Source organism: Ambystoma mexicanum, chromosome 9 (genome assembly GCF_040938575.1).
Source record: "Ambystoma mexicanum isolate Mex_15411 chromosome 9, UKY_AmexF1_1, whole genome shotgun sequence".
Lineage (NCBI taxonomy): Eukaryota > Metazoa > Chordata > Amphibia > Caudata > Ambystomatidae > Ambystoma > Ambystoma mexicanum.
In genome coordinates this window covers 837994705-838066793 of record NC_090931.1, presented here as the reverse complement: position 1 = coordinate 838066793, position 72089 = coordinate 837994705, and positions in this window count along the sequence as shown.

Genomic DNA, 72089 nt, shown 5'->3' with positions numbered 1-72089 from the left:
CTTCGATGTTTTCTCCTAACCTTGCAGTGTTTGCTTTAAGTCAGATCACAGAGGTTTTAAGTCCTGAGTAGATGTCATTTCATTCAACAATTGTCCCCAGTCCATCACCAAGACATTCTCCCGCTCTGGGTCTCTGTGTTTATTCAGATAATTCACCTCAGCAAAGCCCCACCTACGTACGTCTTGGAGCCATTGCCTCATTGACAGGCCTGCTGGTCCCTTCCATGCTATTGCTATCTGCCGTTTAGCTAGGACTAATAGAAATCTTGCAATTTTGTTATGGGTTTTATACCTCTTCGACCCTGGCAACAGTCCCTATAAGCACACCTCATATCTACATTCATATCGGCTTCCCAACAGAGTGTTCAATCGTTCCATCACTTCTCTCCAGTATTTAGTGATAACTAGGCAATCCCAAACCATATGCCAAAATCCAGTGTGGTCCCCCCACATCTTGTACAAGCATGAGGCGCTGATTGGTTTATTACATGCAGTTTCTCTGGTGTCCGGTATACCCTATGTAAGTAATAAAATAGTGTGAGTTGGAATTGTGCGTTCCTGGATGCCTTCCTGACCTGTTCTCACATGTGTTCCCACCTCTTTTTGGTAATGAGCACGTCCTAACCCCTTTCCCATCTGTCTTTAACCACCAACTCCTTATCCCATCTTGTTGCCTGTAGGGCCCCATACACCCAAGACACCCTCCCACCACCTACTCCTAGGTCTAATAATGTATGCATTAGTGGGTTTACCTCCGGCTCCTCCTGGATACTGTTCCACAGCGTCGACAGGCATCATACTACTATGGCATACGTGAGGAAGTGACCGCTTGTTACCCGGTATGTTTGTCTCCATTCTTCAAATGTTAACAATTTCCTCCCTTCGAAGAAGTCACCCAACGTGGAGCAGTGTCGTTCCCTCAAAGTCCTGAGTCCTATGCTCCTTAATGCTATTCTGATGGTGGTATCAAACCCAATAGGTAACTCTCTGCTATACAGACCTTTGACCTGCAGACTTCCTAATAGTTTCCCCCATTCTGCCCGCACCACTCTGTACACATTTGTGTCCCCTTTACCCACTACAGGTCTCCACAATAGTTCCATGCCTTGCCTGTCCTGCAGAATTCCACACAGAAGCCCTGCCACTCCCCCCTGGGCTACCACTTGTAACTGTGCCGCAAGAAAGTACAGTTCAAAATCTGGCGTTGAGTCCTCCTTCCTCCCGTCTAAGATGTAATGTTTCCATAGCCATCTGGGTTCGCCCGGTGTTCCACAACAGCTCCCCCAACGTCTTGTCCAACATTTTAAACAATACTTTATTGATGACATAAGGTATGTTTGAGAAGTAATACAAGAGCACAGGGAGGACCACCATTTTGAAAAGCGCGACTCTCCCCATTAGCGAGAGGGGTAACTTCCAAAAGTTTACTGCATCTCCTATGCGTGAGAGTGCCCTGCCCACATTATGCACAAATGTTTCCTCCACGTTGTGGAAAATCTGGATACTTAGGTATGATACGATATGATATGGCATTCATAACGCGCCTGTACACAGGTGTTTCTAGGCACGACAAGACAAGGAGGGGGAAAACAAAGGGAGGACAAAACAACAATCTTACTAGGCCTTGTGTAATTCAGATCGTGCAAGTGCGAGGCCGGATAGAGAGAGGGGAGAAGTGCTAGTGGGTAGGGAAAAGGAAAAGTGCAGGTAACTCAATAAGTGCAGCCAGCAGGTTGCTCATATGTGCAGAGGAAAGGGACTGTAGAGTTGCAGGTACAGATCCTAAGTGCTGGGGGAGCCCAGAGACCGTGCAAGGGCAACTGGACATGCAGGAGCCTTGGCCCTAGTTCAGAGGGTAGCCAGGTGACCAGTGCGCAGAGCAGTCAGGGACATCAGCCGCAGAGAGGAAGTGAGAAAGCAGAAGCAAAAAAGAAGATCTTGAGTTGCTTCCGGAACCGGAGGTGGCTCTGCTCAAGTTTGAGAGAGGCAGGGAGACCCCAGCCGAGGAGAGAGATCTGCCCTCAACGCTCTGCTTGGAGTAGCATCTGACCTTAAGAGAGTTGGAGGTGGATGAGCGGAGAGCTCGAGAATGAAGATGTTTTGGAAGAGAAAGTTGGAGGTAGAGCGGTCGCAGGCCCCAGAAAGCCTTGTGGATGATGCAGTGTCTTGGACTTGATCCTTGTAGCCACGGGGAGCCAGTGAAGAGATTTCAGAGCTGGAGAGATACAATCCCGGAGCTTGAGGCCAAGGACAAGTCCCTCAGTCCTGTTCTGGATAAATTGTAAAGGTCGAAGAGTAGAGGCAGGCAGATTTAGAAAGAGGCTATTGCAGTAGTCCAGCCTAGGGAGGACCAGAGCTCTGGAGACAGTGAGCTTCTGGGGGAAAGTGAGAAAAGTATATCTAAAAGATTCCCGTTCCCATCAGAAACCCCAATCTGGAAGAGCATCACTCCTCCGGCCCTGTGAGGCCCGCCAGTGGGAACAACAACGATTTTTCTCGATTTACTTGAAATCCCAACAGCTTACAGAAATTGTCTAAAACTTCCAAGATCATTGGCATATTTTCCAGCGTGTCATCCACATATAGCTAACACATCATCCGCATAGAGCGAGATATTTTGAGCCACCCCCCTTGCCTAGATTCCTATTTCGAAGGGATTGCGTCCTCCGACGTATTCCTTATCTTGATAGATCATCTCCAGCTTGCTGGCCTCATAATTTTATTTTCAGTAGACGGCGCTGCGCGTCGATGCCCCTCGAGCCGATGTCCCTCGACAGCCTCCGTATCGGTGCCGACGTCATCATGTGTATAAATAGACTCACGCAGCGTCTGTTGCTCAGTTCCGTTTTTCCGTGCTTCGTGGGCCTCGGAATCGTGTTGCTCAGTTCGTTAGTCAGAGAATATATTCTTCATTATTCCTCAAGAATAAACCAACTGTTACTCGATGGCTTCCTCATCCGAACCGACGACTCCACGGTCCGGCTTCAAAAATGTCGAGACTGTGGAAAGAAAATGTCATCGACAGATCCTCATAGGATCTGTTTGTGGTGCCTGGGATCAGAGCACCAATGTTCGGAGTGCGAGGACTGCATGTCCATGACGGCGAAAGGCTTGAAGGAGCGTAAGGGGAAGCTTGAGAGAGGTAAGACAGTTAAAACTCCTTCGAAAGTTTCCTCGGCAGAGTCGAGACATTCGTCTCCTCGCCGACACAGGAAACATTCTTGGTCTAGGTCTCGAAGCAGTTCCCACCACTCTTCGAGATCCAAGCATTCAAGTAAGAGACGTCGAAGATCCCCTTCCTCGTCTTCTTCTTCTGTTTCTCCGGAAAGAGTCACTGTCATGATCTCTGCTTCCAAAAGATCAGGACTTGCCCGACTCCCTTGGAAGCAGACCCATAACCCCAGTTCCGAGTGCCAGCCAGTCCCAATTGGGACCTTTTGGACCCTGTCCTGGCGCCAGTGGCACCAGGCTCATAAAGATGCCCAGTCCCAGCGCTGGAAGCGCCGGGCTCATAATGCTTGGGTGGACTTACCTGCAGCAGACCATGCTGCTTACTTACCTGCCAGTTGAACCCCGGATCCTCTTCTGTTTGGGACTACTTTTCCTGTTGGGTGGGGCAGGTGCCACTCCCTAGGTTCAGAACACTGGAACTCTTCTGGAAAGCAGGAACTCTTTTCTTACCTAGGCGTGGCTGTGGAAGGAGACATCTAAGCACTACAGGAGGCTATTTAAACCACACCCGATGGATGAATCTTGCTTTGCGTTATTCTGCATTCTCTGCAGCAGAACGCTCATCATGTCTTCTGCTTCTGATCCTGGGCCTAAGGGAACAAAGGCTTACCATCCTGGAATCCAGTCTTCAGCAGCACCTGTAAAGACAAAGAAAGAACAGGTTAGCACTACGGTCTTCAGTGGCAGCGCATCTCTTACCTGGTCCATCGGCTGTCACCAACGCCTCGCGCTGCATTCCGGCATCTGAAAGACAAAGGCTTACCTACTCTTCGCATGCTCCGGAGGTCTTCGCACTGAATTCCGGCATCTGAAAGACAAAAGCTTACCAGCTCTTTGCACGCTCCGGAGGCCTTCGGCGCTGCATCCCGCATCTGAAAGACAAAAGAAGGTGCGCTTAAAGACATTGGGCAACTTTATTACTCACGTGCCATTACTCCTTCCCACGCCGAATCCAGTGGGTATTCCAGCACCCTTCAGCTTCTCTAAAGCTCCGAACTTGTACCTGCAAGATAAAAGGGACAGTTAGTGTGCATCGTGAAGCAGGCTACAAGCGCTTACTTACGTGCTTCCAGGCGCTTCTATTCCTCACGAGGGTTCGATCCTCAACTCTCATCAGCCCGCCATCCGCCATCGCCGGAACCCTGCAAAACAAGAGATATCATTACAAAAGACTTTTAAGACATTTGAAGTGCCTAGAACTTACCGTTCGTGCAGTTAACGACGGACAGCAGTCCTCTGAGGTCAAGAGGCCTGCACCCTTATCCAGTGAAGAAACTGGTTACGGCACCCTGCCCCGAGGCAGATGGAGAGCTCGGCGTTCACTTACCTAAGGTGAGGGTGTTAACCTTTGGGGTTCTACAGGGGAAGAGAAAGGGAAGAGGAGAGAGGCACCCAATAACCCCAGTTCATTAATCCCATATTTTCTATCTGCAGACATCTTACTCTTCGAGTCAGACATACAGTGCACAGAGGTCCAGCCCAAAGAGCCAACCGTGTGTTACACATCACCTTTGAAGATACGGTATACGCCCAGTCAAGACCGGCGCCTCTACGGGAATCAGGTGAGCGTTACAGAACGCAAAGCCTATCGCAAAACTCCCACCCAGGCGTTATGGAAACCTCGGATACCGACCAGCTAGCCCAGTTACTTGGGGAACTAAGAGCAGAAGTGCATGCAGCCCGTCAGGAAACGAATGCTCTAAGAAGGGAACTGATTATTTCCAAGGAGCGAACAGACGATCTCGCTAGACAATTGCTACAGTCACAAGCCGGACAAACTCCGTTACCCGCATCAGGGGCAAATCTTCCTTCAACATCCTCTACGAACCCAGTGCAGATCAACCTACCTGGGAATGTACCTCTGGCTCCGCCCGAACGATTTTCTGGTGACCCAAAGAGGTTTGCAGTATTTATTAATCAGTGCCGGTTGCACTTCTTATGCCGGCCAGCAGCCTTTCCAACTGATCAAGCTAAGGTAGCTTTCGTGCTTTCGTACCTTAGTGGCAATGCGGCAGACTGGTCGATCCCTCTAGTTAATCAAGATGATCCGGTTCTCCATGATTTTCAAGCTTTTCAGCTCAGTCTGGAAAAACTGTTTGCAAGACATTCACAGGGGCAGGCCTTGGACAATGAGCTCCTTTCATTGCAACAGGGTAATCAAGACCTTTTGGCTTATATTGCGTCTTTCAACAGACTGATAGTGGAAACTCGATGGCCTGAGGACAAAAGGATTACGCTGTTTTATAGAGGTCTACGTGGAGAGCTCAAAGATGTGTTAGCCCAAGTAGTGAATCCCCCGCAAGACTGTTCGGACTATATTGACTTAGTTGTTCAAATTGACCACAGACTGCAGAACAGGAAGGCCGATCGTTCCAAGTTTGATGCTCGAGTATTTTCCAAACCACCAACTCCTACCAAAGGAGTAGACTCCGGGGAACCCATGCAAATAGGGGGCCTGAAAGGACCACTAACACAAAAGGAGCGGGAAAGGAGAAAACAGCTGCAATTATGCCTCTATTGCGGAAACTCGGGGCACTTTCTTCGAGACTGTCCGGTGAAACCAGCCAATAAGGCAGTAGGAGCTGCAGTTACCAGGGTCACAAACTCTGAGCAGGGAAACGACCTTGCCCGACAAGAATAGAGGTCCTCTTGCCGAGCGTTAAAACCAGTTCCGTGACCTCGCATTTCGTGATACCTATGGTCCTCATTAGCCCTGAACATCCGGATCGATTACATGCGATTGAAGCTTACGTCGACAGCGGTGCCATCGGCAATTATGTGGATCATGAAATGGTTTTGAGGATGAATCTGACTCTTTGTCCAAAGGCTGTAAAGGACGTCATTACTACAGTGGATGGTACGGAGATAGCCTCCGGACCAGTAACGCATGCCACCCAAGAAGTGACGCTAGTAAGTCAAGATGGACACCATGAGAAGATCGTGTTCGATGTGATCAAGGCCCCTCAGTTCCAGATTATTCTAGGAATTCCTTGGTTAGAGAAGCACAATCCTCTGATCGATTGGCGAGCAAGAACGGTTCAGTTTCCAGAATGTGTCTCTACTTGTCACCCTCGACCTGGTGTTGCACTGGCAGCAATTTCCTCGGAGGCTCCCCAGTTATCTCCTGAATACCTAGAATTCCAAGATGTTTTCCGGAAGGATCAGGCTAACTCTCTACCTCCTCATAGGTCTTATGACTGCCAGATAGACCTGATACCTGGATCTACTCCTCCTTGTAGTAGAATTTATGCCCTCACCGAGCCTGAGAATCTTCACCTCCGACAATACCTGGATCAATAACTAGCGAATGGGTTTATTCGTCCTTCCAAGTCCCCTGCTTCCTCAACTTTGTTCTTCGTTCCAAAAAAAGAAGGGGACCTTAGAACTTGTATAGATTATCGCGCCCTGAACCAGATCACCGTTAAGAATAGATATCCGTTACATTTGATCCCTGAACTCCTGGACCAAGTCAGAAAAGCATGCATATATACAAAGCTGGATCTTAGAGGAGCCTACCACTTGGTACGAGTAAAAGAGGGCGATGAATGGAAGAGGGCCTTCCGCACCAAGTATGGGCTATTTGAATATCAGGTCATGCCCTTCGGACTTTGCAATGCCCCGGCCGCCTTTCAATATTTTATGAACGATGTCCTCAGAGAGCTCATAGATGTGTGTGTTGTTGTTTACATTGACGACATCCTCGTTTATTCTTCATCGGAAACTGAACATCGGAAACACGTGAAAATGGTCCTCGAGAGATTGCGTCAACACAAACTTTTCGCTAAGTTGGAAAAATGTGTTTTCAACGTGACTGAAGTTGAATTCTTGGGATTCATATTATCACCTAGTGGAGTGCGTATGGATTCAAAGAAGGTCGATGCAATTCTCAAATGGCCATCGCCATCCTCCGTAAAAGGTGTTCAAAGCATGTTAGGCTTCGCTAACTTTTACCGGAGGTTTATTCCCGAATTCTCTCAAATAGTCCAGCCCATCACTGCCTTGTTAAAGAAAAACAAACGTTTTGAATGGTCTACCGAGGCGGAACAAGCTTTCCAGAATTTGAAGACTAGATTTATCTCTGCACCGATCTTAAAACATCCTCGCCCAGAACTCCCCTACATCGTTGAAACTGATGCTTCGAGCCTTGCCATGGGGGCAGTTCTATCACAAAAGGACCCAGTAACCAATCAGTTGCATCCCGTGGCATTTTGGTCCCGCAAATTCTCGCCTCCTGAAATCAATTACACTATTACTGATAAGGAACTTCTAGCTATCAAGTCCGCCTTTAAGGCTTGGCGGCATTATCTTCTGGGGGCCTGACACACCGTTACTGTGATTACAGATCACCGAAACCTGCAATATTTGAAAACCGCAAAAGCTCAATCCTCTAGGCAACTCCGTTGGGCACTATTCTTTGCCGAGTTTGACTTCATAATTACCTATCGACCTGGTACAAAAAACGGTAAAGCTGATGCCCTTTCTCGGATGGGAGTGGAAGAACATTTGATCAATCCTAAACCTGTACCTATCATTCCCGAACAAAGAATTCTAGGTGTAATCGCCACACAATCCATAGAGGAAGTTAAGGATAAAGCCAGGCTACTGGTAACTCCAGCAGACATACAGAATTGGCATCTGCAGGGAAAGGACTTTACGGTGAAGGACAACCTATTATATTTCCAAGAACGGTTATACCTGCCCAGCACAGATTTACAGAAAAAGGTAATCTCTTGTTATCACGATTCTTTAATGGAAGGACATCCCGGTATGACCAAGACCTCGGAAAAGATCAAGCGCTACTTCTGGTGGCCGTCTTGGAAAAAAGATATCAGAGACTTTATAATGTCCTGTGGAATATGCGCCCAAAACAAGAGTCAAAAGGAAAAACCAGCCGGCCTCTTACGCCCTATTGACATCCCGCCTCGCCCTTGGCATACGCTTTCTATGGACTTCATCACCGATCTACCTCCATGCTGCGGATACAAAACAATCCTAGTTATCGTGGACCTATTCTCCAAGATGGCGCATTTCATTCCACTCAAAGGCTTACCAACAGGAGCAACTCTGGCCCGAGAATTTCTCGAAAACATCGTCCGACTGCACGGTTTTCCTTCAGTTCTAATTTCGGATCGAGGTAGTCAATTTATTTCTCATTTTTGGCGAAGTTGCTGTCAGTCGGCTCAAATTGATGTGAGACTTTCGACCAGCCACCACCCTCAAACCGACGGACAAACCGAGAGGACCAATCAAACTCTGGAACAGTATTTGCGCTGCATGCTACAACAAACTGAACAAACTTGGAAAGATATCCTTTGGATAGCCGAATATGCCTACAATAACTCTGTCCACTCGGGAACTGGGAAGACCCCGTTTTTTCTTTTATACGGTAGTCACCCTCGAACCTCGGAGTTGGATCCACTCCAAGATCTTGGAACACCAGCAGTAGACCACCTGCATTCTACAATCACCCAAGCCTTTAAGGAAGCCGTTTCTCACCTTCAAAGGGCTAAAGAACAATACAAGAAAGGAGCAGACCAACATCGGAAGGAAGCCCCCCAATATCAAGTAGGAGATCAAGTCTGGTTATCCACCAAATATCTACCTCTAAAAGGACCACGCACATTCAACCCAAGATACCTTGGTCCCTATTCCATCACTACCATAGTAAATCCAGTAGCGGTCAAGTTGGACTTGCCCCCTCACATGAAGATACATCCAGTCTTCTACGTCTCTCTATTAAAACCCGTGCAACCTCAAACCCGACTAACTACATCTCCAAAACCTATTCTAGTTGATGGAGAACTCGAGTTTGAAGTCAAAAGCATCCTGGATTCCAAGATCTCCAAATCTAAACTATTTTACCTGATTGACTGGAACGGCTACGGTCCCCAAGAAAGATCCTGGCAACCTGCAGAATATGTCCACGCGCCTCGCCTAATCAAAAGATTTCATCGAACATTTCCTAACAAGCCCAAACCCCCGGAGAAGCCCGGTTTGGGAGGGGCCTTGAGGGGGGGTGCTGTCATGATCTCTGCTTCCAAAAGATCAGGACTTGCCCGACTCCCTTGGAAGCAGACCCATAACCCCGGTTCCGAGTGCCAGCCAGTCCCAATTGGGACCTTTTGGACCCTGTCCTGGCGGCAGTGGCACCAGGCTCATAAAGATGCCCAGTCCCAGCGCTGGAAGCGCCGGGCTCATAATGCTTGGGTGGACTTACCTGCAGCAGACCATGCTGCTTACTTACCTGCCAGTTGAACCCCGGATCCTCTTCTGTTTGGGACTACTTTTCCTGTTGGGTGGGGCAGGTGCCACTCCCTAGGTTCAGAACACTGGAACTCTTCTGGAAAGCAGGAACTCTTTTCTTACCTAGTCGTGGCTGTGGAAGGAGGGACCTAAGCACTACAGGAGGCTATTTAAACCACACCCGATGGATGAATCTTGCTTTGCGTTATTCTGCATTCTCTGCAGCAGAATGCTCATCGTGTCTTCTGCTTCTGATCCTGGGCCTAAGGGAACAAAGGCTTACCATCCTGGAATCCAGTCTTCAGCAGCACCTGTAAAGACAAAGAAAGAACAGGTTAGCACTACGGTCTTCAGTGGCAGCGCATCTCTTACCTGGTCCATCGGCTGTCACCAACGCCTCGCGCTGCATTCCGGCATCTGAAAGACAAAGGCTTACCTACTCTTTGCATGCTCCGGAGGTCTTCGCACTGCATTCCGGCATCTGAAAGACAAAAGCTTACCAGCTCTTCGCACGCTCCGGAGGCCTTCGGCGCTGCATCCCGAATCTGAAAGACAAAAGAAGGTGCGCTTAAAGACATTGGGCAACTTTATTACTCACGTGCCATTACTCCTTCCCACGCCGAATCCAGTGGGTATTCCAGCACCCTTCAGCTTCTCTAAAGCTCCGAACTTGTACCTGCAAGATAAAAGGGACAGTTAGTGCGCATCGTGAAGCAGGCTACAAGCGCTTACTTACGTGCTTCCAGGCGCTTCTATTCCTCACGCGGGTTCGATCCTCAACTCTCATCAGCCCGCCATCTGCCATCGCCGGAACCCTGCAAAACAAGAGATATCATTACAAAAGACTTTTAAGACATTTGAAGTGCCCAGAACTTACCGTTCGTGCAGTTAACGACGGACAGCAGTCCTCTGAGGTCAAGAGGCCTGCACCCTTATCCAGTGAAGAAACTGGTTACGGTACCCTGCCCCGAGGCAGATGGAGAGCTCGGCGTTCACTTACCTAAGGTGAGGGTGTTAACCTTTGGGGTTCTACAGGAGAAGAGAAAGGGAAGAGGAGAGAGGCACCCAATAACCCCAGTTCATTAATCCCATATTTTCTATCTGCAGACATCTTACTCTTCGAGTCAGACATACAGTGCACAGAGGTCCAGCCCAAAGAGCCAACAGTGTGTTACACATCACCTTTGAAGATACGGCATTCACCCAGTCAAGACCGCGCCTCTGCGGGAATCAGGTGAGCGTTACAGTCACTTGCCCCACAAAACATAGCTCTCAGGCTGAGTGGGAGGAATTCTGTAAAAGGATGCTTAGCGTCTTCGAGAAAGCAGCCTCGACCCCCTCAAAGACAGCTGAGGGTGATACCCTGGGTGAAAGACCCGAAAAATCGAAACGCAGCGAGTCATTGCACCCGGCGAAAGAAACTACTTGAGAGCGTCACGAACCCTGGAGAAAAGGCACTGTGTCATCGACGCCAGCATCGAAGGTCCCTTCGCATAAATCTGCGTCATCGATGCCATTGTCGAAGGGCTCATCGACGCATAGGTCGATCGAATCCACGCCTTCTTCGATGCCGACGTCGACGCCAAAAAAGAGCAAACCCACGGCCGTCACTACCTCACAGTCAGTGGTCATACCCAGAGCCTCTAACATGACTTCGAGGTCATAGACAACCTCGAGTAGGATCCCGATCCTCTCGAGTTCTTCAACGCCACTTCCAATCTTCTCCAAGCCTTTTTCAGTGTTTTCGAAGCCTTTAACGTTCGCGTCGATGACGTCGACGTTTTCCCAACCGATTATGACAAATTTAGCCCCTTCTGCTCTGGGAATGGGATTTAAGCCATTTCCAAGGTCTGATCATTTCAGACCTTTGTCTTCAATCTATGAAGAAGGGGAGGATTCAGATCAAGAAAGACCCTTTGGGTTGCAGAGATCTGCAACACCAGAAACAGAGGAATTTACCTCTGAGGAAAATAGGTTGAAGGACCTTAGAGAATCCTTACATGAGGCAAGTGGGTTAGATACTTCCCCAGAAATAGAATTTGCCAAACCATACCCAGGAGGACATGCTGAGACCCCTTACAGAATTTTAATGGCAAGAATTATAGAATTCATGGGTTGGTCTACACTTTCACCTGCATTCCAACAGGATGACCTTACAGACATCTTAGTCAAAGGCCCACAGGAGGATCCTGTGGTTCCATTTCACGCTGCATTACAAAGAAAAATATTGGCTAACTAGGAAACTCCTGAGGTTATCCCGGCAGTTAACAAGAAGTTATCAGCCAAATATAGGGTATCTACTACTGACCCTGAATTTTTGTCTAAACATCCGACTCCAGAGAGTCTGGTTGTCCAAGCAGCAACTGCATCAGGCCGTAGATCGCCATACCCTACTGTTCCACAGGAAAGGGATGACAAAAGATACAACTCTATGGCTAAGAAAGTTTTTTCTGCATGTAGCATGGCGTTGCTATCTATTAACGCTACTTGTACGCTCGCAAGGTTCAGCCATACACTTTGGGAGTGTGCTTCATCAGCGGCTGACTGCCTCCCAGAGGGAGAAGAAAGGGAAGCATTTCTAAACATCATTAAGGATGGTAAAGACGTAATGTGCGAATACCTTCAAACTGGCATTGATTCTGCTGACAGCATCAGTAGGGCCATGGCGGCAAGTACTACAACCCGCAGATTTGCGTGGTTGCGAAAGTCTGGGTTTGCTCCACATGTACACGCCAGACTTTTAAACATGCCCTTTGACGGCTCTTCTTAGTTTGGTAAGAAGGCGGATGACAGCCTAGAAAAGTTACAGACATCCAAAGCAGCAGCAAAATCCCTGGGTGCTGCAATCCGCCAAACGCCATTTCGCCCCTCAGGAACCTCATGGAGCGATAAATCCTTTCGCTTTCATTCCGCATTCGGAAAAGGCAGAGGACAGTGGGTTCAAAGAGGTCAAAAAAGATTCACCCGAGGTGGACGGGGTAAAAATACAAAAGCCGCAGCAGCAGGTACCTCTTTACCCTCGGCACCTGCATCAGCCGCCTCTAAATCACTCTGAGGACTCTTCTCACAAGACACCAGTAGGGGGCAGGCTAACTCAACATCTGACGGAATGGCAGGCTATTACGTCAGATGCTTGGGCATTGGAGACAGTTGCCCAAGGTTACTGCCTGCCTTTTATACGCATTCCTCAGAGTCATCCACCGGGGAACAGCTCTCGGAAAGTTCCAGATCCGCTCCTCTTGCAGGAAATCGTAGACCTGCTGGAGAAAGGTGCCATAGAACCGGTCCCTGTAGCGGAGAGGAACAAGGGCTGGTACTCCCCCTACTTCCTAATACCGAAGAAGGACGGAGGACTGTGACCTATCTTGGACTTACGAGAATTGAACAAGTTCCTCAGGAAGGACAAGTTCAAGATGGTAACTCTTTCTCAGATCCTTCAGGCCCTCCAGCTCCAGGACTGGCTCCTATCTCTGGACCTTCAGGATGCTTATTTCCATGTGCCAATCCATGTCAAACACAGGAAATAACCGAGGTTCGCAATTGGCAGCTCTCATTATCAATTTCGAGTTCTGCCATTTGGGCTGACCTCCGCCCCGAAGGTCTTCACCAAGCTAATGTTGGTAGTGGCTGCAAGTCTAAGGAGGGAACGGATTCACGTCTACCCCTACCTGGACGATTGGCTGATCAGAGCTGTATCTCCGGAACAAGCTCAGATCCAGCTAGATTATGTCTGCCACTTCCTTCACAAACTGGGCTTCTCCCTCAATTTAAAGAAGTCACAGATGATACCATCACAGAGACTCCAGTTCATTGGAGCGGTCCTGGACACTTCCCTGGGAAAAGCCTCGCCACCAGAGGTGAGGGCTCAAGATATTCTGCAGATGGTCACCAAGTTTCAAAATGCCCAACGTCTCCCAGCCTTCGACTTTTTGAGGTTGCTAGGCCTCATTGCATCCTGCATCTCCCTTGTGCCAGAGGCTCGCCTGAGAATGAGATCTCTTCAGTGGGCACTGAGAACTCAGTGGTCGCAATTCTCAGGGAGAATGACAGACCTCCTTCAGGTTCCGGACAAGGTGGCTCGAGACCTTCAGTGGTGGGCCTGCCAGTAGGACGTCCTTGAAAGAAGAACTAATTTGGCAACCATGGCCAGAGATAACAGTAGTCACAGATGCCTCACTCACGGGGTGGGGAGCCCATACCAACGACTTGACCATCAGTGGTCGTTGGTCTCCATCGGAGTCCAGACTACATATCAACCTGTTAGAGCTGAGAGTAATCAGACTAGCGCTGAAGGCTTTTCTGCCATCTGTACAGGGGAAAAATGTCCTGATAATGACGGACAACACAGTGGCCATGCAATACCTCAACAAAAGAGGAGGCATAGGATCACTGCCTCTGTGCAGAGAGGCGATACAGCTCTGGTTTTGGGCAATCCAAGAAGGAATCTCTCTTATCGGCAGTTCACTTAGCCGGAGAAAAAAACTTGACAGCGGACGCTCTGAGCAGGCAGAGTACAGTCTCCCACGAGTGGGAACTAGCTCAGGAAGTCCTTCAACAGATCTTCACCCTTTGGGGAACCCCTCAAGTGGATCTGTTCGCCACCAGCATCAACAGGAAGTGCGATCAGTTTTGTTCAAGGGAATTTCCCCCGAGAGGAGTTCGAGGGGACGCGTTCGTAGTGGAGTGGGAGTTTCCACTTCTATACATGTTTCCTCCAGTCCCTGTCATTCCTCAAAGGAGGTTGAGAAGGTTCCGGAAAACCATGATCCTAATTGCCCCAGACTGGGCCAGGAGAACGTGGTACCCGGACCTTCTGGACATGTCCATCTGCCCTCCAATTCGTCTTCCACTCAAGGAGAATCTTCTCTCGCAGAACGGAGGTCAGGTTCTCCATCCAGACATCAGAACCCTCAACCTTCACGCTTGGTATCTGAAAGGTTGAGATACAAGGATTGGGACCTCCCAGATGATGTCATGGAGGTGTTGCTTTCAGCAAGAAGGCCAGCAACAAAGACTTTATACCGCTGCCGTTGGAACAAATTTTGCAGCTGGTGTAGAGAAAAGAATTTCGACCCCTTTTCATGTGGCACACCAACGGTGTTATCTTTTCTACTCTATTTGGCAAATTCGGGCCTTCAGGTTGGCACTATCAAGGGGTATCTCGCAGCGCTATCGATCTTCAAGCGCACTGCAGAGGAACCATCGTATTTCAAATTACCCTTAGTAATACAATTTCTGAAGGGATTAACCAATGTCTATCCTCCGATACCATTCCAAGTTCCCTTAGGGGACTCAAATTTAGTCTTAAATTTCCTGATGGGCACTCCTTTTGAACCACTCCACTCTTGTTCACTAAGGTTTCTCACCGTTAAAACTGTCTTATTAGTGGCATTGACTTCTGCTAAGAGGGTGAGCGAATTACAGGCTCTATCTTGTAAAGCCCCTCATACAATTTTTCATAAAGATAAAGTTGCCCTACAAGTGAAGCCTAATTTTCTCCCAAAGGTGGTTTCTGAATTCCACATCACTCAGAAGATCACCTTGCCTTCATTTTATCCCCCTCCCCATCCGGGGAAAGAGGAAGAAAGGCTGCATAGGCTGGACCCAAGGCGGGCTTTGAGCTTTTACATCAGCAGACTTGCTAGGATTAGGCAAGCAGACCAACTGTTCGTAGGTGACTCAGGGCACAAATTGGGATTACCGATAACGAAACAGACCATTTCCAGATGGATTATTTGAGCCATTCTGGAATGTTACAAACTGGCAGGGAAAGAGCCTCCTCAAAATCTTAGGGCTCATTCAACCAGGGGTATCGCAGCCTCTTCGGCCCTCCAAAGATTGGTACCGATTTGAGACATATGTCGGCTGCCAGATGGTCGTCTGCACATACCTTCACAAGATTTTACAACCTGGATTCCTCCTCTAGCCAAGAGACTAGATTTGGCAAAGCTGTGTTGCACTCTTTTCACTCTTGAAGGGAAACATGGCAATTTTACTCCCACCTCCAGTTACACACCACTGCTATTGGAGTCTATCAAGATAAGGAATACGTCGGAGGACACAATCCCTTTGAAGAACAAGTTACTTCTTACCTGGTAACGTTCTTTCGATGGGATGTTCCTCTGACGTATTCCTTATCGCCCCTCCCATCCATCCCATCTCAGTAAAACTTGCCTTGTGGTTACAGCTTACGCTCCTTCTGGGTCACTAACCAATTCATGTAAAACAACTGTTAACGTCAAAACAGAACTGAACAACGGACGCTGCACGAGTCTATACGCATGATGATGTCGGCGCTGATACGGAGGCTGTTGAGGGACATCGGCTCGAGGGACATCGACGCGCAGCGCCCTCTACTGAAAGAAAAATTCTGAGGCCAGCAAGCTGGAGATGATCTATCAAGATAAGGAATATGTCGGAGGAACATCCCATCGAAAGAACGTTACCATGTAAGAAGTAACTTGTTCTTCTGAGATATATGTTTTAAAGTACCTTGCCAATGGTTCAGGTGCCAGGGAGAATAAAATCGGGGAGGCCGGGCATCCCTGTTGTGTTCCCCACTCCAGTGACCATCCTAGCAATACTCACCCACCTGTCTTGAGCCTGGCAGTAGGATTATTATTTATCAGATGCAGCCATTTCAAAATCCAGATTGGATGATGTTGATCTGACGGGATGAATCCTGCTTGCCTGGTCTGTAAACAGAATGTAATATTTACAGCAGCCAATAAGCAATGATCTTAGCAAATAGTTTATTATCAATGTTAATCAATCTATAGGGCGATAAGAAGAGCACTGTTCTGTGATGTTCCTGATTTGAGTGCACAGATTCAGTATACTATGTTGACAGACGGGGAATTCAGCAGGGATGGCAACTAATACTGGAGCTTTCCCCCCCGGAAGATCCAAGATAGCTTTTCTGATCTTTGCCTCATTGACAGGCAGCTTGAGCATTTCTCTTGAAGCTGCATCCAACCAAAAGATACCAATTCTGTTGAGAAACGCTTCTTTCCACCTCCGATTGTACAGTTCTAGTTTTATACAAATTGAGATAGAATTCATAAAATGACACATTTATGTCATCATCCTTCCTACTTGGTATTTCATTTTGCATCTGAATTGCCTAAATAAAGCAATTTATTCTATCCCCGTAGCTTGCCAGGTCAGAGTTCTACTAGGTCTTTCCCCTTCTGTCATCTGGCCTTTGCTTCTCCAAGCATAAACGTATCCTTGTGGATCGCAAACTCCTGGAATTTTCCTACCTCCACCCGTAACTGGGCAAGTATATTGGTTTGATGGGTGGTCTCGAATTGAGCCTCTAATTTCTTCACCATATCCCGCAAAATCCCACTTCTTTGGAGATACACATCCCCTTATAAACACCTTAAATATCTCCCATACCACTGAAGGGGATTCTTCCAAGACCACATTAATCAAGAAGAATTCAGCCGAATCCTTCCAAATCATTTCCTTCAACACAATATAGAGGAGGGCCCTGGGTTTAAACCTCCATCCCATACCTAACTTATGCTTCATCAGTAGTTGAAAACAACAGCAGCTAATCAGGGAGTGATTCGATATGAGTTTGAGGAAGAATGTTTGAACTGGATGACCAAGACAGAATCCTCTGAGAAATTAGAAAGATATAGATCCGGGAGGCAGTCTCACATACGTAAGAAAAGAATGTCAAATCTCTGTCGTCTGGGTGCTCGACTCTCCATACCTCAAGGAGATTGTATATTTCAATTGTTTGCAGGATTGCTTTGGCTGAACCTTAGGACACCTGTATAATCCTACTGGACTTATCCAGCCTCTGATGTATTACTGTGTTCATGTCACCTCCCCATATCATCAACAAATCTGTGAAAGGAGCTAATTTGGATGACAAGCCATGGAAACTCAGGGGTGTCCATATTAGGTGCATAAGTGTTAACAAACATCATCTTTTATGCTTCTATATGACTGTGATGCTGGAAATGCTTTTGGGGGGACAGGGTCCCTTCCTCCTCGTCCTGCCACTTCTCTGTTGGTGTTTTCCATGTGTTTATCTGCATAGGAGTCCAGTTTGGACTCCTGGCAGTTGAGCTCTTCATTTTGACCTTTTGGTGAACAGTACCCATGGGGTACCCTTGGGGCACACATTGGTAGAGGTACACCCTTGTACCCCTAGTGTATGTTTTGGGCACATGTCTTTTGCCCAGAGAGCAGGGTATGGGCTGGTGGCAGCTGCATGCTGACTTGACAGTGGCTCTGGGTATCCTCCTTTTTTAGGATACCCAGGCCTTGCCATAGGATCTGTAAGATCGGCTCCTCCCTCACCTTCCACGCTTATAAACTCTTAATCTCCTCCCTTATCTTCTCCCGCCTCTTCTACTGCTCTTCTCTCCTCTTTGGACTCCCTGTCTCTTATCTTATTCCCCTAAAATCCATCAACCACTCCTCTATCCATACTCTCTGTCTCCTTGGTCCTCGAGATTCTATTTCCACCTCTCTCAACTTGGCTGGCTTCCCTTCCTCTCACAACTAAAATTTCAATTCCTCTGTCTGGTTTTCAAATCCCTCCATGATCTTGCCCCCCCATCTCTCTTGCCTCCTCTCATTTTACACCCCCTCCCGCTCTCTCCGCTCGGCTGACCTCTTCTTACTCTCTGTACCCCCTGCCCCATATGCCTCCTCACGCTTCAGTTCCTTTGATCTCTTGGCCCCCCTACATTGGAACTCTTTACCTCTTTATATCCGCTCCATCCCCTCCTACTCATCTTTCCGCACCTCCTTGAAAGCCCTTCTTCTCCATTCCCCCCTGACTTTCCTTCCCTACCTTCTCTCCTCTCCAGCTCCCCTGTTCTCTTCCTATCCCCTTCCTCCCCTTCCCTCTCTTCTCACACCCACTGACCTCAAATCAGTTATGTGTAACCTTCCTTACCTACCTCCTCTCCCTTTCCCTTCTCCCTTCCCTCTCCCCCTCCAGCTAAGCAAATTGTTCTACATATTGTCTCACTGGTTTGTTTCATGATTGTAAATATGCTTCTTTAATTACTGTACCTTGTTGTTATACTGTAAAGCGCTTTGGATTAAAGCGCTATATAAACCTAATAAACAAACAAACATAAACATAGGAAACAGTGGATTCCTACACAAAAGCAAGATGGCCACTGGTGGCCTCTTGGTTTCCTTTGCCTTTCCCCCTTGTTTCTCAAAGTCCTGAGAAGCCCTGGCTCTGTTCCCTTCCACTGAATGGCTGTTGGGTGGAACGACCATATATGGTTTTGCGGCTGCCTCCTGCCAGACTGGCTGGAGCCTTCCCAGAGACTGCTTGTTGTGGGTTCACACTTGGCGTGGAGCCTGAATGAATCGAGTGCGGAGTCAATATGCATTCTGTGTTGTGGGGGTTCTGGTTTTGGTTGTGTGGCACAATGCCTGAGCTAGCCCTGACTGACACTGCAATGAATGCAGTGTTGTGCTCTGAAAGGTTGGGGAGTTGCTCCCAATCCACATCCTGAGTTGTGGGTGTCTGTTTTGGGTGAATGGCCTGAATGCCTGTGAGACTGATTGGGTGCTGGCTGTGTGAATGCACGTGTGTGTGATTGGCTGGCTGAGTCTGGCTCATCCTGAGTGAATGGGGAGTATTTTGCATAACAGGGGACCTCACACTCACCTCACACTCACCTCCTTATCAGAAGCTGAAACAAGAAACCTGAACTCTTCACCAAAATCCAAAAGGTGCTTTGCTGAACCAGAGAGGACCTGGATAGGTGATTTCTTCCCACAGCTACGAGGGAACATCGTGCAACTGCTGCTCTTCACCCAAAGTGTCCTGGAAGCCAGTCCTGTGTGCCTGCGGTCCGGAGAAGGGACCTTGGTGGGTCCAGAAGTCAAGTGCCTGGCCATCTTGAAGCCAAGAAGTCCATCTGTGTTGCCCGGGGTCCAGAGGAGTGTTTGTGACCGCTGGAATCCAAGTTGCTGAGTATCACCCAGAAGAAGGGGTACCGTGGCATAGTGCCAGACACCCGGCGCTGCAAAGGTTCCAACCATGCAAAGAAATCTTCAAGGGGCACCTCTGCCACGACATCTATACACTTTTACACACCAGAGAAGATCCAGGGTTGCTGTCTGCCGAGGGGTGTCTGCAGGTGGATTTCCCACCACCAATCCACAAAGAAAGCGTCCAGACTTGGTGACTGTCCACAGTCCAGTCCAGTGGTCATGTCCAGGTCACCAGAAGCCATCCTGAGGTCTGTGCTGCGGCTGCAGCACTGAAGAACTGAACAGCGGTGAACAGCAAAATCCCGAAAAACGACACCTATTTCTGCCACTGCACCCGTCACCACCGAAAGTCATCAACGGCCAGCTAAGGACTTATCTTCTTCATCCAAGCCTTGTTGAGATCCACAGCAATGTTCATCTTCGTGGGACATCCACAGCCGGCGTAACATCCCGACATCGGAGACCACTGCAACAGACACCGACATCCCAGCGACTCCTTCTTCCAAAGGGTATCCATCCTGGAGGACAGTGACGGCCTGTATGTCGGGGCAAAAGGGCAAAGCCCCTTACGCATCCTCTTTCATCTACCGCCATCAGCGCTGCAGCATACGTGTAGCATCGCAAGATGCCAGCGTCATCAGGACGGACCAATGGAAGCCAAGGGTCTCGGCCCCGAAATGATGTGCGCGCATTCGCACGCAAATAAAGTAGTCTACTGCATATCTACTTGGGAAGTGTTGCTGGTGTGTTAAAGAGTAACTTGTCCTTTCCCTCCCTTCTGAGAAATTGTTAGAGTGCCACTTCTGCTTGGTTTACACTGTGCCGTTTTGCTCAGTTTTCTCTCTTGCTCAAACTTGTCTACAATTTAAATAGGGAGTTGTGTATACTTTTCTTGACTGATTTAACTTGCTTTAATAATAGTGATTTGTGTGTGAACATCAGAGTGTGTAAAATAAATATATATATTCTTTTTGATACCAAGCTTTGGTCAGTGTTTCCTTGTTCCATAGTACTGAAGCCCTAATGTGTAAACCTTGAATACTGCTCATCTCCCTCTTGAGATAAGTCTGACTGCTTAGCCACAGCTACCAACTAAATCTTTGTGGTACAGACTGATACCAAAGGGGATTTATTGCATATACCTGTAGTTTTAATCTTCTGTAGTGCTCCCTAAGGGAACTGCACAGGATTCTGCCTAACACTGGTGTACAGCGGTGAGGATAAAAGTATTGGATTTACATTTTAGAGTGCTGCTAGTACCTTGGTTCAATTAACCACAAGGCTTAACAATCACTAAAAGTTTATTTTAAAAAAGTCAAATATGGAAAGCTATAGCCAGGAGACCCTCCTTGTAAATACTGCTGATTATTTAAGGGATCTGTGCAGACAGAAAAGTCTTCCTGTCAAAGGCAAGAAATCAGAAATGATTGAAAGATTGTTAGAACACCAAAGACTGGAGAGTGGGGCTGTAGTGCCCACTCGTCCACCAAATGTAGCAAACATTGAGGATGATAATGTTGAATGTTATTGCTGAAGCATATGAGGAAGAGGAGGCTGACAATATAACCCCCTCTGGCCCTCTGCCTGCTCAAATGCCTCAAGCCTTGTCTACTGGACCTTTGTCAGGTCCCACATTAAGTCCAGAATTTATCACTCTAGAAAAAATTAGACTTGAACTTGAATTTAAAAGAAATTCCCAAACTGAACAGAAACATCAAGAACTAAGGCTCAAAGAAATGGAGCTCAACCATGAACTAGAGATGAAGAAATTGTCTTTGGAAAATGCTTCTCTCCCCGAATCCTCTAGATCCTCCAGTCCAAAGAGACCCCGGATGCCTAAAGAGATTGTGGGTATGTATGAACCTAAGTTGGATGTGTTAGATTGGTTAGCTATGTTTGAATACAATCATGGGCTCCACGATATCACAGGGAATCAGTTGATCTCCTGGTTATTCTCTAGGCTCCCCCCTGTTGCATCTGATGTGGTAATGGAGTTGGGGGAGGTGGATAGGATGGATTATGAATGTGTGAAACTAGCTCTGATAGCTAGATTTGGGAAGACCCCTTCCCGGTACCTTAAGCGGTTTAGGACCCTCAAAAAGCATGATAGTACCCCTTGGGCTACTTGGGTGAATGAGTGTTTGAAAAACTTAGAGGGATGGATTAAGGGTTACAGAGTGAACACTTATGAAGGAATGAGAAATCTTGTCATGTTGGAGTCTATCTATGATGCCTGCTCTCCTGAGCTCAGACAGCACTTGGCTGATTCAAAAGAACTAGATTCCAAGAGGCTAGCTATGGCTGCTGACTTGTGGGTTGCCAACAGGGCTACTCACAAGGATTCAGGGGTCACTCAGAAAAAGGATGAGGCAAAACAGCCTAAGAAGACAACAAAGAGAATTCAGATAATTGCAATTCCAAAGAGGGCCACAAACATAAGCGTAAGCCACAAGGGAAACCGAATCAGGCTAGTGTACCTTCTGGTCCCAGACCAGAAGGGGGTCTGAACAAGCCACCATTCATAAAGACATTTGGGAAATGTTATGTAAGTGGTTCAACTGACCATGTGAAAGGGGATCCCAGATGTAAGGGTAAACCTTCAGGGATACACACGGTCTCCTTAGCCTTCACTCCAGATGAGGAAGTACCAATGACCAGTGGAAACTTTCAACTACTAGCTGAAGACCGCATCCGAGTCTCAGCTACTGTATCTTTAGTATCCTTGGGGTTGTGGGAACAACAGAATTTAGATGTGTATAATTCTATCCCAAATAATACTAAAGAGTATTATAAGGACAGTGTCCTAGTGAATGGTCAGGACACCCCTGCCATTAGGGACACTGGGTCCAGCATAACTGTGGTGGATGGATCTTTTTTCAAGGTAGAGGATGTTGCTAAGGCAACAAATGCCTCACCAAGTTAGCTGGAGGGCCTGTGCAGATGCTTCCCCAGTTACCAGCTCTCATCCAGTGCAATGACATGACTGTCAGAATACCTGTTAGTATCCAATCTGAAGTACCTGGAAGGGTGTTGTTGGGCAATGATCTTAAAGATCTTGGAGTAGTGTCAAGTACTCCCAGACCTCCTAGTAAGAGATTACAGGAGCTCACCAGACCTGCAAGGAAGAGGACCTTGAGAAGCTCTCCTGAGGAGATGATAGAAAAAGAAATCACTTCTACTCCACTGGAGTTACTAACTGCAATTTCTAAGCAACCAGAAGCAAAGGGGAAACCCAAGACATCCAAAAAGAAACCAGCAGAAAGCACTCGAGTGCTTCCAACCAGGAGATCCCCTAGGTTATCCACAATCACGCCTGTGATTCCTCCTCCAGCTGAGGCAGAGGTGGGGGTACCACCCTGTGTGGTTGAACTAGAGCCTGAGGATTCTGATCTAGTAGAAAGCCAGGATCTTATTGGAGATCTGGACCCTTTGGACCATCCTGAGCTGCAGTCTTTACTGGCAGAAGGTGGCCGCAACAGGGCAGACTTCAGTAGTGAACAAAGAGAATGTCCAACTCTGGAAGGTCTTTGCCACCGGGCAGCTTCTCAGCTTGAAGGTCAAGAGCCTGGGAAGTATAGGTTACACTGGGAAGATGGCCTCTTCTATAGTGATCCGACTGAGTCAACCCCTGGAGACTACAAAAGACTTGTAGTGCCCCAAGATAACAGACTCCAATTCTTGCAACTAGCCCATGAGATACCTTTGGCTGGTCACTTGAGTTTCAAGAAGACCAAGGAAAGGCTCTCTTTCTACTTTTATTGGCCTAAAATGGGGGCTGAGGTAGATAAGTATTGCAAGAGTTGCCACAACTGCCAAACTTCTGGTAAGAGTGGATCCAAGAATTTGGCACCTTTAGTGCCTCTCCCTGTGGTGGGAGTACCATTTGAGAGGGTGGGAATCGGCATTGTCGGTCCTCTTGACCCTCCAACCTCTTCAGGCAACAGGTTTATACTTGCTGTAGACCATGCTACTAGGTACCTTGAAGCAATTCCTATGAGAACTGTTACACAGCTCAGGCTGTGGCTAAGGCTCTCCTTGGTATATTTACCAGGGTTGGGTTTCCTAAGGAGGTAATATCCGACAGGGGGTCAAATGTTATGTCCCACTACATGAAGGCCATGTAGAAAAACTGTGGAGTCACCTACAAGTTCTCAACAGCATACCACCCTCAGACAAATGGATTGGTAGAAAGGTTTAACAGAACCATGAAGAGCATGATAGGAGCTTTAGAAGACCCTCTTAAGAAAAAGTGGGATCTTCTACTGCCATGCCTTCTCTATGCATATAGAGAAGTCCCTCAGGAGGGAGTGGGTTACAGTCCCTTCGAACTTCTCTTTGGCCATCAGGTCAGAGGTCCATTGGCCCTGATCAAGGAGGGGTTGGAGAGTGCTCCTTCCCCCAAGCCAGTCAGAGTGACTGACTATGTGATAGGACTCTGGAGGAGAATGTCACACATGATGGCTGAGGCGAGTGATAACTTGAAAGCCGGTCAGGTTCTGGTTAAGCATTTGCATGACCAGAAGGCCAACATGGTTGAGTTTGCTCAAGACCAGTTAGTTCTTGTTATGGTGCCAACAAGGCAGAGGGCCTTGCAGGGCAAGTGGATAGGACCCTTCAAGATTGTGGGAAAACTTGGAGAGGTAAACTATCTAGTGGATTTAGGCAATCCTAAGGAGGCTCCCAGAGTCTTTCACACCAACCGTCTAAAAGCTTATGTCTTGAGACCAGAACTGGGAGTTTTACTTCTAGCTTCAGTTCAAGAGGAGGAGGAGAGTGAATCTCTGCCTGACCTTCTCAGAGGCAAACCTTTAGAAGAGCAAATAGAAGGAGTCAATCTCTCTTCTAAACTGACTTTTTGTCATGATCTCTGCTTCCAAAAGATCAGGACTTGCCCGACTCCCTTGGAAGCAGACCCATAACCCCGGTTCCGAGTGCCAGCCAGTCCCAATTGGGACCTTTTGGACCCTGTCCTGGCGCCAGTGGCACCAGGCTCATAAAGATGCCCAGTCCCAGCGCTGGAAGCGCCGGGCTCATAATGCTTGGGTGGACTTACCTGCAGCAGACCATGCTGCTTACTTACCTGCCAGTTGAGCCCCTGATCCTCTTCTGTTTGGGACTACTTTTCCTGTTGGGTGGGGCAGGAGCCACTCCCTAGGTTCAGAACACTGGAACTCTTCTGGAAAGCAGGAACTCTTTTCTTACCTAGGCGAGGCTGTGGAAGGAGACACCTAAGCACTACAGGAGGCTATTTAAACCACACCCGATGGATGAATCTTGCTTTGCGTTATTCTGCATTCTCTGCAGCAGAACGCTCATCGTGTCTTCTGCTTCTGATCCTGGGCCTAAGGGAACAAAGGCTTACCACCCTGGAATCCAGTCTTCAGCAGCACCTGTAAAGACAAAGAAAGAACAGGTTAGCACTACGGTCTTCAGTGGCAGCGCATCTCTTACCTGGTCCATCGGCTGTCACCAACGCCTCGCGCTGCATTCCGGCATCTGGAAGACAAAGGCTTATCTACTCTTCGCATGCTCCGGAGGTCTTCGCACTGCATTCCGGCATCTGAAAGACAAAAGCTTACCAGCTCTTCACACGCTCCGGAGGCCTTCGGCGCTGCATCCCGCATTTGAAAGACAAAAGAAGGTGCGTTTAAAGACATTGGGCAACTTTATTACTCACGTCCCATTACTCCTTCCCACGCCGAATCCAGTGGGTATTCCAGCACCCTTCAGCTTCTCTAAAGCTCCGAACTTGTACCTGCAAGATAAAAGGGACAGTTAGTGCGCATCGTGAAGGAGGCTACAAGCGCTTACTTACGTGCTTCCAGGCGCTTCTATTCCTCACGCGGGTTCGAGCCTCAACTCTCATCAGCCCGCCATCCGCCATCGCCGGAACCCTGCAAAACAAGGGATATCATTACAAAAGACTTTTAAGACACTTGAAGTGCCCAGAACTTACCGTTCGTGCAGTTAACGACGGACAGCAGTCCTCTGAGGTCAAGAGGCCTGCACCCTTATCCAGTGAAGAAACTGGTTACGGCACCCTGCCCCGAGGCAGATGGAGAGCTCGGCGTTCACTTACCTAAGGTGAGGGCGTTAACCTTTGGGGTTCTACAGGAGAAGAGAAAGGGAAGAGGAGAGAGGCACCCAATAACCCCAGTTCATTAATCCCATATTTTCTATCTGCAGACATCTTACTCTTCGAGTCAGACATACAGTGCACAGAGGTCCAGCCCAAAGAGCCAACCGTGTGTTACACATCACCTTTGAAGATACGGCATTCACCCAGTCAAGAACGGTGCCTCTGTGGGAATCAGGTGAGCGTTACAGAACGCAAAGCCTACCACAAAACTCCCACCCAGGCGCTATGGAAACCTCGGATACCGACCAGCTAGCCCAGCTACTTGGGGAACTAAGAGCAGAAGTTCATGCAGCCTGTCAGGAAACGAATGCTCTAAGAAGGGAACTGATTATTTCCAAGGAGCGAACAGACGATCTCGCTAGACAATTGCTACAGTCACAAGCCGGACAAACTCCGTTACCCACATCAGGGGCAAATCTTCCTTCAACATCCTCTACGAACCCAGTGCAGATCAACCTACCTGGGAATGTACCTCTGGCTCCGCCCGAACGATTTTCTGGTGACCCAAAGAGGTTTGCAGTATTTATTAATCAGTGCCGGTTGCACTTCTTATGCCGGCCAGCAGCCTTTCCAACTGATCAAGCTAAGGTAGCTTTCGTGCTTTCGTACCTTAGTGGCAATGCGGCAGACTGGTCGATCCCTCTAGTTAGTCAAGATGATCGGGTTCTCCATGATTTTCAAGCTTTTCAGCTCAGTATGGAAAAACTGTTTGCAAGACATTCACAGGGGCAGGCCTTGGACAATGAGCTCCTTTCATTGCGACAGGGTAATCAAGACCTTTTGGCTTATATTGCGTCAACACAAACTTTTCGCTAAGTTGGAAAAATGTGTTTTCAACGTGACTGAAGTTGAATTCTTGGGATTCATATTATCACCTAGCGGAGTGCGTATGGATTCAAAGAAGGTCGATGCAATTCTCAAATGGCCATCGCCATCCTCCGTAAAAGGTGTTCAAAGCATGTTAGGCTTCGCTAACTTTTACCGCAGGTTTATCCCCGAATTCTCTCGAATAGTCCAGCCCATCACCGCCTTGTTAAAGAAAAACAAACGTTTTGAATGGTCTACCGAGGCGGAACAAGCTTTCCAGAATTTGAAGACTAGATTTATCTCTGCACCGATCTTAAAACATCCTCGCCCAGAACTCCCCTACATCGTTGAAACTGATGCTTCGAGCCTTGCCATGGGGGCAGTTCTATCACAAAAGGACCCAGTAACCAATCAGTTGCATCCCGTGGCATTTTGGTCCCGCAAATTCTCGCCTCCTGAAATCAATTACACTATTACTGATAAGGAACTTCTAGCTATCAAGTCCGCCTTTAAGGCTTGGCGGCATTATCTTCTGGGGGCCCGACACACCGTTACTGTGATTACAGATCACCGAAACCTGCAATATTTGAAAACCGCAAAAGCTCAATCCTCTAGGCAACTCCGTTGGGCACTATTCTTTGCCGAGTTTGACTTCATAATTACCTATCGACCTGGTACAAAAAACGGTAAAGCTGATGCCCTTTCTCGGATGGGAGTGGAAGAACATTTGATCAATCCTAAACCTGTACCTATCATTCCCGAACAAAGAATTCTAGGTGTAATCGCCACACAATCCATAGAGGAAGTTAAGGATAAAGCCAGGCTACTGGTAACTCCAGCAGACATACAGAATTGGCATCTGCAGGGAAAGGACTTTACGGTGAAGGACAACCTATTATATTTCCAAGAACGGTTATACCTGCCCAGCACAGATTCACAGAAAAAGGTAATCTCTTATTATCACGATTCTTTAATGGAAGGACATCCCGGTATGACCAAGACCTCGGAAAAGATCAAGCGCTACTTCTGGTGGCCGTCTTGGAAAAAAGATATCAGAGACTTTATAATGTCCTGTGGAGTATGCGCCCAAAACAAGAGTCAAAAGGAAAAACCAGCCGGCCTCTTACGCCCTATTGACATCCCACCTCGCCCTTGGCATACGCTTTCTATGGACTTCATCACCGATCTACCTCCATGCTCCGGATATAATACGATCCTAGTAATCGTGGACCTATTCTCCAAGATGGCGCATTTCATTCCACTCAAAGGCTTACCAACAGCAGCAACTCTGGCCCGAGAATTTCTCGAAAACATCGTCAGACTGCACGGTTTTCCTTCAGTTCTAATTTCGGATCGAGGTAGTCAATTTATTTCTCATTTTTGGCGAAGTTGCTGTCGGTCGGCTCAAATTGATGTGAGACTTTCGACCAGCCACCACCCTCAAACCGACGGACAAACCGAGAGGACCAATCAAACTCTGGAACAGTATTTGCGCTGCATGCTACAACAAACTGAAAAAACTTGGAAAGATATCCTTTGGATAGCCGAATATGCCTACAATAACTCTGTCCACTCGGGAACTGGGAAGACCCCGTTTTTTCTTTTATACGGTAGTCACCCTTGAACCTCGGAGCTGGATCCACTCCAAGATCTTGGAACACCAGCAGTAGACCACCTGCATTCTACAATCACCCAAGCCTTTAAGGAAGCCGTTTCTCACCTTCAAAGGGCTAAAGAACTATACAAGAAAGGAGCAGACCAACATCGGAAGGAAGCCCCCCAATATCAAGTAGGAGATCAAGTCTGGTTATCCACCAAATATCTCCCTCTAAAAGGACCACGCACATTCAACCCAAGATACCTTGGTCCCTATTCCATCACTACCATAGTAAATCCAGTAGCGGTCAAGTTGGACTTGCCCCCTCACATGAAGATACATCCGGTCTTCCACGTCTCTCTATTAAAACCCGTGCAACCTCAAACCCGACTAACTAAATCTCCAAAACCTATTCTAGTTGATGGAGAACTCGAGTTTGAAGTCTAAAGCATCCTGGATTCCAAGATCTCCAAATCTAAACTATTTTACCTGATTGACTGGAAAGGCTATGGTCCCCAAGAAAGATCCTGGGAACCTGCAGAATATGTCCACGCGCCTCGTCTAATCAAAAGATTTCATCGAACATTTCCTAACAAGCCCAAACCCCCGGAGAAGCCCGGTTTGGGGGGGGCCTTGAGGGGAGATGCTGTCATGATCTCTGCTTCCAAAAGATCAGGACTTGCCCGACTCCCTTGGAAGCAGACCCATAACCCCGGTTCCGAGTGCCAGCCAGTCCCAATTGGGACCTTTTGGACCCTGTCCTGGCGCCAGTGGCACCAGGCTCATAAAGATGCCCAGTCCCAGCGCTGGAAGCGCCGGGCTCATAATGCTTGGGTGGACTAACCTGCAGCAGACCATGCTGCTTACTTACCTGCCAGTTGAGCCCCTGATCCTCTTCTGTTTGGGACTACTTTTCCTGTTGGGTGGGGCAGGAGCCACTCCCTAGGTTCAGAACACTGGAACTCTTCTGGAAAGCAGGAACTCTTATCTTACCTAGGCGAGGCTGTGGAAGGAGACACCTAAGCACTACAGGAGGCTATTTAAACCACACCCGATGGATGAATCTTGCTTTGCGTTATTCTGCATTCTCTGCAGCAGAACGCTCATCGTGTCTTCTGCTTCTGATCCTGGGCCTAAGGGAACAAAGGCTTACCACCCTGGAATCCAGTCTTCAGCAGCACCTGTAAAGACAAAGAAAGAACAAGTTAGCACTACGGTCTTCAGTGGCAGCGCATCTCTTACCTGGTCCATCGGCTGTCACCAACGCCTCGCGCTGCATTCCGGCATCTGAAAGACAAAGGCTTATCTACTCTTCGCATGCTCCGGAGGTCTTCGCACTGCATCCCGCATCTGAAAGACAAAAGAAGGTGCGTTTAAAGACATTGGGCAACTTTATTACTCACGTGCCATTACTCCTTCCCACGCCGAATCCAGTGGGTATTCCAGCACCCTTCAGCTTCTCTAAAGCTCCGAACTTGTACCTGCAAGATAAAAGGGACAGTTAGTGCGCATCGTGAAGCAGGCTACAAGCGCTTACTTACGTGCTTCCAGGCGCTTCTATTCCTCACGCGGGTTCGAGCCTCAACTCTCATCAGCCCGCCATCCGCCATCGCCGGAACCCTGCAAAACAAGGGATATCATTACAAAAGACTTTTAAGACACTTGAAGTGCCCAGAACTTACCGTTCGTGCAGTTAACGACGGACAGCAGTCCTCTGAGGTCAAGAGGCCTGCACCCTTATCCAGTGAAGAAACTGGTTACGGCACCCTGCCCCGAGGCAGATGGAGAGCTCGGCGTTCACTTACCTAAGGTGAGGGCGTTAACCTTTGGGGTTCTACAGGAGAAGAGAAAGGGAAGAGGAGAGAGGCACCCAATAACCCCAGTTCATTAATCCCATATTTTCTATCTGCAGACATCTTACTCTTCGAGTCAGACATACAGTGCACAGAGGTCCAGCCCAAAGAGCCAACCGTGTGTTACACATCACCTTTGAAGATACGGCATTCACCCAGTAAAGACCGGCGCCTCTGCGGGAATTAGGTGAGCGTTACACTTTTGAACAACAGGAGGAGTGCAAAGTTTTGTTAAATCAATTTGCCCCCTTGTTTTCACTTTCACCAGGCTTGACCCCTTGGGGCCAGCATGACATAAACACTGTTACAGAATGTCAGAAAATGTAAGGCCCCACATCAAAGGAGAGGTCAACAAGATGTTTGATCTTAGGGTAATAGAACCCTCTACTAGTCCATGGTCTAGCCCAGTTGTGTTAGTACCAAAGGCAGGATCCAAGGAGTTGAGATTATGTGTGGACTATACTGCTCTAAATGCAGTCACTAAGACTAATGCCCATCCTTTGCCAAGGACAGATGAGCTGGTGGATAGATTTGGTTCGGCCAAGTTCCTCAGCACATTTGATCTCACGTCAGGCTATTGGCAAATAGCCCTGACAGACCATACCAAGGCGAAAACTGCATTCTCCACCCCAGTTGGCTCATACCAGTTTAAGGTTATGCCTTTTGGCTTAAAGAATGCACCTGCTACATTCCAAAGGATGGTTAACCAGGTTCTGAATGGGATGGAGGACTTCTGCATGGCATACTTGGATGAAATTGCAGTGTTCAGCCCTACTTGGAAAGAACATGTTGACCACCTGGGATATGTTTTGCAGGCTCTTGAGCAGGCCCAGCTGACCATAAAGGCAAGCAAATGTCAAATTGGTCAGAGTAAACTGGTCTACCTTGGACAGGAGGTAGGAGGTGGTGAAATAAGGCATTTGCTCAGCAAGATAAAAGCTGTGCAAAATTGGACAACACCTACTACTCAAACCCCGGTGAGAGCCTTCTTAGGTCTCACCGGGTATTACAGGATTTTCATTGAGAACTATGGGACCATAGCTTCTCCACTGAATGTAATCTCCTCTAAGGAGAAGCCTGCGTGGAGATAAGGGCGCGCTGTTAACTGCTGTTTGGCTGGGAGCACTGTCTACTGGTGCTGAATTTCATTTGGGGAACTTACATCATCTATATAGCAGACCCGCTCCAACTCGCCTAAGACTGGCAGCTGGAGCTGACAGCAGTTGACGCGAGCGGGCGTTCATTCAAGTGTCCACGTGACATATGTCACGTGATACTGTGACACACACCCAGGAAGTGTTGCATAAAAGCAGGACAGCGCAAACCTTGCGGCGAGAATACTGCGTGGAGATAAGGGCGCGCTGTTAACTGCTGTTTACGGCTGGAGTCGGCGGAATCGAACGGTAAGTGCACTTAAGAAAAACTAAAAGCATAAACATATACAGCTAAATCTTTAAGTGCCTGTTCAATTACAATAATATACATTCAAATATGGAACCATCCAAACCTCGTACAAGACTACACGAGTAATTAGAAGAATCTGTAGCCTTGGTTAATAGAATTACAAGTCGACCAGATTTGAATGGAAAACCTCTGACAAACACTAAATCTCAAGATGAGACGACTGGATCACATAAAAACAACGAGAGTCTCATCCAGAAACAAGAGATAAAAGACAAATTGGGTGAACATAGAACCAAGGTAGTCTTGTCAATGGACTGTAATATGACAGATCAAGTCCCTACTACACTTAGAAGTTCACTAGAACTGACAAATAAGTTACCAACTGAAACTGTACCCCAAACTACTAATAGGGATAGTAGTATGACCCAAATTCAGATACAGGCATCCACCAAAACTTCTAAAACCAGTAGCTTGATAACTCAGATACCAGCTACAGGGAAAGCACAACAGAACAATGTACCATTCGATGATTTTACACCAGTTACTAGGTCAAGGTAAAATCACAAGTAAAAAACTACAAAAAGTAACATCTGAAGATATCTGTTTTACACCATTATTGCAAGAGAGAGCCAGGATAGCCAAACAACATTGGCAGTCAACATACTATCCTACTGACTCCATTAATGATGACTATGCAAAATCTTTGCCTATCCGGATAGCACGGCTGTCGCTCGATATTACAGAGATAGATGCAATAATGGACTCCCAAGAAAAAAGAACTGAAGTCTTTAAAGGAGTCCTCACACCAGCACAAATGAAACAGATTAATACTTCTGTGCCGATTGTACCTTAAGGAAACCAGATACCGCAAAAAACCATTGGAAACACTCCACAACTTCCTAAAGAACCAAAGAACAGAGGAATTTGAATCTCTATCTACAAGTAAGAAATCTGAACCTTTGAGGAACTCGACTAATTCTCCGTATAGACTGCCTACCACGATGTTAGATCTGCAAAACACCTTGGCAGCAGTATTGTCAAATGCAATGATTCCATTTTTTGAAAATCCAGGAATACATGGTTGATGCAACAAAAGATCAAGCGACTCGCCTCGCGATGATCATGACTAAACAAACCCAGCTTGAAACCCTCCCAAATACTATACAAGAAAGATTGAAATACGAAGCTGAAACGTCCAGGATGTGGCAAACACGATTAGCGGACATGGCAAGAGTAGATCGCATAGACAAACAGAATTTAATGGAAACTGTGTCAACAATAACAAAAAAACTGATAGATGAAAAAGCAATAAAACATCTACACATGCCTTCGCAACTGCAATTTATTACTAAAGAAACACAAACCGAAGAAAAAATTGATATCAAAGTCATGAACACTGATCAAACAACACAATATGAATTGCATAAATGTACTACTGAAGTATGTAAACTTCTAGTCCCGACAATCTCAGGCACTAACGAACCACTGATGTGCACACTTTTCGACATCTTTGACTTAACCAAACGAGGAACTGTAGAGCAACACTTTTTTGAACAAATCAATGCATAAAAAAGCTATTAAGAAAACGCAAACGGGATCACGCGCATTCCTTAGAAAAATGCTAACAGTACAAAAATCGTTAGACGATACAACTCAGCCAGCTAAGCAACGAAATGCTACCAAGAACATAGCACAACAAGGATTGTATTCAAACTCGGCAATAACTAATATAATGAGTACGATACCTCAAAAAGCCAATCAAGTACTGCCTGAACCATTTAATGAGTTAATAGCAGAAATTAACCAGGATACAACAAACATGAAAGTAAACCAGTTTCCAACATTAGAAATACTGACAACTGATGAATTGACGGAAGGCAACATAATTTCTACAAGCTCACAAGATGAGGCACTAATAATTATAGATGAATGCTATGACACAACCACGGACAGTTCAATAAATACGCATCCCTCTGATGACCAAACAAACAACATCTCTCTCACATACTCATCGGTATCGAATGAAGAAACATGGTTATCTTCAGAAATGCAAGATAGAGGGAAAAAAAAGAAAGACCTGTCTCCTGTGGAAGCCCACCCATCATGAGACCAAACTTTCAGAACCCACTGAGCACTACATATGCCTACAGAATAGCATTGTTTCAAATAATGACAAGTACAGAAGCGCCAGTGATCCTCAACAGATCCAATACCTTGCGTTTATTCAAAGCTATACCCCAACTGAAGTCGATTGGAACTGATGATATTGAAGTAATTATTTTTCCAAATAAAAGTCACATGGAAGAAGCTCACATTGATTTCTACACTGAAGAGATTATGCACTGTGTCCTAGCGACAAATTATCAACTAGGAAAACTAGGATTCAAAGCAGAAGAATGGCTGAAAAACAATCTAAGAATATAGCGCTATCAGACCAAAATCAAAACAACAAAAAAAGGGATGAGACAAACAGAGATCAAAGTTGGCGAGAGTCCACACATACTCTAAAAACAACATCCGAATTTAAAAGAGTAAACCAAAGCCAAGGGAGCAGGAAAACATACTTATAACAACCAAAGGAGAAAGAAGAACAGCCAAATAAAATAACTTTAACCTCATGGAACACGAGGGGACATAAACATCTTCTTGAAGATCCTTCACTAATTCTTGCAGAATCGGAAATAATCTGTCTACAAGAAACTTGGTTGACTGAAGATGTTCTATGCGAGGGATATATAACTTGGATGAATCCTGCAATAACTTCGACTCTAGGTAGACCTGCATCAGGAATGATGATTTTAACGAAAATCATGCCTGCATGGTCAATAATAGCAAGAAAGAATATCCACCCATGGGCTCAATATAGCACCATTATCATGCCTAGTCATAACGACAACAGCCTGACGCAGTGTTTAGATACTAGCACTCTATAAATAAATAAATCAATCAATCAATATAGATTTTTAACATTTATTGGAACCCCACTGCCATTAGTGACAGCAAATGAATAGATTCGAAAAGTGATGAAATTGACTTCATCGCTCTTTCCAACAGCAGAAGTGAATTCATTATTGTAGGAGATCTTAATACATCTATTCAACAAAGAAGGATCCAAATGTAACATCCAAGAAATGTCGAGTCGAGCAAAAAAATGGATGAAAGAAATGAGAATTTGTAATATCACATTAAGTGAACAACCTACGAATGACAAAGGCTTACCGCACCCGACTTGGACATGTGAAAACTCCACCTCAATCATTGACTATATATTCATCTCAGAAACTTTACAGAAATTAATAATTTCTACTAACAATATACCACATTGTGCAAGCGATCACCACCAAATATCAATCTCATGGATCGCTCAAAGAACAAAAGCCGACTGTATAAATTTACCAGAAATGGAAGTGACCAATGGGCTGAACAAACTTCGAATCCAACAACATCAACTATCTGAAATACTTTCTTCTATGGAAGCAGCACCTCTTAAAGACCATTCAAAATCGAATTATGAATGGATACTAGAAAAATATAAATATGAAAAATCAAGATCCAAGTATACATCAAAGCATATCCACAACCATCAATACAATACAGAAATTAAACAAAAGAAATATCAACATCAAAAGCGATTACGACAACTGAAAAAAAAGAAAGAACCTGATTTCAAAAATCAAATGAAAAAAGAAAAACAAAAATATTCTAATTTCTTAAAAGCAAACAAAGCCATGATGAAAAAAAAGGATGCTGAATCAATTCTTGCAGCATTACAAATGAAAAATACGAGATATTTATGGTCAATGATGAATGATGTTTCAAAACAACAAACAATGATCCAAGAAGTAGAGTCCCACATATGGGTCAAGCATTTTTCAGGACCGTATAAGAACAAATTGCAGAATTTGATCAAAGAGAGGGAAAACGATGCATCCTCTTGGAACCTCAAATGGACGTAGATGACGTAATAAACACCATCAAGGCCCTAAATTCATTCAGAGCACCAGGCCCGGATGGCATGTCAAACACAATTCTCAAGGCAGCTCCGGCAGAATGGGAAAAATGATTTCTTTACTTGCTTCACCTCATGGAAAAGACAAAGAAGATTCGACACACTTGGACAGTTGCTATTTTGATTCCAATCTTCAATGCAGGAGATCAAAAGAATCTGGGTAACTATAGACCAATTGCCCTCCTAGACCCTCTGGGAAAGCTTTTTTTTGCAGGTTATCTCCAAAAAAAGCTTAACAATTGGGCAGCAAGCAATGGAAAACAAGCAAAAAGACAAACAGGCTTTGTCACCAAGATTGGAACTAATATAAACCTTTTGTTATTGAATATTCTAAAAACAGAAGCAATTGCCAGAAATCAACAAGTCTATGCTGTTTTCATAGACTTAAACATGGCTTTTGATTCCGTAAACAGGCATAAACTTTGGATCAAATTGACTTCTTGGGGGTGTCCATCTTGTATTCTAAACCCAATAAAACAACTGTATTCAAATACATCTGTTCAAGTGCGTTTAACAAATGATGGTATGGTCACGGCATCCATTCCTACCTGGAATGGGTTGAAACAAGGATGTCTTTAAGCAGCATGTTTATACAACTTGTATACCAATGATTTTGGAGAAAAAATACAAAATGCTAAAGCGAATCCACCTACGATTAACAGTGAAGCAGTTCAAACGCTAATTTATGCTGATGATATATTATTATTTTTTTTTATTTACTTGACTTTAATCGAAAAGATTTTAACGATTTTTACAAGAACCTTTTTCTTCAAAATCATTTAATCGCTAGTTCACTATTTAGCAAGTGAACGATGAAAGAAACTTGATCATTTGTCTCGTATTTGGATCACCGGGTCATTCTTCTCCTTGTTAGATTCTAGAGGTATCAGTGACTCAACCGCCTCTGGTGCTTATATTCCTAGTTCGGCCTGTTCACTGAGTGAATTGGAGATCATTTCGAAGGCTAGTTCTATTAACTTCACCGTTGTAATAGTCCATCTCGTTGTCTCTCCTGACATTAGCCTGTTCCACACAGCCTCTTCATCTAGCGTTACCGCCCCTTGCAGGCAGGATTCGAGGTATTTGTCTCTGTTTTGCCAAGTCTTCGGACATTTTAGCACTAGATGTTTCAGTGTTTCCACTTTCTCTTTGTCTTTACACAGACGGCATCTGTTGTCCATCTTTGGTGTTCGAATTGATAAGATTTCATGCGTCAACAGCAGATTTAATCTGGCTTTCAAAAATGTTCCTCGCAAGTTTTTATTCGGGAATTTTGTACAATAATTCAGTGGCGTTTTTACTTTATTAAAAGTTGGTGGGAGGTGCAAGAGTAGCTTATTGGCACTAGCAGTATCAATCGTCCTGATCCAGTCCATGAGTTCCATTTTTCTTTTTACTCGGTCAGGATTGGTTTTTAGATCTTCTTCCGCGCATGATACTTCACTAAGGCTATCTTGTACTGTTTTCGCCCATTTATTCAGAGTCTTACAGGTGCCAATTTTAAGCTCTTCTGCGATGATAGCGTAAATTGGCAAGGCGTTTGCCATCACGATCTTTCTATAAAGTCTCATCCTACTCTGTTATACCAAAGATGCGAGGTAGACCAAACCCAGTTCTCGTCTAATTGCTGACATGGATGTCGACTTTGGTAGGCCTAAAACTGATTTCCAAACATGTCCTTCAAGTTTCTGCCATATCGCACTCGGCATGTTTAGCGATGCTTCCATGCCATAAATGATGGACGGTACGACCTTGGCCTTATAAAAGTTAATCGCTGGCAGGATGGAGAATTTCCCACATTTTTTGTCTACCAATCTCGTTTCAGCTGTTAGTCTTTTTACTTTACCCCATAACTGATCTTGCATTGCTTTATCTACCGAAGACCCGTCAATGGTCACCCCTAGATATTTAAACTGGTTGACTAGTTCAAGATTGGTTCCCTCCAGATACCACTTATGCTGCTTTGACAGCCTCTTTGTCGTTTTGTCTAAAACCAGGGCTTTTGTTTTTGCTGTATTGATTTCCAAATAATTTTTTTTCGTGTACCTTGCCAAATTTGTCCGTTTCCGTTGAAGGCCAATTTGGGTTTGATCCATGATGATGGCGTTGTCTGCATAGAGGAGTCGCGAGATGGTAATCTTGCCAATTTTTGGTGGAAATGCTCTTATTTTCTCCTCATCATTCTGATAGTCCCCAAGGAAAGCAATGAAAAGGGCTGGGGCTAAGGGGAACCCTTGTTTGACGCCCCGCTTCACTGTAATCTCCTACAACAGTGCACCTTGTTTGCTCAATTTCACCCTGATGTTCGCATGGGCGTGCAGGGCCTTTATCGGTCCCATGATTGACATTGGGCACTTCCAATTGCTTCGTTTAGACCACAGTTTCGCCCAGTCTATTTTATAGAATGCTTTCGATAAATCGACAAACGCCTAGTAGACTCTGGGTGCTCCTTCTCTTACTTTTGCTTTGAGAATATTTATCATCAAGATGTTTATTGCCGTGCTTCCATTTTTCTGGAAACCTGTCTGGAAGATGTCAAAACAGGGCGCGCTTTTCGCCCAAATTCTAAAGTGGTCCAACAACTGCGTTGCGTAGATTTTTCCCACAATGTCCAAGAGGGCTATAGGCCTATAACTTTCCGGATCTTCTCTTCCTCCTTTCTTATACACCGGCACAATTATGGCATTTAACCATGTTTCAGGGACCATTTTTGTTTGGCCACAATGGGCGAAGATTTTACTGATTATTTCCGCCCATGCTTTCGCTGACTGTTTCAAATCCAGATTAGTCAAGCCATCTGGGCCCGGGGCCCTCGATGAATTCAATTTGTTGATGGCTATTTCAATATCGGCCACGTTAGCAACGTCCACCCAAGATCTTATCTTATCCGGTTTTTCTTTGGTCACTTGTGTTTTTGGAAGCTCAAATTGTGCCGTTAAGTATGTTTTCCATTTTGTCTCAGAGACCGCATTTACAATTTCTATTGGTCTTGGCGGATTTACTGCTTTAATTATTGCCCAGAAGTCACTTGATTTTTTAGTGCTGAGACTTCTCATCATTTTCTCGGTGTCTTGTTGGTACAACAGTAGTCTATGTTGTTTTAGCCACTGAGTATACGCCTTTGCCTCACTATGCCATTTTTCCCAAGCTTCCTGGTTATTTGTTTTTTTTTGCGATTTTCCTCCATCTCCTGACAACTTTTCTTTTTTCGACAACCAAACTATCATAGACATATCTTGGACCTGCCTCTTTCCTCGGCTGGCCTACAACAGGTTTTCTGTAGGGGATAAGTAGAGGTAGATAATTTGGTCGCTTTGCGGGCACCTGGATCTTGGCCGCGTCCGGGAGTATGTATTTTTCAGTTATCATTATGACGTCTTCTTCCGACAGACCTACCCTTGATTGTTGATTGTTTGATTCAACATTGTATTTGTATGACTGTCTCTGCATTTGTTTTCCTCGCCACGAACATGTCAGAAGATTGTGGTCGCTGTGCATGGTTCTTTTCACTTTATAGTCTTGGATTCTAGGTAAGAGACCGGTTGACACATAGATATAATCCAAGTGGCTTTGGAGTTCAAATACTCCCAAGTCGGGATATTCCTTTGTTGCGGGAATACTGCAGCGATGTTAAACAGATTTCTTGGTTTGATCATCGCCCTCCCTTCATTTCCTCGTTCCCTTCGTTACAATCTGCATTCAAATCTCCACACAAAATGACATCAACGTTCTCATACTCAGCGTCGATCAGATCTAATATTTCCACCATTTTTGTGCAATATGCTTTAGTTGTCATTCGTTGCGGATTCCAGTATGTATTTATTATAATGACTTGTTTGCTGTAAACCTTCTTCATCAATTCAGATTGATCAGTCCATGCCGTCTGAATGACCAGCATCTCATATGATTTGTGTAGCTTTATAGGTGTAGCCAAGCCTACCCCCATTTTTGTTGCTGTCAGGAGACCTGACGATGGACGGCCTAAAAGGCCCTTGCATGCTGGTGATATTTCGACAACAAACCCGTCTAGACTTGGTTTGTCTTGTAGCCATGTCTCTTGTAGACATATAATGTCCAGTAAGCCCAGATCGACATCACCTGGTCTAGTTAGATGGGCATGACCCCTTGTATTCCACAATCCCAAGATCAGATTTTTCTTACTTTCTTCGTGCCCTAAGTTGGCGAGTTCACTGCGCGTGGTTTTCGGGGTCGGTTTTAGGTGCTAGTTTTCCGTTTTAAGATTCAACATTGATTTTAGCCATGTCCATGGGTCCCTGCCTGCTGGCGTGTTCTTTGTTTGCGCTGGGGTTGGCATGGAACCCCTCTCGTTTCGGTGCCTGCGTGAGATTAACTCTGGACTATATTGCCGATATTTATGCGACTTGCATTTGTCTGGGACTATTTCCTGACGTTCACTCCTTATTTGCATATTATTTCTTTTCTTCTCGTCGCTTGACCATCTCTGGCTAGGATTTTTGTCGTCTGGTCGAAAGTACTCTCTCTCGCGGTCATGTGTCTTTTCACCTTGTCCTTTACCTATCCGGTTCACTCGATAGCACTCTTCTGTTCTCGATGTGAACCGATATTGCCTTTCTACCCGGTCTTTGTGGCGTTTCCTTTCTTCTCCCTTTGAGTTTCTCGTTTTATTTCAGTCAACCAAAACCCATTTTGCTCCATTTCTCTCACAGCGCTGTCATCCATGTGCTGCAGTCTTGAAGGCTTAACGTGAACATAAGCCTTTGCAATCTTTCCTCTATTATATGGTTCCACTAACTTAATGTCTCCTGTTTTTATACTTTTCAGCGAGTTCATTTTACTCATTAGCTTCAGGATCGACTTCCTATTGAGGATCATATAACCTGTTTTTGTGTCTATTTGTTCGACTTTGAATATACGTTCCTCATTCTCTGAGTTTGTATTTTTTTTGCTTCGGTGATCATCTGCCCTTTTAGGGTCCTCTTTTCGCTGAGGCGTAACTTGCAAACTCGATCCTTGCCCACTTGGGTTCATGTCTGCCTCACTCCTCTGTCTCTTCTTTTTTTGTTCCTCTGGCAAAGCTATCTCTAGGATCTCGTTTACGTCCTGATTTTCTGTTCTTTTTTGAAATTTTATCTTTTCTGTATTGCTTGTTACTTGATCTTGTGATTGTTTTTCCTTTGTCTGTTGCTCCGTGTACCCCTCATTCTCTGAATTAATGGAGACGGTCTCCCAGTGTTGGGTTTGATTCATCAAGGTTGTGTCACTCATGAAATCTTCTGCGGATCTTGGGGAGCTCCTCAATTCCTCTCTGTTTTTAGATCTTGGTGTCTTTTCTTGTGTTTCCTTATTTTTCTTTACTTTTTTTTCCTTTGACCTGGATGATTCCTGCTGACACCCTTTCTCCCCTGGTGTAGATTTTTGAGGCAGATCTTTCTTTGTTAATTTTAATACCAATGGGGCTTTTTTCGGTGGTTGGTCTAGCAGGCCTGATTTGATTGGTTATAGATGGGAGAGTTTCAATCGATCCTCACTAGCTTCCTTTACCTCTTGCCGAGCCTCTAATATGTCCGCACCTTCACTAGTCTGGCTTCCGGCCTCATTACTTTTGTTTCTCACTGGCTCCTTCACCTTCTCTGTTTGTAGGCGCTCAACTTGCTTTTTCAGATCCTCTACTTCTTTTTCCTAGCCTTTCTGGTGTAGGTTATTCCTTTCTTCCAATGCTGTAATATAACCTTCTATGTGTTTCATTTTTGTGGACATAGTTGCTAAGATCGATGTATTATCTTGTATACCATCTTTTATTGCCTCGCACAGTTTACAGAATGGGGCTAATGTAATCGTAATGGTGGACATGATGGTTAGCAAGTCAGATTTTCTGCTCGTTGAATCTTTTTGCGTTGGTGTGCCTATTTCGCTTAACCGTCTATTTTTTGGTGATTTCGGCATGCTCCCTGCTTTACCTGGCGTTGAAATTGCTTCAATAAACAAGCTGTCGCTCAACCGGGTGCTTTGTAGCTCCCCCTCTATCATTGTTCGTGTGGACTGCACTTTGAAGACTTCGCTCTGTTGGTTCATACCATAATGCTCTCTTATTTTGACTGGAGTACTTAATAGTTGGTCTGGGTTCAGATGAATTTTTGACCAGTCCAGGCGAGAGACATTTTGACGGGGGTCTTTTAATTGCGCCATCTGTTTTGGATGGCCGGTTCCTTCTTGAGGTATTTTCTCTTGCTGGGTTAGTAGCACATTCTGCTGCTTTGGGGGACCCTTTACCAGGACCTGTGCTTGTCTTTGTTGTCTTCTTCATTCCTTTGTAGGCTCGTTAGTCCTTGTGTGGCCACATCTTGTTGTTCTTTCAAGGAGATCAGCCTCAGACTTTATTCTACTTCCTCTCTTTGCAGTCGGATTGCTTTTGCCGCATTTCTTTTTCCAATAGGATCTGTGAAAGAACCGCTTCCAAGGGGCCTTTATTACCTTCCTGATCCCCTTCCGTGACCATTTTCCGATGTTTATTCGCTTATGTTCTCTCTTGAACAGCTTCCAGGAGTTCTGCATCTGACAGTTCATTGTCCGAGTCCACTTTACGTTTCTGATGGTTTAAAAAGAATGCTTTTAAGGTTCCTGACAGCGATGGAGGTGGCAGCCCTTTTGACTGTGCTTCATTTCTTTTCTGTAGTTTCAGACTCCTATTCGCTGCTGCCACTTTCGCTTTTACTGGTTTTATGCTGCCATTCTCTTGTTTATTCTTTGCTGTTTTCAATAAACAAATCTTTTCTTGATTTTTCCTTTGATTCGTTATTTTGCTCATGGTTTTTCTTTTTTTCGTTATTGGCGACAATACCCTTCTCTCCGAGTCCAATTCTGAGTCTGATATTAACTTTTCACTTTCCCTCATACTTTCATCTTTATCACTCTCCTCACTCTCTAGTATAGTAACCGTCTTGTTTGTATGCTGGTTCGCGTTGCTGTCTTTAAGGGTTTGTTCCTCCTGTGCTGAGCTTTCTTTTCTGCCTGGCTCCTCTACTGACTCAGGCTCCAAGTGTACCATAGCCCGAATAGACGTTACGGTTTCCTTCACTTGCTCACCTTCACTCCGGTTCCTGCCGTCTCTTTCTTGGACTACTTTTCTCCTGTCTGCGGCTGCCCTTTCAAGCCCTAAAGTTGGGCTCTTTATCATTTTTGTTGTCAACTCCGCTCTATCCCGTCCTTCGGGACTCCTCGACACACTTCGGCTTCCCTCGCAGACGAGCCCCTCCTCTCTCTCCTTCCGCGTCAGGGTCTCTCCGTGCTGCTCCAGTTCAAGCGAGCCTGGAGTGCCGGCGGGAGTTTTCTTTACCGGCTCTACTTCACTTCTTGGTTCCTGTACCTCAGCGTTGCAGCGCACCCGCAGAGGGTCCGTCAGTGGCCTCCCTTCGACTGCCCCTGCTGGAAACCCACTCGCCAAGCCGGCGGTACGCGCAGCGCTGCACGCCTCGTCATTGGGTAAGTCGTTTTGCTTGCCGCTTGGTTCCATTTGTATGTCTTGTGTGTCATTAACTTGAGCTTGATCTGGGAGGGCTGAAACATTCACTACATCCTCTGTATGCTTCGTGTTGGTCGGCTGCGTCATGGGAGCTTGGGACTCTTCAAAGGTTTTTTGAAATACTTCTTCACTGATGGAAGTCTTTGATCTCAACCTCTTAACTGGGGTCTTATCACTCCTTTGACGCCGCCGGATTAGCTCCACATCTGGATCTGCGACTGCCTCTTCAGATCGCTCGTTTCTGGCGCCTTTTTGCTCCTGGTGGACTAGGAGCCTCGAGGATTTCTGAGTCGAGTCCATTTCTCCCAGGGATGCCCGCGGACTCCTGCAGACTCAACTCTCCTCACCAACTCCGCTCACCGCTCCACTCTGGGTGGGGGTTTATGAGTCCTCCCACACACTGGTTCAGTAGTAGACAGGGGAGAGATACTGCGACTCCTGCAGACTCAACTCTCCTCACCAACTCCGCTCACCGCTCCGCTCTGAGTGGGGGTTTATGAGTCCTCCCACACACTGGTTCAGTAGTAGACAGGGGAGAGAGACTGCAACTCCTGCAGACTCAACTCTCCTCACCAACTCCGCTCCATCATACTTGACCAAACTGTGAAGGGCTTACAAGAAACATTGGACAAAGCACAAGAATATATGTTGGAAAATGATTTACAAATCAATACTTGCAAAACAAAAGTTATGAAACTCTCTACACAGAAGTCCAAAATTCAACATACCATAAAAATTCATCTAGAAAGCCAAGAAATAACTACAACAAAGACAGTAAAATACTTGGGTGCTCTGATTAATCCCTCAAAGAACAAAAAAGAATGGAATGAACACATCGAAGCGAAGGTAAGATCCTTGGCAAGACAAGAGCGTTTTTTTCACTTGAAATACAGATCATACTCGGCAAAAGCAACAACCCTGTTATATAAGCAAAAGGTAATTCCGATATTAACATATGCTAGTAAAACCTTAGTCAATCAAGAGGCAATCAACTGGTCTTACTTCGAAGGAATCTATTGGCAGACGACGTTAGCCCTACCAAAATCATTTCCAATAGCAAGAATCCGGTTTGATCTGGGACTACAGTCCAATCAATTGATAGTATTATGGAAGCAGATGGATCTTCATAGAAAAATAATTTCTGATGATAAGATACCATCATTGGAAATAATAAAAGAAAAAGAACAAGCTTTGCTATTTTCAGCTCTCTCGAAATGGACTTCAGAGATTAAAAGAAAAATGCAAGTAGAAGAAATCACAGACGAAATGTTAACAAATCGACCACAGCAGGCGAAGCGAAAACTAAAAACTAACGATTGGATAAAAACGATAGCAAACAAGTTATAAACGCTACCTTAATTGTGGAAATGAGGCAAGAGCCCTCAATGAATTACCCCAATATCTAATTCAATTTCCAGATACCAAGATTCGTGATCTTTTTTTGCGTTTTCCATTCAACATATTACCAACTCGAGATTATCTATCGATGATAGACAAAACAGCCAACATATCCCCAGTGTGTCGATTCCGTGAAGAAACAAAAGTAATAGAAACCTTATTCCACCTGATCATGGTTTGCCCAGCACTGAAAGAAAAAAGAGAACTGTACAGAGACTTCGTCAGGATTTTGAAAAAACCAATGACGACAGAAGAAAGATGGGCAAATTTGCTACAAGGAAAGGACAAATGGCTCATTACTACAGTAATTAAATTCTGGATGGAGATTATAAAAGAGACTTAATGGGCCGAAAGAAATGAAATAAACAAAAAAAATATATTCTTTTCTATATTGTTTTATTTCTAACATAATTCTTGTGTATGAAATTGAGAGAGAATCATAAATGAAAAGTTTGTAAAATCAAACAAAACATTAAAAAAAAGTGCAATCAGGCCTTTGAAAGCCTAAAAAGAGCCCTTTGTCAAGCTCCAGTTCTAAGAGCTCCTGACTACCACCAACCCTTCATTGTGCAAACAGATGCTTCCAATACAGGTATAGGTGCAGTTCTTAGTCAACTGGATGAGAAAGGTAGGGAACACCCCATTTGCTTCATAATTAGGAAACTGAAGGACCCTGAGACAAGGTGGGCAACTATTGAGAGAGAATGTTCTGCCATTGTGTGGTCTCTGAACAAGTTTAGGCCATACTTGTATGGTTCTGCTTTCACCATTCAGACTGACCACCAACCCTTCGGATGGTTGATGCAAATGAAAGGGGAAAGCCCAAACCTATTAAGATGGTCAATCTGCCTCCAAGGGTTTGATTTTACCATTGAGCACAGGTCAGGATGTCACCACCAAAATGCTGATGGTCTCCCTAGGATGTCTTTAACCAACTAGAGGTAAGAGACTCATCCAGGAGTGGATTAGATCCTCCTGTCCCTTAGTCTGGCCGGGGCGAGTGTTAGGGAGAATTCTCATCTAAGTCTATTTTCCCTTACCTATAGAGTCCCCCAGCAGCTTTGCTGGATTTGAAGGGCTTATTTTTTTTCTCCTTCTAAGAGTGAGACCCTTTTTTCCCACTCTTAGTCAGATTGCTAGTGTATGTTTTAGGCTATCTTGTGTGCTTATGGTCTATGAGGTTTTTCTCACCCTCATACGAATCATCTTTTTAACATGTGTGGTACACAGCACCCTCCATGGCGTACCACAGGGGTGTCGTAGCGACCCCCAAACATAGACTCCATACCCTGGGACTGACTACTGTCTCCCAGGGCATGTAAAGTCCCCATTGACTTTACTAGTCAATACTTATGAACTAAACCAATACAATCCATCTTACTATGGAAGTACTGGAAAGGGTTAATAGTTTATCCCTCGTCTTCATTTTCAAGGGGGTACCGTATAGTCCCTCTCTCAAAAGTTTCTGGCTGGTGGCAGTGGTTACTACCGTAAATATTCGACCGCGAATATTTCCCTATGGGATTTTCCCATTGTTCGAGGCTACCACTTTTTCTGACAGCCTCTAAAATACCGCCGGTTTATTTTAATATTAACTTTACTCCAGTAGGTTTTTATTGCCAGAACTTTAATAATAATTATGTCTCGTGTCTTTCTCTGAAATCCTAACCCGGGTCGGGGATCCTTTGTTCGTCCTTTTGACAGGCTTCTGCTCAGAAGCCCTCCTCTCGGCGCCACTGAGTCTGGGGTAGACAGGATGTGCGGGAGGGGGAATAGGCACCATGGACAGGGTTGCCTACGCAACCCAAGTCGCACTCTGCCCTAATAGGCTGGGGGGTTCTCCCGCCAGGAGAGCCACCCCACTGTGTGAGTGACAGCTAGGCTGTATGAATGGGGGTCTTGCTGCATAAAAGCAGGGTCCTGAGGACTGGAGGATAAGACGTCGCCACTGGAACTAAGAAACCGAAGAGAAGAGAAGCTGAAGACACCAGCAACGACTGAACCACCAGTGAAGCCCTGCTGCAGATCCTCACCACTTTTCTCCAACGACTTCAGAAGATCTTCCTCTGCAAGAGTCTTCTTCCCTTGAGCTGGTGGGGCCAACCAGTTCGCCAATCGCCTTCCAGGATCTGCCTTGGCTGAATCGCCAGTGCCCTGCACTCGGAGACCAGATAGCCAGGCACCCGTCCACCATGACCGCGATTTAAAGGTGCATACCTTTTATTTGTTTTGGCAGCACCGCGGCTGGTTTCATCCCTGGGCAGTGCAGTAACTCAAACCTTCCTCCACGACGAGAGTCTCTCTTCCTCTGCTTGATCTCCGGAACTGCAGGAACTGCCACGAACTACCGCCACCGCAGGAGCCTCTTCAACTTTAAAGTACATTGTTCAGCCAGGCCTCCCGTTTCATTGGGTACCGCTAAAGGTGTTTTAAATCCTTTACTTACCTACTGGGTTGGCCACCCTTATCATCTAACATTGTCTTTCACCTTCTGCATGCGCCTTTTCAAAGACTTGACTGCAGCTACTAGAACAGTTTGATCCTGGGCACATTGCCTTGTACCATTGACTCTGGCACAGGCCTATTGACTCTGGCTGAATCTGTTACAACTGCCTTCTCTAGATTGCTTCTCACCTAGAAATGTGTTGGTGCACCTAACTCTTATAACCACCTTTTTCCTTCCCCTTTTTTAAACTTGTGGAGTGCCATTTTGCTCGGTTTTCACCTCAGTATTGCATATGCTATTATATTGCCTTGCCTAACTTGTTCACAATGTACTTGGGAAGTGTTGCTGGTGTGGTAAAGAGTCTAAACCTGTATAACTTGTCCTTTCCCTCCCTTCTGAGAAATTGTTAGAGTGCCATTTCTGCTTGGTTAACACTGTGCCGTTTTGCTCAGTTTTCACTCTTGCTCAAACTTGTCTACAATTTAAATAGGGAGTTGTGGATACTTTTTTCAACTGATTTAACTTGCTTTAATAATAGTGATTTGTGTGTGAACATCAGAGTCTGTAAAATAAATATATATATATTCTTTTTGATACCAAGCTTTGGTCAGTGTTTCCTTGTTCCATAGTACTGAAGCCGTAATGTGTAAACCCTGACTACTGCTCATCTCCCTCTTGAGATAAGTCTGACTGCTTAGCCACAGCTACCAACTAAATCTTTGTGGTACAGACTGATACGAGGCGAGAACATCATCCGCCCTAGACCTGCAAATCTCCACATTGAGTAAGACACACGTCCCAGTGCCTGTCATCAAAGAAGAGGGAATCAATAAGATAACATCACAGCTAATAGCGTCTATTGGCACCAGCCTGGAAAAACGACAGTGTTTTCGATGCAGACACAACCTTCCTCATGATGGATCATGCCCAGCCATCGGTCAGCCATGTCGTGCCTGCGGAGAAGATCACTACCGTGCAATGTGCCGGAACCCGAAAGCAATGAGGACATCTTCCACAGATCAAGGTCTGCACAGACATCGGTCCCCACCACAATATCACAGGGAGGAAAGAACAAGAGACCCTTAAAGGAAATACGACATGGAGAGCTGCACACAAGAGGAAAGCACTCAAAATCCCTGGATGGTTGCCATAAATGGAGAAGAATACACATATTATACACATCTACACCCTCTACCAGTGAATCGGAGTCACAATTCAGCACGGACAGACGCAAAAAGGGACACCTGTATGCTTTAGGGGATCCCACTGTGTCAGAACATAGTCCCAACCTGATATTGACCATGCAAAATCAGGAGTCCGAATTCTTAGGGGATTCAGGAGCAACCATCAATGCCATGCCAGAGTCAGAGTACCTGAAACTCAAGAGCAAACCAAGGTTACACAAGGCTCAATTGACATCTATGCGTATGGAGCCAAAGAACCACTGCCCTGTCTGGGCACCTTGAGAACATTTTGCCAACACAAAGACAAGAAAGACAATATTGCGATTCACGTCCTGGTGAGCGGCTGCATATTAAGTTTCAAATCTGCAGCTCATCCATAGTCTACTGACTCATGGTAGGGAAATACATATCTCCGGCGGCGAAAGTGGGAGCAAGCTTTCATAGTCTCTTTAAGGGTATTGGGAAACTCAAGGACGAAAAATATCTTTACACATCGACCCCACAGTGAAACCCGTAGCGCAACATTTTAGGGGGATTCCATTCAACATTTAGCATCAAGTGGAGAAGAAGCTTCTGGCGCAGTTGGAAGGGGACATCATAGAGCACACGAGTGGACCCACTGCATGGGTTTGGCCAGTCCTCCCAGTGTCGAATAAAAGTGCAGACAGTCAGATCAGATTGTGTGTTGACATGAGGGCGCCAAACCAGACGATTCTTCCTGAACACCACCAAGCACCCAGCATCATCGCTATGATGCACCTTCTCAACGGCGCCACCATTTTTTCCCACCTTGATTTGAACAAGGGCTATCACCAGATTGAGCTCAGTGAGGAGTCGCGCTACATAACAACCTTCACTACGTACCTGGGACTCTTCAGATTTATATGCCTGCGTTTCAAAATCTCATCAGCGGCCCAAAATATTTCAAGAAGAAATACACAGACTCATCAGACATATACCGCATTGCATCAACTATAGTGATGACATTCTGGTTTTCGAACATTCGCAAAAACACATGACGCCACCCTAATGAAGGTATGCGCTGTCCTGAGTGATGCCAACCTCATACTAAACAAAGAGAAATATGACTTTAACAAAAGTACACTAAAATTCTTTGGACACATTTTCTCGCAAAAGGCAATCCAACCTGACCCAGACAAAATAAAAGCACTGACGGAGGCTCCAAGACCTGGATCTGAAGCGAAAGTGCGATCCTTCCTGGGTCTAGCAAGTTATTGCACTAGACATCTCCCAGACTTCGCCACCACCAGTACATCCCTGAGAGCACTCTCGAAACAGGATGGCAAATTTGAATGGGGACCGGCACAACAAGAACATTTTGATGCCATACGGAGGGACATGGTGGCAGCCGTATGCATGTCCTATTTTGATCCAAATTAGCAGATGGAGCTCACTGTAGGCGCTAGCCCTGTGGGACTGGGGGCAATCCTAGCCCAGTATTCCGGGAGTAAGCATGCCAAAAGAAAGATAGTGTCCTATGCCAGCAGAAGCCTAATGTATACAGAGCAGAGGTACTCGCAAGCTGAAAAGGAGGCACTATCGGTGGTTTGGGCCTGCACACATTTTAATTTGTTTGTATATGGAAAGCCATTCATGAGAATTATGGACCACCAGGCACTTGTCGCGATATACGGCAAACCAATGGCACAAATGCCACCAAGAATTGCGAGATGGGGACTCTGTCTCCAAGAATACAAATACACAACAGTACACAAACCTGGAAAAGATGAAAATCCAGCGGACTTCTTCTCTTGACATCCGCTCACTGGAGGTATGCCCTCATGTGATAGGGCGTTTGAATATATTAATTACATAATTCACCACGCTATGCTACCCGCGATCGCAACGATAGAACTTTCGCAAAACACACAGCCGAAGATGCCATGCTGGCATTAGTGACTTCCTGTATTGGGAACAGAAGATGAAAATCAGGGGAAGAGGCACTTCAGGCAAGTCAGGCGCTGGATGAGCGGCTGTTCAAAACACTGGCAAAGGCGAAAGAAGAACTATCCATATTGCCCTCATCTCTAATATTAGAGTCAGACAGGATAGTAATACCAGAAATCCTCCATCAGAAAGTGATAGAAATAGTACATGAGAGTCATTGTGGAATAGTCTCCACTAAACGCATGTTGCGAAGCAAGGTATGGTTCCCAGGAATGGACAGACTCATAGAAGAAACGCTAAAATCCTGCCACATCTGCCTCAGTTTGCACACCACAGTGTTCCCGGAGCCACTGCGCATGTCAGAGCTCCCTGAGGGAGCATGGGAAGAAGTGGCAATAGACTTCTTTGGACCCTTAAGATCAGGGTAATACGTGCTGTTAGCGCTGGATGAACACTCCCGCTACCCCAAGACTGAAATCGTGGCATCCACAGCAGCCACCGCACTGATACCAGCACTTTATCGTATTTTCTCAGCATTTGGAGCACGAAAGGTAGTTAAATCGGACAATGGGCCGCCATTCACCAGCAAGGATTTCCAGAAATGTGCAAACTACCTGGGATTCAGACACAAAAACATCACACCCCTGTGGCCCCAAGTGAATGGAGTGGTAGAGCGCTGTATGGCTAAAATTAAAAGGGCAGTCCGCATTGTATCACACACATGCCCATCAAACAAAGCACTCTGCCAACTACTAAGAGACTACCGGAACACGCTGCATGACTCCACAGGGAAATTTCCAGCAGAACTCATGTTTGTGCGCCCCATCAGGTCAAGAGTACCACAGGAAGTTCAGGAAGTGGAAATGGACGAAAAGATGACAAGGAAGGAAGGACTACACGGACTGGAGTATAAGGATACGAGAGGCAAACATACTGCCAGTGGAACAAGTATTAGTAAAGCAAACATAGGTACACAAGGCATTGCCACCGTTTCTCACATCAAGGGAGCCATCATCACGGCAGAAAGAGATGGATGGGGCATAACAAGAAACATCCAATTTTTCAGAAAAGCCGTAGAGAACACTATCCAAGTATATAGGCAAGGGAATGAAGATGAAGAAGATGAAGAAGCAAGACAAAGGGAGTCAGGATACCCGGCGGACAAAAACAAGCCAGACAGAGAAGAACACAACAACATGGAAGAACACGTAGATAGGACAGCCGCGTCTCCTCGACAAGGAAGACCATGTCGCATCATCCGAAAACCTCGATGCTGGATTGAAGAAATGGGGTAGGACTGTAATTATTTTGGGGGGAGATGTAGCATCGTGAGAGGCCACTGTCATCAGGACGGACCAATGGAAGCCAAGGGTCACGGCCCTGAAATGATGCAAACAAAGTAGTCTACTGCAGCCCATCCTGATGTCTGGGTGTTTGTGTTGCGTGCTACTGCCGTGCTAGGCCCTGCGCACCCCCACCTTCACACACAACTTCACAATACCGCAAGCCAGTCATTGAGATGGGCAGGCTTCCCCCTCCCGACTCTTTGGGGATACCTCTTGCCTGCATCCCAGATCAGGCCTGCTCACCTGTTTCCCCCCCGACCTGGGGAACTCGGTGGATGTGCCAGGCCACCGTCCTTGTCTGGTACATCACCATAAGTCCCTTCTTTGTATTGCCTACGGCCCGGTCTCTCCAATCTTCTTAAAGAAGCTGGCATTGCGGGTGACAGTGGAAGTTCCATCGGAAGCAGTCACCATTGATCTGGGCACCGCCATCACGTCCATTGGACCAGGCTCATATGTTAGCAACAGCTTGCCTTGAGGGTGCCGGTTCTTTACAAGCACCTCATCTCCCAGAGCTAGGTGCTGTGGCCGGAGTCCTCTCCTGATGTTCTCCCCCTTCGTCCTGAGACTTCTCTCCTGTTCCGCCTGGGCACTGTCAATGACTGCCGGTTCTCTCTCCCTCACTTCCGAAATCAGACTCCACGGACATCGCCGAAACATGGCTTCTGCTGTGGCCAGTCCTGTGGACGCATGCGGGGTGGCCCTGTATTCCCCTAAAAAGGGATACAGAGCTCTCTGCACGCAATGTCCTTGGCTGTTGGAGATGCGAAACACCTTATTTAACACCTTATTTAACGTCCTCGTGAATTTTTCCTCTTCGCCATTCACCTGATGCCAGACAGGGGTGATCTTGCGATGTTGAATCCCATATTCCTCCATTAGCTGGGCGAAACTGTCCCACTGGAACAGTGGTCCATTCTCAGAACACAAGGTCTGAGGCAGGCCGTGGGTAGCGAAGATCTTCTCCAGGGCCACAGCCACCTTGTCAAATGATACTGACTCAATGAACTTGACCTCCAGATATCGGGACCATTCGTCAACAAGCACCAGGAAATTAGTGTCCTGGCCTGTGGACCCGAAGTCGGCATGGAAGTTTTCCCAGGGCCTCGTTACTCTGGACACTCCTCAAACCGCCTTGGTTTTGGCAATGCCCTGGTGTCCCTGGTGTGCCAACTCAATGACGTGGGGGACCTGGCACTGTGGTATTACTATGCAGTCCCCCCAGAGTAGCAGTCCCGACTCCACAAATGCCAATTCGTCCTTGACCCTCCACAGCTGTTCCAACACCGATCTTGCCTCTTGGGTCCTCTGCGGCAGCGTGTCCACGACCGATCTCCATGAACCCTGTTGAAGGGCCACCTTCAAGATGTTGAAATACTCATCATCGTCTGCCGCCTGTTCCAGTTTGTGGATGGGCACCGAGTTTGAAGTGGCCGCCTCCACCACCAGCCTCACATGTTCATTGGCCTCCTCGGCGCTGATGTTTCCGTGTCCATCTGGCTCGCACCTGGGGTGTCTGGACAGGTAGTCGGCCGCGTTGTTGCTGCCGGGCCGGTACACCAAAGAGACTCCATATTCAAGCAGCGCCAGCATCCACCTCTCGATGCGGGCTAGAGGCTTGGATGATGAACCGGCCATGATTGGCAGCAGGGGCTTATGGTCCGTTACCACGGACACCGGCTGTCCCATCACATATAGACAGAAATGGCGACATCCCCACAGGACCACCAGGGCCTCTCTCTCAATTTGGGAATATCACTGTTCCGTTTCTGATAGTGCCTTGCTCGCATATGCTATCCGCCGGACCTCCCCGTTTGCGTCCGTCTAGGTAAGGACTGCCCCCAGACTAAACGGGCTGGCATCCACCACAATTTCTGAAGACAAGGCCGGTCGAAGAAGGCCATCGTATCCTCTGCCGTCAGCACCCCCTTCACGTCCTCAAACGCATCCTGCTCAAGGGTTCCCACTGCCACGCAGCGTCTTTCTTGGTTCAGGCTTGCACAGGTTCTGACCGGGATCCAAGATTTCGGAAGAACCAGCCACATTATGTGACCATTCCCAAGAAGCTTCGGACCTCAGACTCATTCTCCGGGGGCCGTGCCTCCATGATGTCCTGAACCTTCCGAAGATCTGGTGACACCCCCCCTTCTTTGAACACAAACCTGACGAATTCAATAGTCCTCTTGGGGAACTTGCACTTGTCCTTATGGAGGGTTAACCTGAGTGCCTGCAGTCGATCCAAGGTCTTCACCAGTCTGTCCATGTGCTCCGCCTCCATTCTTGCAAACACCAGATGTTGTCACTGATGTTTAGGACGCCATCCAAGTCAGTGGGCTGACCAGCAGGTTTTGAGAAGAAGTGCACCCCATGCAGTTCTGCAATGATGTCATCAATCGTGGGGGTGATATGTCTTTCGCGCTTAATCGCCTTGTTTGGGAGCCTCATGTCCACACAGATCCGTACAGAGTCAGGTTGTTTGGGCTTCCTGGCAATAACAATCAGAGACACCCAGTGGGTCGGCCCATCCACTTTCTCGATAATATCCAACTCCACCAGACTGTCCAGCTCTTTATCCACAAGATCCCGCAGATGAAACGGGACTCAGCAGTGTTTCAGCGTAATGGGTTGTATCGACTTGTTGATATGCAGCCTCACCGGGTCGCCCGCCATGCAGCCAATTCCTTCGAACAACTAGCTGTATTCTGCCAGCAGCCCCTGCATGTCCTCCACATAAACAGAGTACGCAAAGCTCACGATGCTGAGTGCCTCAGCTGCCACACAACTCAGGAGGGTGTTGTTGCTGACGGTTGTTACGTAGAACCGGGCCTTGATGAACAACCCTCCATGCTCTACGTTGGCTACAAACGCCCCAGCCAGCGGGATTGGTTGTTCACCACCAAAGGTAAAAATGCACACCCTCGGCTTCTGTAATTTGGGTGCTACCACCATCGCGTTGTAGTGCACCCTCGCCATCACATTAACAGACGCCCCTGTGTCTACCAGCACCTGCACTGTTGATTAATTCACTCTCAACAGACACTGTGGCTGTCTCCTGTTGGTGGTTTGCAGCGCACTGACGCTTGAGATGAAAGAAATGTTCTCTTCCCCCTCCTCGTCATCCTCCTCGTGAGGGGCACTGTCCTCCCCCTGATCTATCTGGGAGACATAGAGTGGGTGCTTTGGCCTGAAGAACCCTGCCCGCACTGGCCCCCTTGGTATCACCACCGGCACTGGAGCTCTGGACATACGGGCATAGTGGTCCAGTCCCCCGAAACATCCACAAGCCTTCCCCCGGCACTCAGCGGGTTGTGGGAGGTCTTATCCACACTTTGTACACAAATCAAGTGCCCTTGCACCCCTGTTCCGCTGGCCTCCGCTTGGCCGTCTGGTTCCTCTGCCACCTTGACCACAGCCCACAGCACACATATCGTCCACTTTCCCTGGGCGCACAGACGCATCCATCCTTGATGCACGCACCTCTGACACCTCTTGGCAGCGTCTGAATTCCAATATGCGAGTCCTGGCTTTTGCAGCACCTGCCTCTGCAGTTTGCCAGACGAGCATCCCTATATGAGCTAGTTCCTAATCATCGTATCAGGATTATCCCAGGCACACGACAGGGACATGTGGTGCAGCCACCCGTAGAAATTATCCAGGGACTCATCGTCCTTTTGCCCGGTGCTGCACTTCACAAAACACTTGTAATCTGAGTTGGTAAGCGGCATGAAATGCTCTCGCAGCGCCTCTTTAGCTGAAGCATATGTTGCATTGTCAGGTATCAGGGCATGAAAAACCTCATGTACCACCAGTCCTGCTGAGTAGAGGAGTATAGCCACCTTGCTGTCTTCCTCCGTCTCCCAGGTGGCCTGGAAGTGTATGTCGAGCCTATCGATCCACAGTATCCATCTCGGTCCGAGGTTGAATGGGGCCCCGAGATATCAATCTCAGGCATTGGTGTGAGTGCCCCCTGCTGTCTCAGCACATATGCAGCAACTGGGCCAGCTGGCACTTGGACGGCAGCGGCCGCTACAGGAGCCTGGCCATCCATGGTAGCGAGCGCACAGGCACCCCATTAGAGTACTGGGGCTGCAACTCAATGACGTTCTGCTCCAGGCACAACTGTGTTCAGATATTGAGTGTGATGATATTGGCCAGACACACTCCTTGGAACTACTTCTGATGATCTTCCTCCTCCACCACACAGACAGCCAATGCCCTGTCAGGCACCTTCTCCAACTGTCCAAAAATGTGGGAGTAGAGCCACTTGGGTAGGGCACCAAATACAGTAGCCCCCCCTCCAACAATGTCCAAACAGCTAGGAATAATAAAGAAGGAACTGCTATTCCATAGATGAACGCTCCAGAAATTGAGTGGGGTGGGTCCAAGGGACAAAGAATAAAGGATGGTATGCCTCCCCAGCACCTCACACTCGATGTATACGAAATGTCAAACCACTTCAAAAACGAAGACTACACAGCACAGTGTTGTCCTCTACGAAGGGAATACAAAAAGTTACATGTGGGGGGTGCACAAGCACTCCTGGAAGGAGCTGCAGCCCTCACCACGATGCTCGCAAGATGGCGGCCAAAACTGCGTGGTCACCGCCGGCTCCGAGGCATGAGGAGACGGAGAAAATGTTTCAAAAATGCTCTGCTTACTTCACCGCCTGTGCCCGGGTCGGTTCCCTGCCTCGTCGCCACTGTTACGTAATCACGGGTTCCTCCGTAATCCCTGTGAGCCCTCCACTGTACAGAACACACATGTGACGTGTTTGCTTAGTTTGGGCTCCACGGATGCTCTGGTGCTGCCGTGGAATGCCCCCTTCATTATAAGCACATGCGGCAGAGTTGCGTCACTCCCCCACGTGTGCACGCCCATAAAAGGGCAGCCACCACACTCGAGGCTCGGGTGTGTGTGTTTTTGGCTAGTGATGGCAGGGTGCATCTCGTGCTTGGAAGGATTTCTCATTTTAATCACAAAACCCACAGGACTCTGCATAGAGAGAGATTGCATAGGGCTTTGCCATTAGAGGCATAAGATGTCAAGCCCTGCGGCCACTCAGACAGCAACATTTTATCCCTCCTGCATGACTGACAGCAACCTTGGGCCAATGTGAATCCAGGTCAGCTGGCAATCATGCAAACAAATTCAATGTAGAATGGTTGCTTTTTTGAGCCAATGGAATTGAATGTGTCGCGTGGCAGGGTGGAGCTCCGTCTTCAGCACGTGATGGAGAATGCTTCAGAACTGGGCTCAGGAATGGAGGAGCAGCAAGTTAACAACTACTGCCAGTCTGTCACAAGAGAGGAAGCAAGCAAGAGACTGAATCGTAGGTGAGGTTTGTTTATGCTGTTGTACGTTCTGCACTGGTGGCTGCAAGGTTCCCCTGGATATTGCTGTTTAATAATAAGCATTTAAAGAGATTATTTCGGATAGCACTATTTACTACATAGTATGCATGAGGCAAGATGCTTCAAAAATCTGTTAATCTGTGTAGGGGTATGGCCGTGGGGCCCTCCTGACCCCTAAGAAAAACCCCTACTTCAGGAGTCTGATTACTGGCCAACGTAATGTCATGCCGGCCTTCATCCACACCGATTGACCCTCTCTACCAGAGAACCTCTTTTCACTGCCACACGCTCCCTAGAACAGGCCTTCCTGCCTATGTGTTACGTGGTCTTAGCCAAGTTAATTATTTCTTCTCAAAGAAATGCGGGAAGCCTCTAAATCGGCAGTGTAGGTGTTAAGAAGGATTTCTGAACTCTGACCTGGAGGGCAGAGGTTCAGAAGGCCAACCTAGTTTCTTGGAACAGGGTAACCTCTGTACAAGCCAGACAAATCAGGGTAGCTATGGCAGGCGGTCAAGACTAAGTCTCAGGAGGGGTGAGGGTGACTGAAATACCTCAATGAGCACACAACACAAGGACACTTACAAATTGCTCCAGACAGGTGTTATATTAAAAAAATAGACACATTTATTACAAGGCCTTTGTAACATAGACCATAGGAAAGAATCACAGTAACACTAACCTAAACCAATACATCATTATCAACACAATATATATACAAGATCAATGGGGTCTAAGCGGTTAAAAGCACAAAATATGTAGACCACCTAGATGGGGAGGAAAACAGGCAGTGCAAGTAATCTTTAGACCCAGTTCCACATTCAGAATACACCTAACTAGGAGGCAGTCCAAGCCCTACGAAGAGAGGAGCCTTATGCTCAATAGTACCTGCACGCGCTGGTGCCAATGGAAAAAAATAGGGTCTCTTCACAGGTCTCTAGCAGCTCAGGAAGGTGGATAAGGCGAAGAAGAACAAGTTCCCACTATTCAAGCAGGACCTCCACTTGAGGGCAGAGGCAGTTTGAGAGTGCGGGATGGAGTCGCTATTTCGCAATAGCTGTGGAAAGGAGAGGGGCCCTCAGGGGCCACTTTGTGCATAAAATGGGCTCCTATGCTAGGGGCCACCCGTTGGGGTAAGGACTACTCACCGGTTCCCGACGCAGGCAGACCCAACTTCGCCAATACAGTCCACTTCGCTGGCAGGTTCGAATGCAACAATCAGGACGTCTCGACACCATGTAGTTCCCAAGATACAGCGAGGATTCCCAAACGGGACAGTGGCGATTTCTCCGCTCTGGGTGGAGGAATCAGCCCAATTCCACTGCAGCAAGCTTCAGTGGTAAGGGGGTCACAAATGTAGCGAACTTGCATAGATCGTTGCCACAGCAGGGCAACACGGTAACTGCGTTTACTCCTGTCCGGGCGCACTCGTCTCACTTCAGACCTGGGAACGCCAAGTGTACGAAATTCAGTGTGAGGGTGCCGTGGACGCAGAACAAGCAGTATACCAAGTTTTGAGGGCCTCCTCAAAACAGTGGCGGTAACAGAGAAAATGTCCTGTGTAAGCTGGTCAGCCCACTGTTTGGCCCAGGGACACTTTCTGAAGAGGCTTACTTGCAGGGTTTGATGAAGGTGCCGAGAATAGTTGATCCCACTATTCCAATGGGTCGAAGCGTCTTCGCAGACCTTCTAGGACTATCAGATGCAGAGGGGTCCCACGGGACGACAGCGGGCTCAGGGTGCCAAACCTTCCAGCGGGTCACCAGCGGTTCCTTGACTTGGCTTCTTGTTGCAGGTTACTTGGCTCCTTATCTCTTGTTCGGTGTGAACTCAGGAGATCGACATGGTGGTGGTGTTTTCAGCCTCCTCTTATCCAAAGTTCCCTTCGCGCCAAAACGGAGAGGACCCAATGGGAGATCTGCTCACAAACACTCACTCCAAACGTGGACCAATCATGGACCATGGTGGTCCCAGGCATTCAGGACACTCCAGACTCTCTGGCACCCAGGATGTGTATTGGGAACAGACATCCCAGCCCACATCCTGGAAGCACACACACACAAGACATGCAGAAGCCCGTGAAAGCATTGGGTTTTGTGGGAAAGTGCATGAGCAAATAAGGACTGACCCGGGTCGACCCAACCTGGGGAAGGTGAAGGGGCAAGATGGCCAAAGGACAGGACACAGAACCTCTTGGCATGGCCATTTTGGAGCCAGGCCACCTATTCGTGCCAAACGCGGTAAACGCGGTTAACATAGCAAGAAACGGTTAAAAATATATGAAAACGATAGCTGCCACCAGTCCTGTCCCTGACACATCTGCACAGTTCATAAAAAGTCCAGCGAGAGGTTCTAGGGCCTTTGGAAATGACTAGAGACCCAAGTGTGCTGTAAGATAAGTTACATTGCACACTTGTTACATGTTGCACAAAAGCTGCAACATGAGGAAAGGACTAAGGGGAACAAAGTCTCCCAGTACTGACTGTCTTACGGGCATGTCAGTTTCCCCATAAGAAGTGAACGAAAGCCCAGAGGAGTGCAGCTGAGGGCTGTGCTTCTCTGGAAAAGTCAGTTATTGGTGTTAAAACAGCATCAAAAAGGTTGGGGGTTGACACATGGAGGAAAAATTACATACAATTATGAAATCTTTCCTAACAGTAGGTTATTTTACAATGTTCCCTTAAGCACTTAAACCCCCAGTTCATGGCCTGCACAGTTGCTCCTTGTCTGGGAGGAACAATGTTAAGGCCATTCCAGCGCAAACACAATACAACTATATAATAATTTCAGTTTCTTCAGGTGATCGGATAGTGTCAGAGCTATAAGGAACAGTATTTCTACCCATGTCACGCAATGTCCATATTATGTAAAGAATTAATGACATATGCGGTAAAAAAAAAAAATGGGCAAAGCCATTATGTGTCATTTGACTTGGCATAATATTCATTTTTGCTACGTGGCAGCCCAACGGGGCAAGCTGATGTTGCACTATTTGTGATGATTGGGTGATAAATGAATGATGAATGCACGTTTTATTCCTTTTTTCACATGTGCAAGTCACAGCTTTCTTTGAAGCCGGTGTTTTTCCCCTTCCTATAAAGTAAATGCAGAGAATAGTGCAAACACGTTTTGTTTCGTTTTTGCCCTTATAGCAAATCTATGATCAGATCCAGGAAACTCCAGCAGAGCCTGTTTGCTCTACTAATACCACAAAAGCAGAACACATAATGTTAAGCGTATTTGCCCCAATTTTAACTTCGTTTAAAGCTCCTCTAAAAAGGCTTGTGTAATACAAAGCTCTTGTCCCAATACGGGAAACCTGGGGGTTATTGTCTGCCCAGAGAAATGGGTAGCAACGCTCTTTTGAAATGCTTGGAGAAAAGTATGGTAAAACTAAGAGGCTAAGCACTGAAGCAGATAGCATTGTATTTATCAATTGCTAAATGATTTAGTTGGGCTGTATGCTCACCTCTCATGGAGTTCACTCTGCCGTTGTCTGCACACACATAAAGGACACCTGCCACCACAGTGCTCCTTAAATAACGCACTTCTAGAATGGTTGGCCCAAGGAATTGATGGCTACACGGCCTCCACAGAATGCTTACTTCGGGTTTCAATCAGCCCAACAGAGCGCTGTGCTGTCAGCCAAAAACACGAGTGCATTTTTACAGTGACAGTAGTAGCCTTCTGGCGTCGATGCGCCTGCAACAACGTGTTTTATGTAAATTGCTGTACTTTGAAGAAGTGTAATCGGGCAATATCAATAAATAGCTTTGCATATTTCACACCCATGCGTATTCCATCCTCTGCTTCTGGTGCACAGGTTCAGTGTTGTCTATTTTTACCTTACAGTTAAATGTTAGAAGCACGGTGTACCAAAATTACATATATAATTCTGGAAGAATTATTTGTTTTAACTGTTTAAAGTACTTGGAATATGAATACTTGTGAACGTTGGTCCGAAAATGCTGAATTACTCCAGAATGGCTTTTTATAACTGTTGAGGCAGATAAGGAATGAGAAATTGCAGGACTGGGAAAGTGGGAGCAAAAGAGGAGAGGTGTGCGTGAAGAAGGCTTATTTTATCACAAGAAATGCTCTGCATCTACACTATGGGCTCTTAGGTGGAGGAAAGCATTGTTAAAGTTGTGTTCTTCTGAGCTAGTATTGCTCCTAACACAGATTCAGGGGCTACTGTGTACATAGTAGGGAATACAAAACATTCCCATAAAAATAACAATTGGCAACATAATTACACATCACACAATAAAAGAATAAACAACTTTCCACCCTCATAAAAAAACATGCAACATATTTGGGGTACACAAGCATTCAATTCAAACTATTTTCATAAAAAAGTTAGTGCTTTCTTTAAAAATGATAATAAACCCCAACCCACGCAGACTGAGTCCGCCCATAACAGGTAGCACAGTGCAGGTTCATCCTGAAGAAACACCTTGGGCCTCATTACAACATAGGCGGTAGCGGGTTAACAGCGCCGGTAGAGCTGCCGGCGCCATTAACCCACTACTGCCTCATTACGAGGTCCGCTCGCGGGACCCGCTAAGGACGCCTGGTAAAACCAGGTTTCCTTAGCGGGTTCCGCGAGCAGACCAGGATGCTAACAATGGGCCCGTCATTAACGGGTCCTTTGCTAGCATCCTCCTCATTCCCATTGAGCCCTAGGCGGCTCAAATGGGAATGGGGATGTACCGGGTCCAGGTTCCTTGAATGGGGAAATACCGGGCCCTCCAAGGTCAGAATGGCCCGGTATTTCCTCATTCAGGGAACCCGGACCCGGTACACAGTATGGGGGTAGCTCAAACCAATCTTGCAGGACAAGGGGCCTCATTACAAGTATGGAGGTAGCGGCATGGCTACTCCATACTTGTAATGAGGCCCCTTGTCCTGCAAGAGCGGTTTGAGCTTGCGCTCTCCAATTAAGGAGAAAGCTGGACAAAACAGTCTTCCATGGGCTCGTTGCACAGAATACACAATTGATTTTCATTGCCATTAGACCAGGCCGCCACCACTGCTCTTAGGTGCATACAGTTAAAGCGTGCCCTAGTTATGACAACACGCTGAGAGGGATTCTGTGCCCATCGCAAATATTTCTGTAGTCCTGGCCTCGCAATGTTCACATGTTTCCTATTAGCGGGCCTCTGTACTGTGCATATTTAATCTGAAGAGTTACATATAGAGAAAGAGATTCATTTTCTGTTGGCTTGGATTTATTTTGGACCTTTACTTCTCTGCAAGGACTGCAAACACATTGTCGACAATCATCTCTATGTACTGTTTCTCTAAACATATGGCCGGTAAGAAGTTAAGTATTAAACAATCAAACGCTAATGTAACTGAGCCCAAACAATTGTACATTCAGTCATTAAAAGCGCACTGCCCACTTCTTTGGCTGGACACTCCCCTCAGAAACTGATTCTTAAATACAGGAAGTGTTGCTGTTGCCTAAAAAAGACTTTCTTTTGTAGCACCCACCTGCAAATTCGTATTTCATAACAATTTTCCAGAGCGCATATTTACCATGGCTAAGGTGAGTACTAGCTTTATCGGATACGCCATCATGGTTGTGTTCTGATAGTTGTAGTACTGTTAATATAGGACTAAGAAGTCATGGATATATTATTACATTTGTAGTACTATCATAAATGGGCGAAGCCAAGAAAACTTTGCTCTTACAGTAGAAATACTGGTGCATATTGGAGGCCGTGGAATCTAAAGATGGTTTGTAAAATGCTCCTGTGCACTATTGGTGACTTGGGTTCTGTTGGATTGTTATGTTACCATGAAGAAAACATTGTACATTTTGTGAATTTTTACCTAATTTTTCACAAAGTATGCAGACAATGCATGATTTTAACACATTAGTTCAAAACAGTTCTCGGAAGTAGAACTTCCCCTTGCACCTCCCTGAACCCGCCATGGTTGTTTTCTGACTCCTCGCTGCACTCTTTCACTCAATATTGACTGTGAAATATTTACGCCCCCCAATGAAATAATTCACCAGCCGCCACTGCTTGAGGGGTCTGGGCAAGTAAAGCCAAGCAACTCAAATCACTTGGCCTTTGAAGGCACCCAAGGTACTGTGGGGAGGAAGAGCATCTTCCATCCTCAGGGATCATCCAATGGCCCCAGATTCGTCTTGGATGTTGTTCTCCTGTGGCCTCCCAGGTACTTTGAGGTAGTGGGATTTGTAGAAAGAGAAACAGAATATTATTGAACCTAATTGGACTGCGCTGCAATATACAGCATAAAGTACACCTTAACGTTTCCTTACAGGTTGCCCAGGTGGGGGGGATCCTCACACAGTATTGTATTTTTATTCTAAAGAAAGCATCTGCCTAAGTTCTGATTATTGACCTGCCTTTGTACAGTAATGTTTTATGAAGTTACCCCATGCCTAATAATTTCAATACTTTTAAAAACTGTCAGCAGTTGGTGCATTACAATTGAATTTAAAGGTACCACCTATAACTGTATATATACCTTAAATTAAGTTACCTTTTTAGATTTCTAGTGCAAAGTGAGTCTTATTTATTTGTGTATATCTACCTGACTTTTTTCCTTTAATAAGAGGACTGTGTTATCACCTAACATAGTGTGTAGACATTCCATTGTGGGGAGCTTGGGGATTCATTGTACCTAAGAACCAGCCTGCATCACCACCTTTGAGTCTCAGTCTTGGTTGCTCGTCCATAGCTACCATTAGAGAACCTTGGCTGGGGTGCTCTGTGCCTCTTCCCCAACTATATGGTGGGCAGAAGTACAGATTTCCCCCTCCAGTCTTTACAATTGCCACTCACCACCAGCAAACCACCCTCTTTGTCCTTCAATGACTCGCACAGCCCAATGCCAAGATTTGTATGCACTAGGATCGCCACCCCCTCGAATGGCATCAAAAAGAGGAAAACATCCATGCTCTCCCCATTTAGTTCCTACTGTTGGGCATGTCGACCCCTCCAAAGTGGGTTTCTTGCATCATATCCACATTACTCCCATGACGCTCCATATACTGTAGTCCCTTGCAAGCTTTAATAGGTTGGTTAAGCCCTCATATTCCAGGATATCACCTTTAATTCTACCCCTCCTGTTGTTTCTCCCATATCTAAACTTGCTCCTATATTGGTGGTCATTAAGTCTTATGTGTAACAGTTCTGTACCTTCCCTGCTATGCCTTAGCAAAATCCAGAATATCTTTTATCATTGAACAAAGAAAATAAACCCCAACTTCATTATTCTTTTAGCATAGCAGGTTTTTTAATTCAACCCTCCCAGCTCCCATCTAGCCTTCCTCAACCGCATATTCTTGCCCCTACAAGGGAGCAGAAACCCAATCTTCCCAAGCATGGGGTCTGGCAGGGATTCACATGCTCATGAATATTCCCTGTGGTAAGGCTGGGAATTCTCAGTAAAAGAAAAAAACAGTTTCACTTTCACTTTAAAACTGTATTTCTCCTCTAAACCAATCACTGTCCTCTGGGTCATACTGCCCCCATACAATGACAGTCCTTTTCCTAAGACCCACCCCGGGTGGCCATCTTCAGATTTTTACCATATGCTTAAGTGTTGGGAGTCCCCAAATTGTCTCAGAGCTAATTTCGTGTTTTTTCGTAAAATGTTTGCAAAATTGTTCGATTTTGACAGTTTTTTGCTTTATCGTCTTCGACGAAGGATAGACACCAGCAGCGGGTCTCGGCTACCGGTGAAGATCTTCATCCACCGTTAGATCATCAAAGTTTCGAGAAGGCCTGGCATTGGGGCATACTGCGCGCCCTTTCACCATAGCTGAGGAGAATAAGGAACTCTGCGTGAAGTGTGGTTTAAGAAACGTCTTTGTAGCAGATCGACACCAAAAATGCTTGTACTGCCTGCATCCAGACCATGATGAGGAGGGATGTGAGGTGTGCCCTGATTTCCCGAAGAAAACCAAGAAAGACAGATATAACAGACATTGTCGGCGTGGCGCAAGTCGAGCCAGGCCTCTGACGCAGCCTCGGGGCAGGGTCAAGCCTCCTCCAGGAGCGGCCAGTTTGAGGAGCATTCTCCCTTTAGGAGGAGGTTGAGATCCTTTAAGGAAGCCCCACGTGCAGGGGTCTAAGAGAAGGCCAAGCTCAGTAATGTTCGCTCTGCTGGGTTCGCCGCTGATGTGGGTTCCGAGTCGGGCAAAAGGCTTTCCCCATCACCATCATCCTTCACGGTGAGCCTGTCAACGACAGGAGCGTCTTCGAAAAGAAAGTCGCTAAACTTGTCCAAACTTTGTGTGTCGCGGATAGTCCGACATGGGAAAAGTCCAGGAAGGACTTGTCAAAGCCAGATAAGGCTTCAACCAAGGACAAGTCAACAGAGTCGACGACAGCACCACCAACGAAGGCAGCCACAAGCACTTTGTCATCTAAGTCAACAACATCTACTGCAGCTCTGGAAGAGAGCGGGTCCAGGAAAGAAGTGGCAGCCGCCCAGCGGGTGTCCTCTCTCCCATGGCGAGATACAGCTGCAGAAGAAGCAGCGAAGGAACCGGCGCAAGGGAGAGACCAAGCGGCTGCTCCGGACCAACATCCTCCTGAGAGGGAGAGGAAAGCGTTGCCACCTGTGGAGCCTCTGAGGTATGCGGATCGGCAGGCTACTGAGGATAGACCGGAGCAGATATACTCTAGTACCGATTGTTAGGCAGAATCGTGTGTGGTGCCCTTAGGGACCACTACACACAATTAAGACTACAGGTGGTGATACAAGTTTTACCTTTGGTACAAGCCTGTACTACTATGTCATAGTGGTAGCAGTGGCGGAGCAGCCAGGCCTATCTCAAGAGTATATAAGCAGTAGCAGAGATTACACAAAGGGACCACAATTACTGTGACTCAAGCAAACACTGACTCAAGGTTTCAGGTAGAAAAATATAAGAACATTTATTTTTAAACCATTCGTTATAAACACAACACTTCCATTAAACTTCAATAAAAACCACACGTTAAATATACTACAACTAACCAATTCACTTTGTACAGTACGTCTCAAGCTAAGTACCCTGTGTTGGAATGAACCGGTGTTAGGCACAAAAACACATTACCGCAGATATGAATGCGATCACTTTTTGACAGTTCGGTCTACTAAACAAACGCGTATCCGTGACATGAAATGCTACCGGGGCAAAAACACACTTAGCACCTGAGATACCCAGAGGGAGTTGGAGGCAAAAATCACAGGCAATATTCTGGATAGGCAGGCAGAATCAAGAAACACTCAGAGACAGGAGTTCAAAAGTCAAAGGGCCGGAGCCAGGGTCGAAAGACACCGGGGCCAGTTGCCAAAGATCACACGGTCTAACAGTTCACGATTCAACGGAGCCAAAAGTACTTCGATATTGTCAATGTTCAGAGGCAAAAGTTATAAGAAGGAGGGAAGACAAGGTCAAGCCTTGGAAAAGAAGAAAAAGGGATTCACCCAGTTTCCTCAACAGAACACAGTACCTTGTTCCAATGGTGCAGCTGGTGCCCTGGCAGTTGTTCCTGTTGGTTTCCCGCAGACCCACGATTCCTGGAGCTTCGTCGAGAAGGAGGACGTCTGAAGGGGGTCTGCACCACACAGGGATGAGGCTGGCAGCAGTGACACGGAATAAAAGGTGCGCTCCTTAAAAACAGGAGAGGCTCTTCAGGTGGATATCCGGACCACTACAGCAGTGTGCAGCGATTTTGACCACGGAAGAGGATCCTTTGGCTGTAGAAGATGAGCTGGTTATCCCCACCAAGCTCAAGGGAAGAAGACTCCGGACTGGATCTTCTCTGAGTCGTTGAAGGGCAGATAGCTCAGGACTACAGAAGGGCTTCACCGGGACGGGGTAGTTGCAGCAGCCGTCGTTCTCTCCGCTTCTCTTCGGTTCCTTGTAGTTCCAATGGCGACTCTCTGACTTCTAGCCCAAGAGACCTGCCTTTTATGGGAAAACCCCCCAATCACGCAGCCTGGCTGTCAATCACCCAGCAGGGGGGTTGTCCAGCCCGGACAACTACACTAGCCAATCATGACAAAGTGTGACTTGGGTTTTATAGTATACCCTGTGCAGGGGGTGACTACACCCCTCCCTCACATTCAGCCCACCAAGACACCCAGGCGCCTTGAGGAGGGCTTCTGGGCAGAAGCCCGCCAAAAGACAGTGAACAAAGAAGGCAAACCTAGTTTGCCGCGCAAAGTAAAACACAAGAAGGACTTTAACAAAAAGAAATGGCGAATAAACCCAACTGGAGCCAAAAGAAAGACGATTTGGTCAAGTGGGTTTATGTTCGAGGCTAATATAATAGCCAAGAACAGAACCACGTTTATCTAATATAATCGCGGTAGAAAAGCTAGGGTAGATACCACTGCCACCAGCCAAGTCTAAATGTTAAAAGAGTGAAACAGTGCTCTGGGAGGTACAGATAAAAAGGGATACGAGTTAACCCTTTCCAGTACTCCATGGAAGATGGGGTGTACTGGATCTGTGGTAGATTGACTAAGTAAAGTTAATGGTAACTTTACCCTTTTCTGGGGGACAGTAGTCGCCTCAGAAATGGAGTCGAGGGAAGTCTCAAAGACAACTCTGTGCCACGGCACTGAAGGTTCTGTGTGACTCACACAAAGAAGGGGGCTACTGAAGTGGTGTACTTCAGAGCCCACAATCACAAAAACAGATGGAAACACATAGCAAAACACAGGTAAGAGTGGGGGAAAAGCTCTCACTCTTACCAGGTGGAAAAAAATAAACTCCAGAAGTCCAGCAAAGCTGCTGGGGGACTCACTAGGTGAGGGAAATTAGCCATAAATGAGAATTCTCCGTAACACCGACAAGGGCAACGATCCTCACGAGGGATGCTGCTCGGACCACGGAGGTGGAGGACCTCAGTCCCAGGTGCGGAAGAAGAGACGCATTAGCCCGGATCTGACTCCATTGGATCCATTTACCCCTAGACCTCGGGACGTGTCTCTGGGCATCTTATCCACCCTACACACATTGGTCACCAAAATCCAACTAAGGATGCCGGCGTTGGGGCCGGCACTTCCAGAACCTGCAAGGGTAAACTCTGCCCTGCAGAAGTGAAAGTCCAGGGGGAGCGCTGGTCCTCAGCATTATCCGACCCCTCCGCTACCACCATCACATTACAACAAGACTCCTACCAGAGCTCGGGAGCCACACATGGACATGGGCAGGGACACAACTACCACGGCTACTGGTTCCAACGAGGATGACGATTTCATTGCGGTGGACGGGTAGACTCCACATGCGGATGAGGCCCATAGGGCGTCCCCTCCGGACGAAGTTGGGTCTTTTCATTCGGTCATCTCGAGGGCCTCAGAACTGTTTCAGTTAGTCCCTGATGAGACGAAGAAGTAGGGCTTCCTGTACCAACAACGCGACTCAAGGAGGAAGAGCATCTGTCCGTTTACTTCCTGGACGACATCGGGGAAGAGGGCCTAACCCTTATGAAGAATCCAAGTACAGCCCCGACAAAACAGGACAAATTGCAAAAGAAGTACAGTGTACCCGACTCAGCACCCAGTTGCCTAGGATCTCAGCCCTCGCTGGATCTAGTGGTCTCGGATGCAGCCAGGAAAAGCTCCTCGAATCCGTCATCGGCAGGCATGGTACCTCTGGATGGAATGGGCAAGAGGATAATTTACACGGCAGTCTCTACCATCAAGGCAGCGAACGCCCTAGCCATTTTGTCCCATTATGATCGGGAACTCTGATACAAGCTGGGCCCTATTCTGGACTTCCTACCCGAAGATAAGAAGGTCGAGGCACTATACATCTTTCAGGAGGGTGAAGTGGCACACAGGTTTTTGCCAGATGGGCAACTGGGTGTCTCTGCGTCGTCAAGGTTGGTTGAAGGCTACTAACTTCTGCCAGGACGTTCAGGCAAAGGTGCAGGATATGCCGTTTGGCGGGGGAAACCTCTTCGGAAAGGCAGTTGACGAGTCTTTGCAGGTGATAAATACCGACACAGAGACTGCACTTTCCCTGGGAACCTTGCAGCAGCGACGGTCCTCGTCCTTTTGCTCCTGCACAGAAAATCCAGGAAGATCTTCAAAGGCTTATAGTACCCCTTAAAGGCAACCCACATGCTCTACCACTAAAGAAGCATACAGGGGGCGATCTCAAGGCAGCAGAGGTCAGTGGCGGCGCCGTCTGCAAGGCAAAACACCTTGCCGCAAGCAGGCTTAAACCAGCTGTTGCTCCGGGCCCCCACTTAAGCACCCCAGTGGGAGGCCTGCTGGCGGAGTTTGTCAGCACATTGGAAAAGATCACCACCGACAGATGGGTGCTGGACGTTCTCGGACAGGGGCACAGCTTGGAGTTCCAACGCAAATGTCCTCATATCCCTCTGATTCCGCGGCAAGAACTACACAGACCACAGTTTCTGCAGGAGGTGCGGTCCATGTTATGGAAAGGGGCAATAGAGCCCGTCCCCCAGTGACTCTGGGGTTCCTGAGTACATTCCAGATACTTTCTAGTTAGAAAAAAGACAGGGGGTTGGAGGCAGATTCTGGATCTACATCTTCTCAACAAGTAATTAAAGTCACAAAAGTTCCAGATGGTCACCAAGGCATAAAATAAGCAGTGTCGCATAGCAATTTGCTATGCAATTCTGTCAGTTTGCTAATCAAATGGACACTTGTGTAGCAAAGAGAGCTATTTAAGTTGCCCTCTTCAATGAAAGCACAGCTCGCCCTGCATTCCTCTCTTACCCTCTGTGCTCTCTTCCCCCACTTTTCTCTGTTCACTGCAAGTCCTAATGGAGAGAAACTGCAGCAGGAATCATCTCCTCCACTCTTGAGTGCTAAAGGAATGTGTGGGAGTGCTAGGCAAGAATTTCTTTTTCTTTTTCAAATAATTGCAAACCAGAAATAATCGAGATGCTACTTTTATTAAGCTTTCTATATTCTGTCTGGCAAAGACGAGCATGTGTCAACGTTATATATTTTTTTAAAAGACAGTCATGCAAGTCCATACTTAAAATGTAGGTTGTTACATATTGCATAATTAAAGTATTGATACTGTAAAACACTGCATCAGCTCCTTGCTTTACAGTAAAGTTTAGGTTAGTGTATCTAAATTTAATTGTCAACTACATTTCATTTTTATTGGGGAAGATGCATCATATTGATAAGTGAACACTTTAAAAAATGTACATGATCACACGATCAAATGCTTTTGATGGCAAACCTAGTTCTGTAACCTGCAGGTTACATACATCTTGCAACTGGTGCTCAACCCATGAGTGAACCCATAATCCTTGACATTCTAAATTATCACCCAGTTGCTTTATAGCAGGTACCATGAAATTGAGATCACCACAAACTACAATATTCCATCTAGTTTGCCAAGTTCTCTACCTAATACGCAATCCACTCTGCTTACTCTTTCTTTCCTCTTCCATAATGAATACACAAAGCGAACTAGATGCTTATGTAAAGTAGTGATCAATAGTTCCATCCAATCTATACATCTACAGATCTATTACAATACCAAACACTGTGGTTAGCCACCAGAGCTCGTTTTGCTTTATGATTGATTGCATTATATATTACCACCTGCAGGAGACAGCTGGCCAAACTATTTTCAGAGACATTTTATCATATATATTTATTTGTGTCCATTTATGCAGCTAACCTTTCACATTTCACAGACACTCGGCAGTGGCTTGCAAAGTCTTTGCGCCCACTCGCATAGTCGATTACATTTTATGAAGGGCGAGTAGCATTTGCTAGAGATGTTTGAAACTTTTGTGTTACATTTACTTTGTTTACAGTAAAGGTCAAACAACAATTTCAGTGCATGGCTGGCCTGTGGGTGGCAGCAGTGTGCCAAACAAAGCGGATTTTGTAGTGAGATGCACCATTGTACACAAATCACATTTAAAGTTTGTTGTCCTCCATTTCTATGGGTTGACTGCATTTCTTTTAAGTTGAATAGGGAAACCAAGTTACCCGACCTGCAGGTCTAGCTGAATATAAAAAAAATTCCAAGGCCTGACTCCTATTTCAGCAGTGCACAAAACTGCTGTATTGTTGCTCCTTTCATGTTTTGGGTACAAATAACGTCTGGTGACATTAAAAATATCAGTACAAAATTGCTAATCACATGGGTCTGTTGCTAATCAAAAAATGTTTTATTAGCAAACTCTGGTAATCAATTTTTGAAACTAATTCATGCCTTGGGTCACGTCGCAGCACATGCTCGGCCAGCTGGAGCAGGGAGATTTTCTGACGTTGTTGGACCTGGAGTACGCCTACTTCCACATCCCCATTCACATAAAGCACCGCAATTTCCTGTGAGTCGTAGTTCAGGGTCAGCAGTACCAGTTGAAGGATAGTCGGCCCAAGGGTGTTTATAAAGTGCCTGCCCCGGTGGTGGCACATCTTCGTCTGCAGTGCATCCATGTATACCCCTACCTTGACGACTTGCCGGTGCATGTCCGCCCTCGGCCCCTGTCAAGCGAGCACACAGCGAGGACCATACGTCTGCTGTCAGAGCTGGGGTTCTCCATAAACTATCCAAAGTCTTGCTTGAAGCCATCTCAGGATGCTCTATTCCTAGGTGCATGACTCAACACAGTGACGTGCTTAGCGTCTCCTTCGGAGGAGAGGGTGAAAACCATACAAGCAAAGTGCAGCACTTGTCGTCGGCCCAGGCAGCAACAGTGCAATCCATGAAGTTGCTTCTAGGCATGTTATTCCTCCATAAACCCTTCGTCTCTGCAGACTGTGCATGAGACCTTTCCAGGAGTTCCTGAATGCGAGGTGGATGCAAGTATCAGGGAACTTCATGGACAAGATCTCTCTCAACAAAGAGTTCCACCGGGAGATACAGTGGTGGGGTGTTCAGAAGCATCTCATCCAGGGAGCTCTGTTTCAGGTTCCTCCTTACCAAGAGATGGTCACTACGAATGCCTCTCTAGAGGGATGGGGAGCCCACACCGGACAGTTGCACACCAGAGGTCTCTGGCAACCAGAGGAAAAGGACCTACACATCAATGTCCTGGAACTTTGGCCCGTATTCTGGGCCCTCAAGTGTTTTCTGCCGTCACTGAAAGACAAGGTGGTGAGGATCTTCACAGACAACAACACAACCATGTACTGCATCTGGAAGCAAGGGGGGACCTGGTCTCTGGCACTCTCGAAAGAGGCCTAGGACTTGTGGCAGTGGGCCATTCGTCAAGGCATGTTCCTCATTCCATTTCACCTGGCGGTAGTCAAGAACCCCATCGCTGACTCCCTCAGCAGGGAACTGTGTTCTTGACATAAATGGGAGCTTCGCCTGGACCAGGTGTATCTGCTGTTCGAAAAATCGGGATGACCCCAGATCGATCTCTTCGTGGCGGTGGCGATCACCAAGTGCCAGAGGTTCACCAGCAGGTTCCTTCAACCGAGGAGCGTGGGGATGCATTTTCGTTCCCGTGGGAGGGACGGTTCCTATACGCTTTCCCCTCGTTTCCCCTCTCCTACGTGTGATAAACACACTCAGAGAGTCCCACTGCAGGATAATACTTGTCACCCCTGCGTTGCTGAGGCAGATCTGGTATCTGGACTTAATACGCCTGTCAGTGGCTCCTTCCATCAGGCTACCACTGACCCCAGACCTTCTCGCCAGAGAAGGTGGCGTGGGGGGTGATTCTGCATCACAACCCAGAGTCTTTGAACC